The sequence below is a fragment of the Cervus elaphus genome, chromosome 28 (genome assembly GCF_910594005.1).
Source record: "Cervus elaphus chromosome 28, mCerEla1.1, whole genome shotgun sequence".
In the NCBI taxonomy this organism is placed as follows: domain Eukaryota; kingdom Metazoa; phylum Chordata; class Mammalia; order Artiodactyla; family Cervidae; genus Cervus; species Cervus elaphus.
Genome location: NC_057842.1, coordinates 16,234,793 through 16,305,281, shown reverse-complemented (window position 1 = coordinate 16,305,281; position 70,489 = coordinate 16,234,793). Strand labels below are relative to the sequence as shown.

The 70,489-nt window shown below is 51.3% G+C and overlaps 3 protein-coding genes across 3 annotated transcripts; all 3 read left to right on the top strand.

Annotated features, from left to right (window-relative positions):
• The first annotated feature begins 741 nt into the window (after positions 1-741).
• Positions 742-13,365, top strand: LOC122685233. Its single transcript, XM_043889822.1, has 6 exons — positions 742-1,185; positions 1,579-1,888; positions 2,127-2,574; positions 4,908-5,127; positions 12,812-12,916; positions 13,360-13,365. Exons 1-6 carry the CDS (start codon positions 1,051-1,053, stop codon positions 13,363-13,365), a joined length of 1,224 nt encoding a protein of 407 aa, XP_043745757.1. The 5' UTR covers positions 742-1,050.
• A 9,842-nt stretch (positions 13,366-23,207) lies between these two features.
• LOC122685232 lies at positions 23,208-24,963 on the top strand. Its single transcript, XM_043889821.1, has 3 exons — positions 23,208-23,651; positions 24,045-24,354; positions 24,650-24,963. Exons 1-3 carry the CDS (start codon positions 23,517-23,519, stop codon positions 24,961-24,963), a joined length of 759 nt encoding a protein of 252 aa, XP_043745756.1. The 5' UTR covers positions 23,208-23,516.
• A 9,899-nt stretch (positions 24,964-34,862) lies between these two features.
• LOC122685231 (apidaecins type 73-like) lies at positions 34,863-49,935 on the top strand. The gene is made up of 6 exons (XM_043889820.1): positions 34,863-34,884; positions 35,278-35,587; positions 35,883-36,031; positions 46,511-46,615; positions 46,712-46,820; positions 49,847-49,935. Exons 2-6 carry the CDS (start codon positions 35,395-35,397, stop codon positions 49,933-49,935), a joined length of 645 nt encoding a protein of 214 aa, XP_043745755.1. The 5' UTR covers positions 34,863-34,884; positions 35,278-35,394.
• The last annotated feature ends 20,554 nt before the right edge of the window (positions 49,936-70,489 follow it).

Here is a 70,489-nt window from a genome sequence, read left to right as displayed (position 1 = left end):
TAGAGGAAGCCCTCTCAAAGCAATGAAGCCCTAGCACGGCCAACAATCAATTAGTAAATCTTAAAATCAAGAAGGGCAACTTCTACTCAGGTTTTCTCTTTTTTTATTTTATTGAATTAAACACAGCAAACTCACCTGATGTCGGAGACACATCTTAGGGTGACATGTTCTGCCCCAAGTGACTTGGATGTAATCCAATTGACCTACACATTCATCTACTGAAGGATATCACGACTTCTTAACATGTATAGCCATTTTGAACAGAACTGCTGTACATAATTGCATCCATGGTTGCATTTTCAGAGCAGTTGCCTGAATGCAGGGAGCCATTCTATGCTCAGCCACCCACAGAAGCCAAGCTGGGAGACTTGAACCAGAATCTCGATGGAAAAAGAGGACCAGAAAGTTGGCTCCTCTTTCATATAAGAGAAGGCGACCTTCCAGTCTTCCTTTCAGCCCCGCAATTGGGGGGTGGGGTCTTGAAAAGGCAGCAAGGGGAGTGTCTTTTCCTAGGTCCCAGAGCCTGTTTCTGCCCCATTCCGTGCTAGGTCAGCCCTGTATTGAATCCTTCCTTTGGGAAGTCTCAGTGCACAAACTCCATGTGATACCAGCCCCAGGTGGAAAGGCATGGGGGTCTCGGAGGCCAACAGATCTGGGCAGGAGATGGGAGAATGACCCCCGCTCGGCAGATGGAAAGACTGGGGAAACCCTGAGGGGCACATGCTTGTCTAGGGCCACGTGACCTAGGAGAAGGAGGAGCCTGGTCTGAAAGCAGCTGTGTCCTCAGAGCTCAGGCCCTGGCGGAACCCAGGCCTCCCCCAAGGCTGAGGGCTGGGCAGTGTGCGTGTCACTGTGCCCGCACGGGGCCTAAGGGTGTGGTTGCACACTCAGAAACACCCAGGTTCCCTTGGGGAGCTCTGTGTGAGGGACCTCAGCAACGAACCCAAGAAATGATGTCACTTCCTGGCAACAGAACTCAACAGAACCCAGAACCCAGGGACCCAGGCACCACTGCGAGAGGAGACCCCAGCCAGATCACTTGCTGCCAAGATGTTCTGCTGTTTGCCCCTGCCCAGAGGCCGGGGCCTCGGGAGGGCTCACAGGCAGAGTGTGTGGGATCGCTGGCGACGCTGGCTCAGGGCCCCCCGAGGAGGCCTCTGGCCCTTTGCCCGAAGGAACAGGAAGGTAACCCGGGAGCCCCAGGCCGGGCCCGGCCACCTCTCCCATCCCACCCGGGCAACCCCGAGTCCTTTCCCTGGGAATGGGGACGGGGGGTTCTCGGGGTGTGTCTGCCTCAAGCAAGCCCAGAAGGATGTGCGGTCAGAAGCCTGTGCACCGGTGGCGTCCCCACCCCAGGGGAGAGCAGGCTGGGCGGGAGGGGGAGAGCCCAGGCAGCGCTGACTGCCCAGGTTGACCTGACGCCCTAAGAGGTGTCTCCTTCCTCCCGGGTGGGTATCTGAGCAGACACACATCTCCGCTGGGACCAGAAATTCAAGTGGGCAGAAGCAGCAGCCATACTGGCCAGGCCCAGCTCGGAAAACACCAAGCAGGCCTGGCTGACGCTTACTGTCATTGCAGAGCTTCCCACCGGATGTGGCCGACGAGGGGGACACGCCGTCCACCTCCTCGAGGGAGGGGTCGGAGCCCCATCCCCCTGCCCGTGAGGCCCAGTGCAGGGTCCAGGTGAGCGTGCCCATGGAGGGGTCAGCCCAAGGGGGAGTGAAGAGCAAGAGGGGAAGGCCTCCCCAGAAACCACCCAGGACACACCGCGGGGCCCAGTCTCAGGCTGCTTCGCGGCTCAGCACACCTGGCTCCGACCCAGAGCCCCGAGCACCCCTCCCTCTGAGGCAGCACGAGGACCTGGAGCCCAGCGCGGCAGAGCACAGAGGTGAGGAGCCCGGGGCTGGGAATCTGAGTGTGTGGGGAGGGGCGCTGAGCTTCCCAGGGAGGAGTCCTCCAGAGCTGGGGCTGGGCCTGGAGCAACGGCTGGCCTCACACCATCTTGCAGACTGCAGTCAGAGAAGGCATCCTATGCTGGGTATTCTACTGGAAGTCCTGGGAAGCTTTAGAGCCCAGTTAGGCCCGTGACAAGGGAGACCTCTGGGTAATCTCTTCTTCTCTCCCAGCTCTAGCTCTGACCTTCCAACTCAACCAGGCTCCATTTCCAACACCTGTCCCTACAGAGGTGCTTGCTGCACGTGCAGGACCCAGGGATCCACTGAGGGGACATCGAGACCTGATCCATCCTGCCTCAAAGACACTGGACCAGCTGGTTCCTGGCCACCACACTGGGCAGATCGGACCTCTGTGCCGGCAGGACACCCAGCCCCAGGCACCGATGTCCCTCCCCCTCGGCCCAAACGTCCACCTCCACCTGCACCTGCACCCGCTCGGGCTTTGGCAGGAGAACCCGAGTCAGGGCATGAGTTACCACCTCTGCAGGGACAGCCTGCCCTGGCTCCTGCTCAACACCCAGACGCCCACAATGACTGACCAACCGCTGCAGGGACAACGGGCCCCTCTTTTGGACAGAGACCCAGAGCCCGTTCTGGAAACACCAGGTCCAGGGGAGCCGTGGGCTCTGCAGCCGCTATCCCTGTCTGTCCCCCATGGATGCCATCAACTCGCTCCCCACCCAGGGGAGACTGACTTCCCTTCCCTTGAGGGTCTGTTTATTTGGTTTTTCTCTACCTATTTTGTGCTCTTTTACTTGTTCTATGGTGTTCTGTACTTTTCTTGGTTCAGTTTGAAAGAATAAAATTATTCATTTATTTAATAATAACAATGTCATAGTAACAATTATTGTTGTTTAATAATTGTTATTGTTGTTAACAATTATCGTTGTCTAATAATAACAATTATTGAAAACGGCTGCAATCTGGGGACACTGAGGACCGACAAAGCGCTGTGTAACCATGGCCACCTTGTAGTTTCAGACCCTTTGAAGATTTCCGCCTCACCTCCCAGCAAACCCTGTATTCACGGCAAGCACTCCCTGTTCTTCCGTCTCCCTGACCACGAACAAACTTGAAACCTTTTCTCTTCATTTCTCCGTATATTCTGGGTGTCCCCATCAATGACTATCAGTGAAACAATGAGGTCCTTTTGTTCTGACTCCCCACATTTTCAAGGCTACGTTTGAGAATTCTTGTTTTGATTTTATTTGAAGTACCTTTGAGTATCTGAAAGGATGGTGTAGGTACTTTCAAGATATCATGGGCCAGATGAAGTCCTTTAGGCAAATGCCGTCATATTCCCCAGGCAGTCATTGCTGTTGTTAAGAATGACATCTCAGCCAGAACGCGAATGCTGAACTTTTCCTGTGGCACAAACAAAGTCACATAATCAGCCAAGAAAGAGAGCTGGATAAACAAACAACCCCAACAACTAGGAAGCCATTCCTCAGGAGACAAGGCTAGAGAATGACCTAACATCCTGGTGACCCAAAAACCCTCTAGAAAATTCATGTTCTGGAAAGAAGAGAACACATGGGAAGAACGAAGGAGAGGCAATGCACATGGCCAGTCTAGCTTAGAGATGGCCTGACCGCTCCAATGGAGACGCACCACTGGAAACCCTTTGCAGACAGCAGTGATGGTCATCACAATGGTAACTGTTCCGTCTGGTGACAACCTGCCCGGGGCACCAGCCGAGGGAGCAGACCTGCTTCTCGTCCTCTGGCCCCACACCACCCCCTCGTGAAGGCGGCTCAGGTGCCATCCTGCCCCGCCTGCCTGTCTGACTCATCCATGGGCTCTCACCACGTCCAGGGCAGGCCTCCACTTTCTCCTCTCTCTGCACCGTGAACCTGCACACAGTGGGCCTTCAGAACCTCAGGAGACTCCAGCCATTCCCACTATAGCCAGGACTCTCCCCAGGCATTCAAACGCCTGTGGAGTCACTTTGGCGCAAGCACAGGTTCCAGAACCCTGGAGGCTACGACACCCTCTCCACTGTGAAGAGTCAGGCCCCTTTGTACAGAGCTTCTGAGCTGTCAGATCTGAGCTGTTGTTTCATTGTCAGCTCTGTCCGTCCGGTGGCAGCCAGGCGGGCCACGCTGCAGACAAAGGAGCTCACAAGCTGAGTTTCAAGGGAGCTATGGCAAGGACAGTGAGGGATACAAACTGAGTGAGGGGCCCCACAACATGTGGAAAAGGCCTGTGGTGTGCAAGTGGGGACTAGGGCCCCCAAGGCCCACAGAAAGAGAGGCACTCGGGAGCAAAGGCCGTTGGCTTCTCCTCTAGCAGCTCCACATGGCAGCCCGTGAACAGGAGTCAGCAAAGGTGGTCACGAGAGAGTGACTCTGTCACTTCCTCAGAAATCGAGAGAAAGGTGTCAGTGTCAGTGGGAATCTGGAGGGTGTGGTGGGGTGGATGAAGCCAGGTGCCCTTCCTCCCTTCAGCGCAAACTGCTTTTGGAAATCTCAAAGCTACCACATGGCAGTTACCAAGTCAGGCCCCAACAGTGTCCAGTATGGGCTGATGCCTTAGCCCCTGACACACGGACAGCCCACACCAGTGGCTTCCCTGCGTTCAAACGGCAGGATCCGGGGCTTCTGTCTGGGTGCACGCCTCCTTGCTGGAGCCACGTCACCCCCTTCTCTGAGCAGCAGTCTCATGCTCTAGAATGAGGACATGGACTGCTCCCTTAGCAGGTTTCTATCTCAATCCTGTGAAGACTACTTCGGGTTATCCTAGAATTAATATCTGACCCGAAGAGATATCACCTCATCCAGATTCAACTGGAGTCTCCCAGCGGCATCTGGCATTTCTTCCTGAAGCCAGCCAAAACCCACACAGTTGCATTTCCATGTCTCCACTTAGCCAGCTGAATAGAAAACCCAGCGAGCTTCAAACAAGCTGACAGACAAGCAGAAGAGGACTCACGAGCAGACGGTTTCCCCTCAGGTCTCAGGAGGAGCTGCGGGTCCACACCGGGAACGGGCGCTCTCAACCCCTGGGCTCAGCAGCGCCCTCATCCTCAGGCTGGCGGCTCTGCCCTGACGGGAGCTGGAAGGCCACCAACCGCCCCAGGCCGACCTCACTCCCCTTCCACTGCTGGAGCCTGACGACAGCCAGCCGCACCCCTTCCGGCAGAACCAGAGCCCCTCTGCCCCTTGATTCCAGGGTCAAGCCTGGCCCTGGGTCCTGATTGCTCACTGCCCTAGTCCTGAGCCAATCACGGTGGCCAGGGAGGACGGAACACACCCACTGGCCAGGTCCGGGTCATGTCACCTTCCCTAGGGCACGTGGGAGCTGCTCGCCGTGTGTCAGGGCTGGACACAGTGCGATGCCCCAAGAGCAGGACTAGGAGTCCAGTCACTGTGTCCGTGTGCTCAGAGTCCTGGGACGTGCTTCCACGCATCCTCTCGACGCACCACTTTGTCCTCTGCAGACAAAATGGTCATGACACACCTCTGCCCTTCCCAAGCCCTGTTTCACATTCAAGGGAGCAAGGACTCCTGTTTCAGGATGGGTTTGGAGATCCTCTGCTAGCCTATTAGAATAAATTATTCAGTCAAAAACCACCCGCAAGCACCATCACATGCTGCTCCGACCTTGGAGGTCTATTCGTTGTTGTTTGGAGTCGAGGGCGTGGCCTAGGGCGAGTGAATTTTCTGCAAGGAAGCACCTGAGACACTGAATCACAGAATCACTTTGCTGTATGCCTGAATCTAAAATTCATTACAAATCAACAATGTTTCAATTAAAAAAAAAGGATTCACTCATCAAAAATTGTTCTAAAATGTGTCAAGTTTTTCTTTGAAGTGTTGGTTCTTGGTATGTGTCTAATCTTTGGTGGTTTCTGTGAGGTAGGGACCTGACGTCCTTTCCCAATGGATATCAACGAGTCCCAGTGGGCCTCCTTTCTCCCTTTACATGTTTAGAAAGACTTCTCCAAATCCAAAGTATCAAAGGCTTCAGGTCTTTGGTCATTTGGGAAGCACCCAAGAGGCAGGTGTCCTTTTCCGAGTCTTCTCCTCGCATTTGGCCACTGCCAGGTTCTGGTATACACAAGTGCCCCAGAAAGTTCTTTGTAGTGAACCGTGCATGTTTCTGTGAGGACAGAGGATGTGAGCACGGAGGAGGGGCTGAGTCCATAGCGACCACTGACCATGCTGAGCAACTCCACCATCAAGTCTGGCTGAGACTTCCAAAGGCAAGTTCTGTGTTTCTTCCTTTGGTGTCTGGCTGCACACAGGAAGGTTGGTGGATTGGGACTTTGGTCTCTGGGATCAGCAGTGGAGTTGAATCTAACCAGCAGATTAGACTCACAGCCTGATTGTCCATTCTGTTTCCACCATGTGGGCTCTCCTGAGCTGGAGTGGAGATATTTCTGATACATTTCTGCTAAAGGCCTGAAAAGCAGTCAATCCTTCTGCTTCCCACCCCCTGCCTTGTCTGTACTTCTGTCATTTTTTAAAAATAGAGTTCCTCTTCAATGTTGTTAGTCCTTGTGTCATTCTGACAGTTAGGCACCTGCGGATTAATAGACCTAAAGCTCCCGAGAGCTCTTGGCCTGGTGGACACATGGAGAACTCAGGGAGCAGCACCACATCACACTGGAGCCTGGACCAGAGAGAAGGTCCTTGCCAGGAAGAGGCCGGCCCTGCGGTGGGGGTTCCGAGTTTTCGCTTCTGATCTTGCATCCCCCGCTCCCTGGTTTAGGCCCCACTTTGAGATCTGGAAAGGAGGTGGCCTCCTTCCCTGACCCACGACGACTATCATTTTCGTCCTGGTCCTCGACCAGCCCCATCTGGCTCCCCAGCTCCACACTTGACCCTTGCCCACAGGATGAGGAGAGCACAGGTCCAGAGAAGTTGGACACAAGGAGAGGCTGCTGGAGACCCTCCAATCCCCTGGTCTAAATAAGCATTTCCCTTTAGTTTCACAACCCTGGCAAGGAGGTACTGGTTTTGTGTCCATCTTGCAGTTGAAATGGTTGAGCCTCAGATCATTGTCTCATTTGCCCAGGGTCACTCAGCAGGTTAGCAAGTGAGCGGGGATATCAACCCAGAATTCCCACCTCAGAATCCAGGACTCTGTGCAAGTCTTTCAGCTCCTGGTTGAAATTGATTTCAAGGTATTTCATTCCTTTGGATGCATTTAGAAGTTCAGTCGCTCAGTCATGTCCAACTCTGCGACCCCATGAATCACAGCACGCCAGGCCTCCCTGTCCATCACCAACTCCCAGACTCCACCCAAACCCATGTCCATCGAGTCAATGATGCCATCCAACCATCTCATGCTCTGTCGTCCCCCTCTCCTCCTGCCTTCGATCTTTCCCAGCATCAGGGCCTTTTCCAATGAGTCAGCTCTTCGCATCAGGTGGACAAAGGATTGGAGTTTCAGCTTCAACATCAGTCCTTCCAATGAACACCCAGGACTGGTCTCCTTTAGGATGGACTGGTTGGGTCTCCTTGCAGTCCAAGAGACTCTCCAGAGTCTTCTCCCCAGGCTCAAAAGCATCAATTCTTCGGCGCTCAACTTTCCTTCTAGTCCAACTTTGTCATCCATACATGACCACTGGAAAAACCATCGCCTTGACAAGATGGACCTTTCTTGACAAAGTCATGTCTCTGCTTTTTAAGATGCTCTCTAGGTGGGTCATAACTTTCCTTCCAAGGAGTAAGCGTCTTTTCATTTCATGGCTCCAATCACCATCTGCGGTGATTTTGGAGCCCAGAAAAATAAAGTCAGCCACTGTTTCCCCTGTTTCCTTCCCCATTATCTGCCATGAAGTCATGGGACCAGATGCCAAAATCTGAGTGTTCTGGATGTTGAGCATTGAGCCAGCTTTTCCACTCTCCTCTTTCACTTTCATCAAGAGGCTCTTTAGTTCTTCTTCACTTTCTGCCATAAGGGTGGTGTCATCTGCATACCTGCGGTTATTGATATTTCTCCCAGCAATCTAGATTCCAGCTTGTGCTTCCTCCAGCCCAGCTTTTCTCATGATGTCCTCTGCATGTAAGTTAAATAAGCAGGGTGACCAGATAGAGCCTTGAAGTACTCCTTTCCCTATTTGGAACCAGTCTGTTGCTCCATGTCCACATCGAACTGTTGCTTCCTGACGTGCATACAGATTTCTCAAGAGATCCTTTAGATGGATTCCTGTTCATGTGCATTCACTAAACATGTCGATCTGTATAGTCCAAGGGGTCAATCGTCATCTATTCGAATATACTTATTTAGGCTATAAGAGTGTCACAGAATGGAATTCCAAATATGACAGAATCTAACTGTATTAGAAATGCATGGAAAAACCTCACAGTAGGGGATGGGGCAAAAGATGCTGACCTAAGTGAACGTTAGCAATGAACAGACTCTCTGAACTAAAGGCAAAATGGACCATACAGAAGCAGGAGGCTTTGTTTGATGGAGTCCTTTCCAGAGTGTGAAAGTGAAAGTCACTCCGTCGTGTCTGACTCTCTGTGGCCCCTGTGACTGTATAGTCCATGGAGCTCTCTAGGCCAGAACACTGGGGTGGGTAGCCTTTCCCTCCTGCAGGGCCTCTTCCCAACCCAGGGATTGAACCCATGTCTCCCGCATTGCAGGTGCATACTTGACCAGCTGAGCCACAAGGGAAGTGTAGTAGCTGACACTTCTGAAACCACTGTTTATGTCATCTGGAAAGGTCCAATGCACAGATAAATGGCAGATGGTGGAAGCCTGGCTCCTGCCTGTGGGAGTGGCAGTTATAGAGTAGCAAGGGGACAAAAGAGATATAGAGAAACCCTCCACATCCTGGATCTAGACTTCCTGCGAGGATGGTGTGGGGAGTCGACGACCTGGGGAAATGCACAGATCTTCATACCTGGAGTGCCATGCAGATGGACTCACCTCACACCCCATCCTTCCACCCACACTAGCTGGAAATGAGGCAGAAGAGACATAGGCCCCAGGCTGAGAACCTGGAGGCCCTCCCATGTGGACAGACACAGTAAGATGAAGACAATAGCAGGAGGCAATAGGACCCGATCCCTGTCCAGAGAACTGACGAAAGACCATAGAGTCCTCATTGTCAGGGTCGAGGAGACCTGTTCGACTACACAGGTGCAGAAAAGCTCCCAAGGGTCAAAGGACGAGAGGGCGCCACCCTACAGTCAGTCAGTGACATCAACTCCCCTTAGGCTTCCTTGCTAGAACCTGCCTTGGCTAAGTGATGCACACACATGGGAAGGAACCGGAGAGAAACCAAATACAGACTCAGAACCAGACAGAGCAAGATGGTGGGCCAGAGGAAACCTGAAAGAAACACTGCATGTGAGTGATTTAAGCCACCGCAATGGGGACATCTCTTTCTGAGCGCACAGTTTTGGCTATTCACACAGACGGTCTTTCCACTTAATAAACACTTGACTTGTTTCAATCCTTTCTGCTTCTTTGTGGAAATTCATTTCTACAAAGCCACCCAGCCAGGGCCTTCTCACTGACCACTGGTCTACTGGTTAGGATTCAACTCTTTCACTGCCATTGCCTGACTTCATGCTACTGGAGTCGGTAGCCTTTCCCTACTCCAGGGCATCTTCCCAACCCAGGGATGGCACCCAGGTCTCCCGCATTGCAGGTGGATTCTTTACCAGCTGAGCCACAAGGGAAATGTAGTAGCTAACACAGGGGAAGCGTGAGCTTACTACTTCTGCATGGCATTCCAGCCATGAAGGTCTGTGCATTTCCCCAGGTAGTCAACTCCCCACACCATCCTCCCAGGAAGCATAAAGCTAGGATGTGGAGGGCTTCTCTGTATATCTTATCTCCCCTTCCTTATCCATAACTTCCACTCCCACAGTGAGAACCAGGCTCCCACCATCTGCCATTTGTTTGTGCATTGGATCTTTCCAGATTACATACACAGTGGTTTCAGAAGGGTCAGCTACTACACTTCCCTTGTGGCTCAGCTCGTAAAGAATCCGCCTGCAGTGCGGGAGACCTGGGTTCGATCCCTGGGGTGGGAAGATCCCCTGGAGAAGGGAAAGGCTACCCACTCCAGTACTCTTGCCTGGAGAACTCCTTGGACTATCCATAGGGTCACAAAGAGACAGACACAACTGAGTGACTTTCACTTTCACACTCTGGACAGAACTCCAGAAAACAAAGCCTACTGCTTAGGTATGGTCCATTTTGCCTTTAGTCTAGAGAGTCTCTTCATTTCTAAAGTTCATTTAGGTCAGCACCGTTACCTCATCCCCTATGGTGAAGTTTTTCCATGCATTTCTAATACAGTTTGATTCTGTGGTATTTGGCATTCCATTCTGTGCACTCCGATAGCCTAAAAAAGGAAATTTGAATAGATCATGATTGACCCCTTGGACTATATGAATCGATCTGTTTAGCAAACGCATAGTAACAGGAATCCATCTGAAGGATCAGTTCAAATGCCCCACCCCAGGATCTCTTTTCACATCTGTGGAGATTTGCCGTTCCAAGAATGTCATCAATGGGGTCATACTGTACTCAGCCTCTTCAGACTGCATTCTTTCACTTAGCCACATGCATCGAACATTTATCCCTGTCTTTCAAGGGCTGACTTTTCACTCCTGTCCACTGTTGAGTATTCTTCCTTTGCATGCGTATAGGAGGAAACACAATTTCCCTCTGCCCTTTTGGTTCTTGGTTGAGCCTTCCTTCTCCATCATGAAAGCCAAAATATCAGGAGAGAAACAGAAGTTGAATAACATGTATATCTTGCATGTGGGGAAGAGGCCAAGGAAACTGAGTCACTTCCTGCAGTGACCAAAGCCATCAGCGTAAATACCGTCTACAGCTCAAAACATAGCAAAGACCTTGGGGGAAGCGGGGAGGCCAGTTATGGCAGGTTATCATGGAAAGCACAGTAAACAAGCATATGATTCTCTGCAGACTTATGCCGGGACCTCTTCACTGAGAAGAGTTCCTTCAGATGGAACTATCCTATTTCAGGTGCAAAGAGCGACATACCCTTACAAACAGAGACTTCCCTACTAAACATAAACGGAACTCACAAAAGGGCAACCTCGTGCTCCCCTGGTCTTCTACCGGTTAAGGAGCTGCCTGCTAATGCATGGGATACGGGTTTGGTTCTCTGTCCAGGCGTATCTCACATGCCTCAGAGGAGCTAAACTCATCCACCACACGCACTGAGCCAGCCCTCTACAGCCTGGGAGTCACAACTGCTAAACACATGCAGCACAACGACTGAAGCCTGGACACCTGGACCCGTGCTCTGTAACAAGAGGAGCCCCACTCACCAGAACTAGAGGAAGCCCTCTCAAAGCAATGAAGCCCTAGCACGGCCAACAATCAATTAGTAAATCTTAAAATCAAGAAGGGCAACTTCTACTCAGGTTTTCTCTCTTTTTATTTTATTGAATTAAACACAGCAAACTCACCCGATGTCGGAGACACATCTTAGGGTGACATGTTCTGCCCCAAGTGACTTGGATGTAATCCAATTGACCTACACATTCATCTACTGAAGGATATCACGACTTCTTAACATGTATAGCCATTTTGAACAGAAGTGCTGTACATAATTGCATCCATGGTTGCATTTTCAGAGCAGTTGCCTGAATGCAGGGAGCCATTCTATGCTCAGCCACCCACAGAAGCCAAGCTGGGAGACTTGAACCAGAATCTCGATGGAAAAAGAGGACCAGAAAGTTGGCTCCTCTTTCATATAAGAGAAGGCGACCTTCCAGTCTTCCTTTCAGCCCCGCAATTGGGGGGTGGGGTCTTGAAAAGGCAGCAAGGGGAGTGTCTTTTCCTAGGTCCCAGAGCCTGTTTCTGCCCCATTCCGTGCTAGGTCAGCCCTGTATTGAATCCTTCCTTTGGGAAGTCTCAGTGCACAAACTCCATGTGATACCAGCCCCAGGTGGAAAGGCATGGGGGTCTCGGAGGCCAACAGATCTGGGCAGGAGATGGGAGAATGACCCCCGCTCGGCAGATGGAAAGACTGGGGAAACCCTGAGGGGCACATGCTTGTCTAGGGCCACGTGACCTAGGAGAAGGAGGAGCCTGGTCTGAAAGCAGCTGTGTCCTCAGAGCTCAGGCCCTGGCGGAACCCAGGCCTCCCCCAAGGCTGAGGGCTGGGCAGTGTGCGTGTCACTGTGCCCGCACGGGGCCTAAGGGTGTGGTTGCACACTCAGAAACACCCAGGTTCCCTTGGGGAGCTCTGTGTGAGGGACCTCAGCAACGAACCCAAGAAATGATGTCACTTCCTGGCAACAGAACTCAACAGAACCCAGAACCCAGGGACCCAGGCACCACTGCGAGAGGAGACCCCAGCCAGATCACTTGCTGCCAAGATGTTCTGCTGTTTGCCCCTGCCCAGAGGCCGGGGCCTCGGGAGGGCTCACAGGCAGAGTGTGTGGGATCGCTGGCGACGCTGGCTCAGGGCCCCCCGAGGAGGCCTCTGGCCCTTTGCCCGAAGGAACAGGAAGGTAACCCGGGAGCCCCAGGCCGGGCCCGGCCACCTCTCCCATCCCACCCGGGCAACCCCGAGTCCTTTCCCTGGGAATGGGGACGGGGGGTTCTCGGGGTGTGTCTGCCTCAAGCAAGCCCAGAAGGATGTGCGGTCAGAAGCCTGTGCACCGGTGGCGTCCCCACCCCAGGGGAGAGCAGGCTGGGCGGGAGGGGGAGAGCCCAGGCAGCGCTGACTGCCCAGGTTGACCTGACGCCCTAAGAGGTGTCTCCTTCCTCCCGGGTGGGTATCTGAGCAGACACACATCTCCGCTGGGACCAGAAATTCAAGTGGGCAGAAGCAGCAGCCATACTGGCCAGGCCCAGCTCGGAAAACACCAAGCAGGCCTGGCTGACGCTTACTGTCATTGCAGAGCTTCCCACCGGATGTGGCCGACGAGGGGGACACGCCGTCCACCTCCTCGAGGGAGGGGTCGGAGCCCCATCCCCCTGCCCGTGAGGCCCAGTGCAGGGTCCAGGTGAGCGTGCCCATGGAGGGGTCAGCCCAAGGGGGAGTGAAGAGCAAGAGGGGAAGGCCTCCCCAGAAACCACCCAGGACACACCGCGGGGCCCAGTCTCAGGCTGCTTCGCGGCTCAGCACACCTGGCTCCGACCCAGAGCCCCGAGCACCCCTCCCTCTGAGGCAGCACGAGGACCTGGAGCCCAGCGCGGCAGAGCACAGAGGTGAGGAGCCCGGGGCTGGGAATCTGAGTGTGTGGGGAGGGGCGCTGAGCTTCCCAGGGAGGAGTCCTCCAGAGCTGGGGCTGGGCCTGGAGCAACGGCTGGCCTCACACCATCTTGCAGACTGCAGTCAGAGAAGGCATCCTATGCTGGGTATTCTACTGGAAGTCCTGGGAAGCTTTAGAGCCCAGTTAGGCCCGTGACAAGGGAGACCTCTGGGTAATCTCTTCTTCTCTCCCAGCTCTAGCTCTGACCTTCCAACTCAACCAGGCTCCATTTCCAACACCTGTCCCTACAGAGGTGCTTGCTGCACGTGCAGGACCCAGGGATCCACTGAGGGGACATCGAGACCTGATCCATCCTGCCTCAAAGACACTGGACCAGCTGGTTCCTGGCCACCACACTGGGCAGATCGGACCTCTGTGCCGGCAGGACGCCCAGCCCCAGGCACTGATGTCCCTCCCCCTCGGCCCAAACGTCCACCTCCACCTGCACCTGCACCCGCTCGGGCTTTGGCAGGAGAACCCGAGTCAGGGCATGAGTTACCACCTCTGCAGGGACAGCCTGCCCTGGCTCCTGCTCAACACCCAGACGCCCACGATGACTGACCAACCGCTGCAGGGACAACGGGCCCCTCTTTTGGACAGAGACCCAGAGCCCGTTCTGGAAACACCAGGTCCAGGGGAGCCGTGGGCTCTGCAGCCACTATCCCTGTCTGCCCCCCATGGATGCCATCAACTCGCTCCCCACCCAGGGGAGACTGACTTCCCTTCCCTTGAGGGTCTGTTTATTTGGTTTTTCTCTACCTATTTTGTGCTCTTTTACTTGTTCTATGGTGTTCTGTACTTTTCTTGGTTCAGTTTGAAAGAATAAAATTATTCATTTATTTAATAATAACAATGTCATAGTAACAATTATTGTTGTTTAATAATTGTTATTGTTGTTAACAATTATCATTGTCTAATAATAACAATTATTGAAAACGGCTGCAATCTGGGGACACTGAGGACCGACAAAGCGCTGTGTAACCATGGCCACCTTGTAGTTTCAGACCCTTTGAAGATTTCCGCCTCACCTCCCAGCAAACCCTGTATTCACGGCAAGCACTCCCTGTTCTTCCGTCTCCCTGACCACGAACAAACTTGAAACCTTTTCTCTTCATTTCTCCGTATATTCTGGGTGTCCCCATCAATGACTATCAGTGAAACAATGAGGTCCTTTTGTTCTGACTCCCCACATTTTCAAGGCTACGTTTGAGAATTCTTGTTTTGATTTTATTTGAAGTACCTTTGAGTATCTGAAAGGATGGTGTAGGTACTTTCAAGATATCATGGGCCAGATGAAGTCCTTTAGGCAAATGCCGTCATATTCCCCAGGCAGTCATTGCTGTTGTTAAGAATGACATCTCAGCCAGAACGCGAATGCTGAACTTTTCCTGTGGCACAAACAAAGTCACATAATCAGCCAAGAAAGAGAGCTGGATAAACAAACAACCCCAACAACTAGGAAGCCATTCCTCAGGAGACAAGGCTAGAGAATGACCTAACATCCTGGTGACCCAAAAACCCTCTAGAAAATTCATGTTCTGGAAAGAAGAGAACACATGGGAAGAACGAAGGAGAGGCAATGCACATGGCCAGTCTAGCTTAGAGATGGCCTGACCGCTCCAATGGAGACGCACCACTGGAAACCCTTTGCAGACAGCAGTGATGGTCATCACCATGGTAACTGTTCTGTCTGGTGACAACCTGCCCTGGGCACCAGCCGAGGGAGCAGACCTGCTTCTCGTCCTCTGGCCCCACACCACCCCCTCGTGAAGGCGGCTCAGGTGCCATCCTGCCCCGCCTGCCTGTCTGACTCATCCATGGGCTCTCACCACCTCCAGGGCAGGCCTCCACTTTCTCCTCTCTCTGCACCGTGAACCTGCACACAGTGGGCCTTCAGAACCTCAGGAGACTCGAGCCATTCCCACTATAGCCAGGACTCTCTCCAGGCATTCAAACGCCTGTGGAGTCACTTTGGCGCAAGCACAGGTTCCAGAACCCTGGAGGCTACGACACCCTCTCCACTGTGAAGAGTCAGGCCCCTTTGTACAGAGCTTCTGAGCTGTCAGATCTGAGCTGTTGTTTCATTGTCAGCTCTGTCCGGCCGGTGGCAGCCAGGCGGGCCACGCTGCAGACAAAGGAGCTCACAAGCTGAGTTTCAAGGGAGCTATGGCAAGGACAGTGAGGGATACAAACTGAGTGAGGGGCCCCACAACATGTGGAAAAGGCCTGTGGTGTGCAAGTGGGGACTAGGGCCCCCAAGGTCCACAGAAAGAGAGGCACTCGGGAGCAAAGGCCGTTGGCTTCTCCTCTAGCAGCTCCACATGGCAGCCCGTGAACAGGAGTCAGCAAAGGTGGTCACGAGAGAGTGACTCTGTCACTTCCTCAGAAATCGAGAGAAAGGTGTCAGTGTCAGTGGGAATCTGGAGGGTGTGGTGGGGTGGATGAAGCCAGGTGCCCTTCCTCCCTTCAGCGCAAACTGCTTTTGGAAATCTCAAAGCTACCACATGGCAGTTACCAAGTCAGGCCCCAACAGTGTCCAGTATGGGCTGATGCCTTAGCCCCTGACACACGGACAGCCCACACCAGTGGCTTCCCTGCGTTCAAACGGCAGGATCCGGGGCTTCTGTCTGGGTGCACGCCTCCTTGCTGGAGCCACGTCACCCCCTTCTCTGAGCAGCAGTCTCATGCTCTAGAATGAGGACATGGACTGCTCCCTTAGCAGGTTTCTATCTCAATCCTGTGAAGACTACTTCGGGTTATCCTAGAATTAATATCTGACCCGAAGAGATATCACCTCATCCAGATTCAACTGGAGTCTCCCAGCGGCATCTGGCATTTCTTCCTGAAGCCAGCCAAAACCCACACAGTTGCATTTCCATGTCTCCACTTAGCCAGCTGAATAGAAAACCCAGCGAGCTTCAAACAAGCTGACAGACAAGCAGAAGAGGACTCACGAGCAGACGGTTTCCCCTCAGGTCTCAGGAGGAGCTGCGGGTCCACACCGGGAACGGGCGCTCTCAACCCCTGGGCTCAGCAGCGCCCTCATCCTCAGGCTGGCGGCTCTGCCCTGACGGGAGCTGGAAGGCCACCAACCGCCCCAGGCCGACCTCACTCCCCTTCCACTGCTGGAGCCTGACGACAGCCAGCCGCACCCCTTCCGGCAGAACCAGAGCCCCTCTGCCCCTTGATTCCAGGGTCAAGCCTGGCCCTGGGTCCTGATTGCTCACTGCCCTAGTCCTGAGCCAATCACGGTGGCCAGGGAGGACGGAACACACCCACTGGCCAGGTCCGGGTCATGTCACCTTCCCTAGGGCACGTGGGAGCTGCTCGCCGTGTGTCAGGGCTGGACACAGTGCGATGCCCCAAGAGCAGGACTAGGAGTCCAGTCACTGTGTCCGTGTGCTCAGAGTCCTGGGACGTGCTTCCACGCATCCTCTCGACGCACCACTTTGTCCTCTGCAGACAAAATGGTCATGACACACCTCTGCCCTTCCCAAGCCCTGTTTCACATTCAAGGGAGCAAGGACTCCTGTTTCAGGATGGGTTTGGAGATCCTCTGCTAGCCTATTAGAATAAATTATTCAGTCAAAAACCACCCGCAAGCACCATCACATGCTGCTCCGACCTTGGAGGTCTATTCGTTGTTGTTTGGAGTCGAGGGCGTGGCCCAGGGCGAGTGAATTTTCTGCAAGGAAGCACCTGAGACACTGAATCACAGAATCACTTTGCTGTATGCCTGAATCTAAAATTCATTACAAATCAACAATGTTTCAATTAAAAAAAAAGGATTCACTCATCAAAAATTGTTCTAAAATGTGTCAAGTTTTTCTTTGAAGTGTTGGTTCTTGGTATGTGTCTAATCTTTGGTGGTTTCTGTGAGGTAGGGACCTGACGTCCTTTCCCAATGGATATCAACTAGTCCCAGTGGGCCTCCTTTCTCCCTTTACATGTTTAGAAAGACTTCTCCAAATCCAAAGTATCAAAGGCTTCAGGTCTTTGGTCATTTGGGAAGCACCCAAGAGGCAGGTGTCCTTTTCCGAGTCTTCTCCTCGCATTTGGCCACTGCCAGGTTCTGGTATACACAAGTGCCCCAGAAAGTTCTTTGTAGTGAACCGTGCATGTTTCTGTGAGGACAGAGGATGTGAGCACGGAGGAGGGGCTGAGTCCATAGCGACCACTGACCATGCTGAGCAACTCCACCATCAAGTCTGGCTGAGACTTCCAAAGGCAAGTTCTGTGTTTCTTCCTTTGGTGTCTGGCTGCACACAGGAAGGTTGGTGGATTGGGACTTTGGTCTCTGGGATCAGCAGTGGAGTTGAATCTAACCAGCAGATTAGACTCACAGCCTGATTGTCCATTCTGTTTCCACCATGTGGGCTCTCCTGAGCTGGAGTGGAGATATTTCTGATACATTTCTGCTAAAGGCCTGAAAAGCAGTCAATCCTTCTGCTTCCCACCCCCTGCCTTGTCTGTACTTCTGTCATTTTTTAAAAATAGAGTTCCTCTTCAATGTTGTTAGTCCTTGTGTCATTCTGACAGTTAGGCACCTGCGGATTAATAGACCTAAAGCTCCCGAGAGCTCTTGGCCTGGTGGACACATGGAGAACTCAGGGAGCAGCACCACATCACACTGGAGCCTGGACCAGAGAGAAGGTCCTTGCCAGGAAGAGGCCGGCCCTGCGGTGGGGGTTCCGAGTTTTCGCTTCTGATCTTGCATCCCCCGCTCCCTGGTTTAGGCCCCACTCTGAGATCTGGAAAGGAGGTGGCCTCCTTCCCTGACCCACGACGACTATCATTTTCGTCCTGGTCCTCGACCAGCCCCATCTGGCTCCCCAGCTCCACACTTGACCCTTGCCCACAGGATGAGGAGAGCACAGGTCCAGAGAAGTTGGACACAAGGAGAGGCTGCTGGAGACCCTCCAATCCCCTGGTCTAAATAAGCATTTCCCTTTAGTTTCACAACCCTGGCAAGGAGGTACTGGTTTTGTGTCCATCTTGCAGTTGAAATGGTTGAGCCTCAGATCATTGTCTCATTTGCCCAGGGTCACTCAGCAGGTTAGCAAGTGAGCGGGGATATCAACCCAGAATTCCCACCTCAGAATCCAGGACTCTGTGCAAGTCTTTCAGCTCCTGGTTGAAATTGATTTCAAGGTATTTCATTCCTTTGGATGCATTTAGAAGTTCAGTCGCTCAGTCATGTCCAACTCTGCGACCCCATGAATCACAGCACGCCAGGCCTCCCTGTCCATCACCAACTCCCAGACTCCACCCAAACCCATGTCCATCGAGTCAATGATGCCATCCAACCATCTCATGCTCTGTCGTCCCCCTCTCCTCCTGCCTTCGATCTTTCCCAGCATCAGGGCCTTTTCCAATGAGTCAGCTCTTCGCATCAGGTGGACAAAGGATTGGAGTTTCAGCTTCAACATCAGTCCTTCCAATGAACACCCAGGACTGGTCTCCTTTAGGATGGACTGGTTGGGTCTCCTTGCAGTCCAAGAGACTCTCCAGAGTCTTCTCCCCAGGCTCAAAAGCATCAATTCTTCGGCGCTCAACTTTCCTTCTAGTCCAACTTTGTCATCCATACATGACCACTGGAAAAACCATCGCCTTGACAAGATGGACCTTTCTTGACAAAGTCATGTCTCTGCTTTTTAAGATGCTCTCTAGGTGGGTCATAACTTTCCTTCCAAGGAGTAAGCGTCTTTTCATTTCATGGCTCCAATCACCATCTGCGGTGATTTTGGAGCCCAGAAAAATAAAGTCAGCCACTGTTTCCCCTGTTTCCTTCCCCATTATCTGCCATGAAGTCATGGGACCAGATGCCAAAATCTGAGTGTTCTGGATGTTGAGCATTGAGCCAGCTTTTCCACTCTCCTCTTTCACTTTCATCAAGAGGCTCTTTAGTTCTTCTTCACTTTCTGCCATAAGGGTGGTGTCATCTGCATACCTGCGGTTATTGATATTTCTCCCAGCAATCTAGATTCCAGCTTGTGCTTCCTCCAGCCCAGCTTTTCTCATGATGTCCTCTGCATGTAAGTTAAATAAGCAGGGTGACCAGATAGAGCCTTGAAGTACTCCTTTCCCTATTTGGAACCAGTCTGTTGCTCCATGTCCACATCGAACTGTTGCTTCCTGACGTGCATACAGATTTCTCAAGAGATCCTTTAGATGGATTCCTGTTCATGTGCATTCACTAAACATGTCGATCTGTATAGTCCAAGGGGTCAATCGTCATCTATTCGAATATACTTATTTAGGCTATAAGAGTGTCACAGAATGGAATTCCAAATATGACAGAATCTAACTGTATTAGAAATGCATGGAAAAACCTCACAGTAGGGGATGGGGCAAAAGATGCTGACCTAAGTGAACGTTAGCAATGAACAGACTCTCTGAACTAAAGGCAAAATGGACCATACAGAAGCAGGAGGCTTTGTTTGATGGAGTCCTTTCCAGAGTGTGAAAGTGAAAGTCACTCCGTCGTGTCTGACTCTCTGTGGCCCCTGTGACTGTATAGTCCATGGAGCTCTCTAGGCCAGAACACTGGGGTGGGTAGCCTTTCCCTCCTGCAGGGCCTCTTCCCAACCCAGGGATTGAACCCATGTCTCCCGCATTGCAGGTGCATACTTGACCAGCTGAGCCACAAGGGAAGTGTAGTAGCTGACACTTCTGAAACCACTGTTTATGTCATCTGGAAAGGTCCAATGCACAGATAAATGGCAGATGGTGGAAGCCTGGCTCCTGCCTGTGGGAGTGGCAGTTATAGAGTAGCAAGGGGACAAAAGAGATATAGAGAAACCCTCCACATCCTGGATCTAGACTTCCTGCGAGGATGGTGTGGGGAGTCGACGACCTGGGGAAATGCACAGATCTTCATACCTGGAGTGCCATGCAGATGGACTCACCTCACACCCCATCCTTCCACCCACACTAGCTGGAAATGAGGCAGAAGAGACATAGGCCCCAGGCTGAGAACCTGGAGGCCCTCCCATGTGGACAGACACAGTAAGATGAAGACAATAGCAGGAGGCAATAGGACCCGATCCCTGTCCAGAGAACTGACGAAAGACCATAGAGTCCTCATTGTCAGGGTCGAGGAGACCTGTTCGACTACACAGGTGCAGAAAAGCTCCCAAGGGTCAAAGGACGAGAGGGCGCCACCCTACAGTCAGTCAGTGACATCAACTCCCCTTAGGCTTCCTTGCTAGAACCTGCCTTGGCTAAGTGATGCACACACATGGGAAGGAACCGGAGAGAAACCAAATACAGACTCAGAACCAGACAGAGCAAGATGGTGGGCCAGAGGAAACCTGAAAGAAACACTGCATGTGAGTGATTTAAGCCACCGCAATGGGGACATCTCTTTCTGAGCGCACAGTTTTGGCTATTCACACAGACGGTCTTTCCACTTAATAAACACTTGACTTGTTTCAATCCTTTCTGCTTCTTTGTGGAAATTCATTTCTACAAAGCCACCCAGCCAGGGCCTTCTCACTGACCACTGGTCTACTGGTTAGGATTCAACTCTTTCACTGCCATTGCCTGACTTCATGCTACTGGAGTCGGTAGCCTTTCCCTACTCCAGGGCATCTTCCCAACCCAGGGATGGCACCCAGGTCTCCCGCATTGCAGGTGGATTCTTTACCAGCTGAGCCACAAGGGAAATGTAGTAGCTAACACAGGGGAAGCGTGAGCTTACTACTTCTGCATGGCATTCCAGCCATGAAGGTCTGTGCATTTCCCCAGGTAGTCAACTCCCCACACCATCCTCCCAGGAAGCATAAAGCTAGGATGTGGAGGGCTTCTCTGTATATCTTATCTCCCCTTCCTTATCCATAACTTCCACTCCCACAGTGAGAACCAGGCTCCCACCATCTGCCATTTGTTTGTGCATTGGATCTTTCCAGATTACATACACAGTGGTTTCAGAAGGGTCAGCTACTACACTTCCCTTGTGGCTCAGCTCGTAAAGAATCCGCCTGCAGTGCGGGAGACCTGGGTTCGATCCCTGGGGTGGGAAGATCCCCTGGAGAAGGGAAAGGCTACCCACTCCAGTACTCTTGCCTGGAGAACTCCTTGGACTATCCATAGGGTCACAAAGAGACAGACACAACTGAGTGACTTTCACTTTCACACTCTGGACAGAACTCCAGAAAACAAAGCCTACTGCTTAGGTATGGTCCATTTTGCCTTTAGTCTAGAGAGTCTCTTCATTTCTAAAGTTCATTTAGGTCAGCACCGTTACCTCATCCCCTATGGTGAAGTTTTTCCATGCATTTCTAATACAGTTTGATTCTGTGGTATTTGGCATTCCATTCTGTGCACTCCGATAGCCTAAAAAAGGAAATTTGAATAGATCATGATTGACCCCTTGGACTATATGAATCGATCTGTTTAGCAAACGCATAGTAACAGGAATCCATCTGAAGGATCAGTTCAAATGCCCCACCCCAGGATCTCTTTTCACATCTGTGGAGATTTGCCGTTCCAAGAATGTCATCAATGGGGTCATACTGTACTCAGCCTCTTCAGACTGCATTCTTTCACTTAGCCACATGCATCGAACATTTATCCCTGTCTTTCAAGGGCTGACTTTTCACTCCTGTCCACTGTTGAGTATTCTTCCTTTGCATGCGTATAGGAGGAAACACAATTTCCCTCTGCCCTTTTGGTTCTTGGTTGAGCCTTCCTTCTCCATCATGAAAGCCAAAATATCAGGAGAGAAACAGAAGTTGAATAACATGTATATCTTGCATGTGGGGAAGAGGCCAAGGAAACTGAGTCACTTCCTGCAGTGACCAAAGCCATCAGCGTAAATACCGTCTACAGCTCAAAACATAGCAAAGACCTTGGGGGAAGCGGGGAGGCCAGTTATGGCAGGTTATCATGGAAAGCACAGTAAACAAGCATATGATTCTCTGCAGACTTATGCCGGGACCTCTTCACTGAGAAGAGTTCCTTCAGATGGAACTATCCTATTTCAGGTGCAAAGAGCGACATACCCTTACAAACAGAGACTTCCCTACTAAACATAAACGGAACTCACAAAAGGGCAACCTCGTGCTCCCCTGGTCTTCTACCGGTTAAGGAGCTGCCTGCTAATGCATGGGATACGGGTTTGGTTCTCTGTCCAGGCGTATCTCACATGCCTCAGAGGAGCTAAACTCATCCACCACACGCACTGAGCCAGCCCTCTACAGCCTGGGAGTCACAACTGCTAAACACATGCAGCACAACGACTGAAGCCTGGACACCTGGACCCGTGCTCTGTAACAAGAGGAGCCCCACTCACCAGAACTAGAGGAAGCCCTCTCAAAGCAATGAAGCCCTAGCACGGCCAACAATCAATTAGTAAATCTTAAAATCAAGAAGGGCAACTTCTACTCAGGTTTTCTCTCTTTTTATTTTATTGAATTAAACACAGCAAACTCACCTGATGTCGGAGACACATCTTAGGGTGACATGTTCTGCCCCAAGTGACTTGGATGTAATCCAATTGACCTACACATTCATCTACTGAAGGATATCACGACTTCTTAACATGTATAGCCATTTTGAACAGAACTGCTGTACATAATTGCATCCATGGTTGCATTTTCAGAGCAGTTGCCTGAATGCAGGGAGCCATTCTATGCTCAGCCACCCACAGAAGCCAAGCTGGGAGACTTGAACCAGAATCTCGATGGAAAAAGAGGACCAGAAAGTTGGCTCCTCTTTCATATAAGAGAAGGCGACCTTCCAGTCTTCCTTTCAGCCCCGCAATTGGGGGGTGGGGTCTTGAAAAGGCAGCAAGGGGAGTGTCTTTTCCTAGGTCCCAGAGCCTGTTTCTGCCCCATTCCGTGCTAGGTCAGCCCTGTATTGAATCCTTCCTTTGGGAAGTCTCAGTGCACAAACTCCATGTGATACCAGCCCCAGGTGGAAAGGCATGGGGGTCTCGGAGGCCAACAGATCTGGGCAGGAGATGGGAGAATGACCCCCGCTCGGCAGATGGAAAGACTGGGGAAACCCTGAGGGGCACATGCTTGTCTAGGGCCACGTGACCTAGGAGAAGGAGGAGCCTGGTCTGAAAGCAGCTGTGTCCTCAGAGCTCAGGCCCTGGCGGAACCCAGGCCTCCCCCAAGGCTGAGGGCTGGGCAGTGTGCGTGTCACTGTGCCCGCACGGGGCCTAAGGGTGTGGTTGCACACTCAGAAACACCCAGGTTCCCTTGGGGAGCTCTGTGTGAGGGACCTCAGCAACGAACCCAAGAAATGATGTCACTTCCTGGCAACAGAACTCAACAGAACCCAGAACCCAGGGACCCAGGCACCACTGCGAGAGGAGACCCCAGCCAGATCACTTGCTGCCAAGATGTTCTGCTGTTTGCCCCTGCCCAGAGGCCGGGGCCTCGGGAGGGCTCACAGGCAGAGTGTGTGGGATCGCTGGCGACGCTGGCTCAGGGCCCCCCGAGGAGGCCTCTGGCCCTTTGCCCGAAGGAACAGGAAGGTAACCCGGGAGCCCCAGGCCGGGCCCGGCCACCTCTCCCATCCCACCCGGGCAACCCCGAGTCCTTTCCCTGGGAATGGGGACGGGGGGTTCTCGGGGTGTGTCTGCCTCAAGCAAGCCCAGAAGGATGTGCGGTCAGAAGCCTGTGCACCGGTGGCGTCCCCACCCCAGGGGAGAGCAGGCTGGGCGGGAGGGGGAGAGCCCAGGCAGCGCTGACTGCCCAGGTTGACCTGACGCCCTAAGAGGTGTCTCCTTCCTCCCGGGTGGGTATCTGAGCAGACACACATCTCCGCTGGGACCAGAAATTCAAGTGGGCAGAAGCAGCAGCCATACTGGCCAGGCCCAGCTCGGAAAACACCAAGCAGGCCTGGCTGACGCTTACTGTCATTGCAGAGCTTCCCACCGGATGTGGCCGACGAGGGGGACACGCCGTCCACCTCCTCGAGGGAGGGGTCGGAGCCCCATCCCCCTGCCCGTGAGGCCCAGTGCAGGGTCCAGGTGAGCGTGCCCATGGAGGGGTCAGCCCAAGGGGGAGTGAAGAGCAAGAGGGGAAGGCCTCCCCAGAAACCACCCAGGACACACCGCGGGGCCCAGTCTCAGGCTGCTTCGCGGCTCAGCACACCTGGCTCCGACCCAGAGCCCCGAGCACCCCTCCCTCTGAGGCAGCACGAGGACCTGGAGCCCAGCGCGGCAGAGCACAGAGGTGAGGAGCCCGGGGCTGGGAATCTGAGTGTGTGGGGAGGGGCGCTGAGCTTCCCAGGGAGGAGTCCTCCAGAGCTGGGGCTGGGCCTGGAGCAACGGCTGGCCTCACACCATCTTGCAGACTGCAGTCAGAGAAGGCATCCTATGCTGGGTATTCTACTGGAAGTCCTGGGAAGCTTTAGAGCCCAGTTAGGCCCGTGACAAGGGAGACCTCTGGGTAATCTCTTCTTCTCTCCCAGCTCTAGCTCTGACCTTCCAACTCAACCAGGCTCCATTTCCAACACCTGTCCCTACAGAGGTGCTTGCTGCACGTGCAGGACCCAGGGATCCACTGAGGGGACATCGAGACCTGATCCATCCTGCCTCAAAGACACTGGACCAGCTGGTTCCTGGCCACCACACTGGGCAGATCGGACCTCTGTGCCGGCAGGACGCCCAGCCCCAGGCACTGATGTCCCTCCCCCTCGGCCCAAACGTCCACCTCCACCTGCACCTGCACCCGCTCGGGCTTTGGCAGGAGAACCCGAGTCAGGGCATGAGTTACCACCTCTGCAGGGACAGCCTGCCCTGGCTCCTGCTCAACACCCAGACGCCCACGATGACTGACTAACCGCTGCAGGGACAACGGGCCCCTCTTTTGGACAGAGACCCAGAGCCCGTTCTGGAAACACCAGGTCCAGGGGAGCCGTGGGCTCTGCAGCCACTATCCCTGTCTGCCCCCCATGGATGCCATCAACTCGCTCCCCACCCAGGGGAGACTGACTTCCCTTCCCTTGAGGGTCTGTTTATTTGGTTTTTCTCTACCTATTTTGTGCTCTTTTACTTGTTCTATGGTGTTCTGTACTTTTCTTGGTTCAGTTTGAAAGAATAAAATTATTCATTTATTTAATAATAACAATGTCATAGTAACAATTATTGTTGTTTAATAATTGTTATTGTTGTTAACAATTATCATTGTCTAATAATAACAATTATTGAAAACGGCTGCAATCTGGGGACACTGAGGACCGACAAAGCGCTGTGTAACCATGGCCACCTTGTAGTTTCAGACCCTTTGAAGATTTCCGCCTCACCTCCCAGCAAACCCTGTATTCACGGCAAGCACTCCCTGTTCTTCCGTCTCCCTGACCACGAACAAACTTGAAACCTTTTCTCTTCATTTCTCCGTATATTCTGGGTGTCCCCATCAATGACTATCAGTGAAACAATGAGGTCCTTTTGTTCTGACTCCCCACATTTTCAAGGCTACGTTTGAGAATTCTTGTTTTGATTTTATTTGAAGTACCTTTGAGTATCTGAAAGGATGGTGTAGGTACTTTCAAGATATCATGGGCCAGATGAAGTCCTTTAGGCAAATGCCGTCATATTCCCCAGGCAGTCATTGCTGTTGTTAAGAATGACATCTCAGCCAGAACGCGAATGCTGAACTTTTCCTGTGGCACAAACAAAGTCACATAATCAGCCAAGAAAGAGAGCTGGATAAACAAACAACCCCAACAACTAGGAAGCCATTCCTCAGGAGACAAGGCTAGAGAATGACCTAACATCCTGGTGACCCAAAAACCCTCTAGAAAATTCATGTTCTGGAAAGAAGAGAACACATGGGAAGAACGAAGGAGAGGCAATGCACATGGCCAGTCTAGCTTAGAGATGGCCTGACCGCTCCAATGGAGACGCACCACTGGAAACCCTTTGCAGACAGCAGTGATGGTCATCACCATGGTAACTGTTCTGTCTGGTGACAACCTGCCCTGGGCACCAGCCGAGGGAGCAGACCTGCTTCTCGTCCTCTGGCCCCACACCACCCCCTCGTGAAGGCGGCTCAGGTGCCATCCTGCCCCGCCTGCCTGTCTGACTCATCCATGGGCTCTCACCACCTCCAGGGCAGGCCTCCACTTTCTCCTCTCTCTGCACCGTGAACCTGCACACAGTGGGCCTTCAGAACCTCAGGAGACTCCAGCCATTCCCACTATAGCCAGGACTCTCCCCAGGCATTCAAACGCCTGTGGAGTCACTTTGGCGCAAGCACAGGTTCCAGAACCCTGGAGGCTACGACACCCTCTCCACTGTGAAGAGTCAGGCCCCTTTGTACAGAGCTTCTGAGCTGTCAGATCTGAGCTGTTGTTTCATTGTCAGCTCTGTCCGTCCGGTGGCAGCCAGGCGGGCCACGCTGCAGACAAAGGAGCTCACAAGCTGAGTTTCAAGGGAGCTATGGCAAGGACAGTGAGGGATACAAACTGAGTGAGGGGCCCCACAACATGTGGAAAAGGCCTGTGGTGTGCAAGTGGGGACTAGGGCCCCCAAGGTCCACAGAAAGAGAGGCACTCGGGAGCAAAGGCCGTTGGCTTCTCCTCTAGCAGCTCCACATGGCAGCCCGTGAACAGGAGTCAGCAAAGGTGGTCACGAGAGAGTGACTCTGTCACTTCCTCAGAAATCGAGAGAAAGGTGTCAGTGTCAGTGGGAATCTGGAGGGTGTGGTGGGGTGGATGAAGCCAGGTGCCCTTCCTCCCTTCAGCGCAAACTGCTTTTGGAAATCTCAAAGCTACCACATGGCAGTTACCAAGTCAGGCCCCAACAGTGTCCAGTATGGGCTGATGCCTTAGCCCCTGACACACGGACAGCCCACACCAGTGGCTTCCCTGCGTTCAAACGGCAGGATCCGGGGCTTCTGTCTGGGTGCACGCCTCCTTGCTGGAGCCACGTCACCCCCTTCTCTGAGCAGCAGTCTCATGCTCTAGAATGAGGACATGGACTGCTCCCTTAGCAGGTTTCTATCTCAATCCTGTGAAGACTACTTCGGGTTATCCTAGAATTAATATCTGACCCGAAGAGATATCACCTCATCCAGATTCAACTGGAGTCTCCCAGCGGCATCTGGCATTTCTTCCTGAAGCCAGCCAAAACCCACACAGTTGCATTTCCATGTCTCCACTTAGCCAGCTGAATAGAAAACCCAGCGAGCTTCAAACAAGCTGACAGACAAGCAGAAGAGGACTCACGAGCAGACGGTTTCCCCTCAGGTCTCAGGAGGAGCTGCGGGTCCACACCGGGAACGGGCGCTCTCAACCCCTGGGCTCAGCAGCGCCCTCATCCTCAGGCTGGCGGCTCTGCCCTGACGGGAGCTGGAAGGCCACCAACCGCCCCAGGCCGACCTCACTCCCCTTCCACTGCTGGAGCCTGACGACAGCCAGCCGCACCCCTTCCGGCAGAACCAGAGCCCCTCTGCCCCTTGATTCCAGGGTCAAGCCTGGCCCTGGGTCCTGATTGCTCACTGCCCTAGTCCTGAGCCAATCACGGTGGCCAGGGAGGACGGAACACACCCACTGGCCAGGTCCGGGTCATGTCACCTTCCCTAGGGCACGTGGGAGCTGCTCGCCGTGTGTCAGGGCTGGACACAGTGCGATGCCCCAAGAGCAGGGCTAGGAGTCCAGTCACTGTGTCCGTGTGCTCAGAGTCCTGGGACGTGCTTCCACGCATCCTCTCGACGCACCACTTTGTCCTCTGCAGACAAAATGGTCATGACACACCTCTGCCCTTCCCAAGCCCTGTTTCACATTCAAGGGAGCAAGGACTCCTGTTTCAGGATGGGTTTGGAGATCCTCTGCTAGCCTATTAGAATAAATTATTCAGTCAAAAACCACCCGCAAGCACCATCACATGCTGCTCCGACCTTGGAGGTCTATTCGTTGTTGTTTGGAGTCGAGGGCGTGGCCTAGGGCGAGTGAATTTTCTGCAAGGAAGCACCTGAGACACTGAATCACAGAATCACTTTGCTGTATGCCTGAATCTAAAATTCATTACAAATCAACAATGTTTCAATTAAAAAAAAAGGATTCACTCATCAAAAATTGTTCTAAAATGTGTCAAGTTTTTCTTTGAAGTGTTGGTTCTTGGTATGTGTCTAATCTTTGGTGGTTTCTGTGAGGTAGGGACCTGACGTCCTTTCCCAATGGATATCAACTAGTCCCAGTGGGCCTCCTTTCTCCCTTTACATGTTTAGAAAGACTTCTCCAAATCCAAAGTATCAAAGGCTTCAGGTCTTTGGTCATTTGGGAAGCACCCAAGAGGCAGGTGTCCTTTTCCGAGTCTTCTCCTCGCATTTGGCCACTGCCAGTTTCTGGTATACACAAGTGCCCCAGAAAGTTCTTTGTAGTGAACCGTGCATGTTTCTGTGAGGACAGAGGATGTGAGCACGGAGGAGGGGCTGAGTCCATAGCGACCACTGACCATGCTGAGCAACTCCACCATCAAGTCTGGCTGAGACTTCCAAAGGCAAGTTCTGTGTTTCTTCCTTTGGTGTCTGGCTGCACACAGGAAGGTTGGTGGATTGGGACTTTGGTCTCTGGGATCAGCAGTGGAGTTGAATCTAACCAGCAGATTAGACTCACAGCCTGATTGTCCATTCTGTTTCCACCATGTGGGCTCTCCTGAGCTGGAGTGGAGATATTTCTGATACATTTCTGCTAAAGGCCTGAAAAGCAGTCAATCCTTCTGCTTCCCACCCCCTGCCTTGTCTGTACTTCTGTCATTTTTTAAAAATAGAGTTCCTCTTCAATGTTGTTAGTCCTTGTGTCATTCTGACAGTTAGGCACCTGCGGATTAATAGACCTAAAGCTCCCGAGAGCTCTTGGCCTGGTGGACACATGGAGAACTCAGGGAGCAGCACCACATCACACTGGAGCCTGGACCAGAGAGAAGGTCCTTGCCAGGAAGAGGCCGGCCCTGCGGTGGGGGTTCCGAGTTTTCGCTTCTGATCTTGCATCCCCCGCTCCCTGGTTTAGGCCCCACTCTGAGATCTGGAAAGGAGGTGGCCTCCTTCCCTGACCCACGACGACTATCATTTTCGTCCTGGTCCTCGACCAGCCCCATCTGGCTCCCCAGCTCCACACTTGACCCTTGCCCACAGGATGAGGAGAGCACAGGTCCAGAGAAGTTGGACACAAGGAGAGGCTGCTGGAGACCCTCCAATCCCCTGGTCTAAATAAGCATTTCCCTTTAGTTTCACAACCCTGGCAAGGAGGTACTGGTTTTGTGTCCATCTTGCAGTTGAAATGGTTGAGCCTCAGATCATTGTCTCATTTGCCCAGGGTCACTCAGCAGGTTAGCAAGTGAGCGGGGATATCAACCCAGAATTCCCACCTCAGAATCCAGGACTCTGTGCAAGTCTTTCAGCTCCTGGTTGAAATTGATTTCAAGGTATTTCATTCCTTTGGATGCATTTAGAAGTTCAGTCGCTCAGTCATGTCCAACTCTGCGACCCCATGAATCACAGCACGCCAGGCCTCCCTGTCCATCACCAACTCCCAGACTCCACCCAAACCCATGTCCATCGAGTCAATGATGCCATCCAACCATCTCATGCTCTGTCGTCCCCCTCTCCTCCTGCCTTCGATCTTTCCCAGCATCAGGGCCTTTTCCAATGAGTCAGCTCTTCGCATCAGGTGGACAAAGGATTGGAGTTTCAGCTTCAACATCAGTCCTTCCAATGAACACCCAGGACTGGTCTCCTTTAGGATGGACTGGTTGGGTCTCCTTGCAGTCCAAGAGACTCTCCAGAGTCTTCTCCCCAGGCTCAAAAGCATCAATTCTTCGGCGCTCAACTTTCCTTCTAGTCCAACTTTGTCATCCATACATGACCACTGGAAAAACCATCGCCTTGACAAGATGGACCTTTCTTGACAAAGTCATGTCTCTGCTTTTTAAGATGCTCTCTAGGTGGGTCATAACTTTCCTTCCAAGGAGTAAGCGTCTTTTCATTTCATGGCTCCAATCACCATCTGCGGTGATTTTGGAGCCCAGAAAAATAAAGTCAGCCACTGTTTCCCCTGTTTCCTTCCCCATTATCTGCCATGAAGTCATGGGACCAGATGCCAAAATCTGAGTGTTCTGGATGTTGAGCATTGAGCCAGCTTTTCCACTCTCCTCTTTCACTTTCATCAAGAGGCTCTTTAGTTCTTCTTCACTTTCTGCCATAAGGGTGGTGTCATCTGCATACCTGCGGTTATTGATATTTCTCCCAGCAATCTAGATTCCAGCTTGTGCTTCCTCCAGCCCAGCTTTTCTCATGATGTCCTCTGCATGTAAGTTAAATAAGCAGGGTGACCAGATAGAGCCTTGAAGTACTCCTTTCCCTATTTGGAACCAGTCTGTTGCTCCATGTCCACATCGAACTGTTGCTTCCTGACGTGCATACAGATTTCTCAAGAGATCCTTTAGATGGATTCCTGTTCATGTGCATTCACTAAACATGTCGATCTGTATAGTCCAAGGGGTCAATCGTCATCTATTCGAATATACTTATTTAGGCTATAAGAGTGTCACAGAATGGAATTCCAAATATGACAGAATCTAACTGTATTAGAAATGCATGGAAAAACCTCACAGTAGGGGATGGGGCAAAAGATGCTGACCTAAGTGAACGTTAGCAATGAACAGACTCTCTGAACTAAAGGCAAAATGGACCATACAGAAGCAGGAGGCTTTGTTTGATGGAGTCCTTTCCAGAGTGTGAAAGTGAAAGTCACTCCGTCGTGTCTGACTCTCTGTGGCCCCTGTGACTGTATAGTCCATGGAGCTCTCTAGGCCAGAACACTGGGGTGGGTAGCCTTTCCCTCCTGCAGGGCCTCTTCCCAACCCAGGGATTGAACCCATGTCTCCCGCATTGCAGGTGCATACTTGACCAGCTGAGCCACAAGGGAAGTGTAGTAGCTGACACTTCTGAAACCACTGTTTATGTCATCTGGAAAGGTCCAATGCACAGATAAATGGCAGATGGTGGAAGCCTGGCTCCTGCCTGTGGGAGTGGCAGTTATAGAGTAGCAAGGGGACAAAAGAGATATAGAGAAACCCTCCACATCCTGGATCTAGACTTCCTGCGAGGATGGTGTGGGGAGTCGACGACCTGGGGAAATGCACAGATCTTCATACCTGGAGTGCCATGCAGATGGACTCACCTCACACCCCATCCTTCCACCCACACTAGCTGGAAATGAGGCAGAAGAGACATAGGCCCCAGGCTGAGAACCTGGAGGCCCTCCCATGTGGACAGACACAGTAAGATGAAGACAATAGCAGGAGGCAATAGGACCCGATCCCTGTCCAGAGAACTGACGAAAGACCATAGAGTCCTCATTGTCAGGGTCGAGGAGACCTGTTCGACTACACAGGTGCAGAAAAGCTCCCAAGGGTCAAAGGACGAGAGGGCGCCACCCTACAGTCAGTCAGTGACATCAACTCCCCTTAGGCTTCCTTGCTAGAACCTGCCTTGGCTAAGTGATGCACACACATGGGAAGGAACCGGAGAGAAACCAAATACAGACTCAGAACCAGACAGAGCAAGATGGTGGGCCAGAGGAAACCTGAAAGAAACACTGCATGTGAGTGATTTAAGCCACCGCAATGGGGACATCTCTTTCTGAGCGCACAGTTTTGGCTATTCACACAGACGGTCTTTCCACTTAATAAACACTTGACTTGTTTCAATCCTTTCTGCTTCTTTGTGGAAATTCATTTCTACAAAGCCACCCAGCCAGGGCCTTCTCACTGACCACTGGTCTACTGGTTAGGATTCAACTCTTTCACTGCCATTGCCTGACTTCATGCTACTGGAGTCGGTAGCCTTTCCCTACTCCAGGGCATCTTCCCAACCCAGGGATGGCACCCAGGTCTCCCGCATTGCAGGTGGATTCTTTACCAGCTGAGCCACAAGGGAAATGTAGTAGCTAACACAGGGGAAGCGTGAGCTTACTACTTCTGCATGGCATTCCAGCCATGAAGGTCTGTGCATTTCCCCAGGTAGTCAACTCCCCACACCATCCTCCCAGGAAGCATAAAGCTAGGATGTGGAGGGCTTCTCTGTATATCTTATCTCCTCTTCCTTATCCATAACTTCCACTCCCACAGTGAGAACCAGGCTCCCACCATCTGCCATTTGTTTGTGCATTGGATCTTTCCAGATTACATACACAGTGGTTTCAGAAGGGTCAGCTACTACACTTCCCTTGTGGCTCAGCTCGTAAAGAATCCGCCTGCAGTGCGGGAGACCTGGGTTCGATCCCTGGGGTGGGAAGATCCCCTGGAGAAGGGAAAGGCTACCCACTCCAGTACTCTTGCCTGGAGAACTCCTTGGACTATCCATAGGGTCACAAAGAGACAGACACAACTGAGTGACTTTCACTTTCACACTCTGGACAGAACTCCAGAAAACAAAGCCTACTGCTTAGGTATGGTCCATTTTGCCTTTAGTCTAGAGAGTCTCTTCATTTCTAAAGTTCATTTAGGTCAGCACCGTTACCTCATCCCCTATGGTGAAGTTTTTCCATGCATTTCTAATACAGTTTGATTCTGTGGTATTTGGCATTCCATTCTGTGCACTCCGATAGCCTAAAAAAGGAAATTTGAATAGATCATGATTGACCCCTTGGACTATATGAATCGATCTGTTTAGCAAACGCATAGTAACAGGAATCCATCTGAAGGATCAGTTCAAATTCCCCACCCCAGGATCTCTTTTCACATCTGTGGAGATTTGCCGTTCCAAGAATGTCATCAATGGGGTCATACTGTACTCAGCCTCTTCAGACTGCATTCTTTCACTTAGCCACATGCATCGAACATTTATCCCTGTCTTTCAAGGGCTGACTTTTCACTCCTGTCCACTGTTGAGTATTCTTCCTTTGCATGCGTATAGGAGGAAACACAATTTCCCTCTGCCCTTTTGGTTCTTGGTTGAGCCTTCCTTCTCCATCATGAAAGCCAAAATATCAGGAGAGAAACAGAAGTTGAATAACATGTATATCTTGCATGTGGGGAAGAGGCCAAGGAAACTGAGTCACTTCCTGCAGTGACCAAAGCCATCAGCATAAATACCGTCTACAGCTCAAAACATAGCAAAGACCTTGGGGGAAGCGGGGAGGCCAGTTATGGCAGGTTATCATGGAAAGCACAGTAAACAAGCATATGATTCTCTGCAGACTTATGCCGGGACCTCTTCACTGAGAAGAGTTCCTTCAGATGGAACTATCCTATTTCAGGTGCAAAGAGCGACATACCCTTACAAACAGAGACTTCCCTACTAAACATAAACGGAACTCACAAAAGGGCAACCTCGTGCTCCCCTGGTCTTCTACCGGTTAAGGAGCTGCCTGCTAATGCATGGGATACGGGTTTGGTTCTCTGTCCAGGCGTATCTCACATGCCTCAGAGGAGCTAAACTCATCCACCACACGCACTGAGCCAGCCCTCTACAGCCTGGGAGTCACAACTGCTAAACACATGCAGCACAACGACTGAAGCCTGGACACCTGGACCCGTGCTCTGTAACAAGAGGAGCCCCACTCACCAGAACTAGAGGAAGCCCTCTCAAAGCAATGAAGCCCTAGCACGGCCAACAATCAATTAGTAAATCTTAAAATCAAGAAGGGCAACTTCTACTCAGGTTTTCTCTCTTTTTATTTTATTGAATTAAACACAGCAAACTCACCCGATGTCGGAGACACATCTTAGGGTGACATGTTCTGCCCCAAGTGACTTGGATGTAATCCAATTGACCTACACATTCATCTACTGAAGGATATCACGACTTCTTAACATGTATAGCCATTTTGAACAGAACTGCTGTACATAATTGCATCCATGGTTGCATTTTCAGAGCAGTTGCCTGAATGCAGGGAGCCATTCTATGCTCAGCCACCCACAGAAGCCAAGCTGGGAGACTTGAACCAGAATCTCGATGGAAAAAGAGGACCAGAAAGTTGGCTCCTCTTTCATATAAGAGAAGGCGACCTTCCAGTCTTCCTTTCAGCCCCGCAATTGGGGGGTGGGGTCTTGAAAAGGCAGCAAGGGGAGTGTCTTTTCCTAGGTCCCAGAGCCTGTTTCTGCCCCATTCCGTGCTAGGTCAGCCCTGTATTGAATCCTTCCTTTGGGAAGTCTCAGTGCACAAACTCCATGTGATACCAGCCCCAGGTGGAAAGGCATGGGGGTCTCGGAGGCCAACAGATCTGGGCAGGAGATGGGAGAATGACCCCTGCTCGGCAGATGGAAAGACTGGGGAAACCCTGAGGGGCACATGCTTGTCTAGGGCCACGTGACCTAGGAGAAGGAGGAGCCTGGTCTGAAAGCAGCTGTGTCCTCAGAGCTCAGGCCCTGGCGGAACCCAGGCCTCCCCCAAGGCTGAGGGCTGGGCAGTGTGCGTGTCACTGTGCCCGCACGGGGCCTAAGGGTGTGGTTGCACACTCAGAAACACCCAGGTTCCCTTGGGGAGCTCTGTGTGAGGGACCTCAGCAACGAACCCAAGAAATGATGTCACTTCCTGGCAACAGAACTCAACAGAACCCAGAACCCAGGGACCCAGGCACCACTGCGAGAGGAGACCCCAGCCAGATCACTTGCTGCCAAGATGTTCTGCTGTTTGCCCCTGCCCAGAGGCCGGGGCCTCGGGAGGGCTCACAGGCAGAGTGTGTGGGATCGCTGGCGATGCTGGCTCAGGGCCCCCCGAGGAGGCCTCTGGCCCTTTGCCCGAAGGAACAGGAAGGTAACCCGGGAGCCCCAGGCCGGGCCCGGCCACCTCTCCCATCCCACCCGGGCAACCCCGAGTCCTTTCCCTGGGAATGGGGACGGGGGGTTCTCGGGGTGTGTCTGCCTCAAGCAAGCCCAGAAGGATGTGCGGTCAGAAGCCTGTGCACCGGTGGCGTCCCCACCCCAGGGGAGAGCAGGCTGGGCGGGAGGGGGAGAGCCCAGGCAGCGCTGACTGCCCAGGTTGACCTGACGCCCTAAGAGGTGTCTCCTTCCTCCCGGGTGGGTATCTGAGCAGACACACATCTCCGCTGGGACCAGAAATTCAAGTGGGCAGAAGCAGCAGCCATACTGGCCAGGCCCAGCTCGGAAAACACCAAGCAGGCCTGGCTGACGCTTACTGTCATTGCAGAGCTTCCCACCGGATGTGGCCGACGAGGGGGACACGCCGTCCACCTCCTCGAGGGAGGGGTCGGAGCCCCATCCCCCTGCCCGTGAGGCCCAGTGCAGGGTCCAGGTGAGCGTGCCCATGGAGGGGTCAGCCCAAGGGGGAGTGAAGAGCAAGAGGGGAAGGCCTCCCCAGAAACCACCCAGGACACACCGCGGGGCCCAGTCTCAGGCTGCTTCGCGGCTCAGCACACCTGGCTCCGACCCAGAGCCCCGAGCACCCCTCCCTCTGAGGCAGCACGAGGACCTGGAGCCCAGCGCGGCAGAGCACAGAGGTGAGGAGCCCGGGGCTGGGAATCTGAGTGTGTGGGGAGGGGCGCTGAGCTTCCCAGGGAGGAGTCCTCCAGAGCTGGGGCTGGGCCTGGAGCAACGGCTGGCCTCACACCATCTTGCAGACTGCAGTCAGAGAAGGCATCCTATGCTGGGTATTCTACTGGAAGTCCTGGGAAGCTTTAGAGCCCAGTTAGGCCCGTGACAAGGGAGACCTCTGGGTAATCTCTTCTTCTCTCCCAGCTCTAGCTCTGACCTTCCAACTCAACCAGGCTCCATTTCCAACACCTGTCCCTACAGAGGTGCTTGCTGCACGTGCAGGACCCAGGGATCCACTGAGGGGACATCGAGACCTGATCCATCCTGCCTCAAAGACACTGGACCAGCTGGTTCCTGGCCACCACACTGGGCAGATCGGACCTCTGTGCCGGCAGGACGCCCAGCCCCAGGCACCGATGTCCCTCCCCCTCGGCCCAAACGTCCACCTCCACCTGCACCTGCACCCGCTCGGGCTTTGGCAGGAGAACCCGAGTCAGGGCATGAGTTACCACCTCTGCAGGGACAGCCTGCCCTGGCTCCTGCTCAACACCCAGACGCCCACGATGACTGACCAACCGCTGCAGGGACAACGGGCCCCTCTTTTGGACAGAGACCCAGAGCCCGTTCTGGAAACACCAGGTCCAGGGGAGCCGTGGGCTCTGCAGCCACTATCCCTGTCTGCCCCCCATGGATGCCATCAACTCGCTCCCCACCCAGGGGAGACTGACTTCCCTTCCCTTGAGGGTCTGTTTATTTGGTTTTTCTCTACCTATTTTGTGCTCTTTTACTTGTTCTATGGTGTTCTGTACTTTTCTTGGTTCAGTTTGAAAGAATAAAATTATTCATTTATTTAATAATAACAATGTCATAGTAACAATTATTGTTGTTTAATAATTGTTATTGTTGTTAACAATTATCATTGTCTAATAATAACAATTATTGAAAACGGCTGCAATCTGGGGACACTGAGGACCGACAAAGCGCTGTGTAACCATGGCCACCTTGTAGTTTCAGACCCTTTGAATATTTCCACCTCACCTCCCAGCAAACCCTGTATTCACGGCAAGCACTCCCTGTTCTTCCGTCTCCCTGACCACGAACAAACTTGAAACCTTTTCTCTTCATTTCTCCGTATATTCTGGGTGTCCCCATCAATGACTATCAGTGAAACAATGAGGTCCTTTTGTTCTGACTCCCCACATTTTCAAGGCTACGTTTGAGAATTCTTGTTTTGATTTTATTTGAAGTACCTTTGAGTATCTGAAAGGATGGTGTAGGTACTTTCAAGATATCATGGGCCAGATGAAGTCCTTTAGGCAAATGCCGTCATATTCCCCAGGCAGTCATTGCTGTTGTTAAGAATGACATCTCAGCCAGAACGCGAATGCTGAACTTTTCCTGTGGCACAAACAAAGTCACATAATCAGCCAAGAAAGAGAGCTGGATAAACAAACAACCCCAACAACTAGGAAGCCATTCCTCAGGAGACAAGGCTAGAGAATGACCTAACATCCTGGTGACCCAAAAACCCTCTAGAAAATTCATGTTCTGGAAAGAAGAGAACACATGGGAAGAACGAAGGAGAGGCAATGCACATGGCCAGTCTAGCTTAGAGATGGCCTGACCGCTCCAATGGAGACGCACCACTGGAAACCCTTTGCAGACAGCAGTGATGGTCATCACCATGGTAACTGTTCTGTCTGGTGACAACCTGCCCTGGGCACCAGCCGAGGGAGCAGACCTGCTTCTCGTCCTCTGGCCCCACACCACCCCCTCGTGAAGGCGGCTCAGGTGCCATCCTGCCCCGCCTGCCTGTCTGACTCATCCATGGGCTCTCACCACCTCCAGGGCAGGCCTCCACTTTCTCCTCTCTCTGCACCGTGAACCTGCACACAGTGGGCCTTCAGAACCTCAGGAGACTCGAGCCATTCCCACTATAGCCAGGACTCTCCCCAGGCATTCAAACGCCTGTGGAGTCACTTTGGCGCAAGCACAGGTTCCAGAACCCTGGAGGCTACGACACCCTCTCCACTGTGAAGAGTCAGGCCCCTTTGTACAGAGCTTCTGAGCTGTCAGATCTGAGCTGTTGTTTCATTGTCAGCTCTGTCCGGCCAGTGGCAGCCAGGCGGGCCACGCTGCAGACAAAGGAGCTCACAAGCTGAGTTTCAAGGGAGCTATGGCAAGGACAGTGAGGGATACAAACTGAGTGAGGGGCCCCACAACATGTGGAAAAGGCCTGTGGTGTGCAAGTGGGGACTAGGGCCCCCAAGGTCCACAGAAAGAGAGGCACTCGGGAGCAAAGGCCGTTGGCTTCTCCTCTAGCAGCTCCACATGGCAGCCCGTGAACAGGAGTCAGCAAAGGTGGTCACGAGAGAGTGACTCTGTCACTTCCTCAGAAATCGAGAGAAAGGTGTCAGTGTCAGTGGGAATCTGGAGGGTGTGGTGGGGTGGATGAAGCCAGGTGCCCTTCCTCCCTTCAGCGCAAACTGCTTTTGGAAATCTCAAAGCTACCACATGGCAGTTACCAAGTCAGGCCCCAACAGTGTCCAGTATGGGCTGATGCCTTAGCCCCTGACACACGGACAGCCCACACCAGTGGCTTCCCTGCGTTCAAACGGCAGGATCCGGGGCTTCTGTCTGGGTGCACGCCTCCTTGCTGGAGCCACGTCACCCCCTTCTCTGAGCAGCAGTCTCATGCTCTAGAATGAGGACATGGACTGCTCCCTTAGCAGGTTTCTATCTCAATCCTGTGAAGACTACTTCGGGTTATCCTAGAATTAATATCTGACCCGAAGAGATATCACCTCATCCAGATTCAACTGGAGTCTCCCAGCGGCATCTGGCATTTCTTCCTGAAGCCAGCCAAAACCCACACAGTTGCATTTCCATGTCTCCACTTAGCCAGCTGAATAGAAAACCCAGCGAGGTTCAAACAAGCTGACAGACAAGCAGAAGAGGACTCACGAGCAGACGGTTTCCCCTCAGGTCTCAGGAGGAGCTGCGGGTCCACACCGGGAACGGGCGCTCTCAACCCCTGGGCTCAGCAGCACCCTCATCCTCAGGCTGGCGGCTCTGCCCTGACGGGAGCTGGAAGGCCACCAACCGCCCCAGGCCGACCTCACTCCCCTTCCACTGCTGGAGCCTGACGACAGCCAGCCGCACCCCTTCCGGCAGAACCAGAGCCCCTCTGCCCCTTGATTCCAGGGTCAAGCCTGGCCCTGGGTCCTGATTGCTCACTGCCCTAGTCCTGAGCCAATCACGGTGGCCAGGGAGGACGGAACACACCCACTGGCCAGGTCCGGGTCATGTCACCTTCCCTAGGGCACGTGGGAGCTGCTCGCCGTGTGTCAGGGCTGGACACAGTGCGATGCCCCAAGAGCAGGACTAGGAGTCCAGTCACTGTGTCCGTGTGCTCAGAGTCCTGGGACGTGCTTCCACGCATCCTCTCGACGCACCACTTTGTCCTCTGCAGACAAAATGGTCATGACACACCTCTGCCCTTCCCAAGCCCTGTTTCACATTCAAGGGAGCAAGGACTCCTGTTTCAGGATGGGTTTGGAGATCCTCTGCTAGCCTATTAGAATAAATTATTCAGTCAAAAACCACCCGCAAGCACCATCACATGCTGCTCCGACCTTGGAGGTCTATTCGTTGTTGTTTGGAGTCGAGGGCGTGGCCCAGGGCGAGTGAATTTTCTGCAAGGAAGCACCTGAGACACTGAATCACAGAATCACTTTGCTGTATGCCTGAATCTAAAATTCATTACAAATCAACAATGTTTCAATTAAAAAAAAAGGATTCACTCATCAAAAATTGTTCTAAAATGTGTCAAGTTTTTCTTTGAAGTGTTGGTTCTTGGTATGTGTCTAATCTTTGGTGGTTTCTGTGAGGTAGGGACCTGACGTCCTTTCCCAATGGATATCAACTAGTCCCAGTGGGCCTCCTTTCTCCCTTTACATGTTTAGAAAGACTTCTCCAAATCCAAAGTATCAAAGGCTTCAGGTCTTTGGTCATTTGGGAAGCACCCAAGAGGCAGGTGTCCTTTTCCGAGTCTTCTCCTCGCATTTGGCCACTGCCAGGTTCTGGTATACACAAGTGCCCCAGAAAGTTCTTTGTAGTGAACCGTGCATGTTTCTGTGAGGACAGAGGATGTGAGCACGGAGGAGGGGCTGAGTCCATAGCGACCACTGACCATGCTGAGCAACTCCACCATCAAGTCTGGCTGAGACTTCCAAAGGCAAGTTCTGTGTTTCTTCCTTTGGTGTCTGGCTGCACACAGGAAGGTTGGTGGATTGGGACTTTGGTCTCTGGGATCAGCAGTGGAGTTGAATCTAACCAGCAGATTAGACTCACAGCCTGATTGTCCATTCTGTTTCCACCATGTGGGCTCTCCTGAGCTGGAGTGGAGATATTTCTGATACATTTCTGCTAAAGGCCTGAAAAGCAGTCAATCCTTCTGCTTCCCACCCCCTGCCTTGTCTGTACTTCTGTCATTTTTTAAAAATAGAGTTCCTCTTCAATGTTGTTAGTCCTTGTGTCATTCTGACAGTTAGGCACCTGCGGATTAATAGACCTAAAGCTCCCGAGAGCTCTTGGCCTGCTGGACACATGGAGAACTCAGGGAGCAGCACCACATCACACTGGAGCCTGGACCAGAGAGAAGGTCCTTGCCAGGAAGAGGCCGGCCCTGCGGTGGGGGTTCCGAGTTTTCGCTTCTGATCTTGCATCCCCCGCTCCCTGGTTTAGGCCCCACTCTGAGATCTGGAAAGGAGGTGGCCTCCTTCCCTGACCCACGACGACTATCATTTTCGTCCTGGTCCTCGACCAGCCCCATCTGGCTCCCCAGCTCCACACTTGACCCTTGCCCACAGGATGAGGAGAGCACAGGTCCAGAGAAGTTGGACACAAGGAGAGGCTGCTGGAGACCCTCCAATCCCCTGGTCTAAATAAGCATTTCCCTTTAGTTTCACAACCCTGGCAAGGAGGTACTGGTTTTGTGTCCATCTTGCAGTTGAAATGGTTGAGCCTCAGATCATTGTCTCATTTGCCCAGGGTCACTCAGCAGGTTAGCAAGTGAGCGGGGATAACAACCCAGAATTCCCACCTCAGAATCCAGGACTCTGTGCAAGTCTTTCAGCTCCTGGTTGAAATTGATTTCAAGGTATTTCATTCCTTTGGATGCATTTAGAAGTTCAGTCGCTCAGTCATGTCCAACTCTGCGACCCCATGAATCACAGCACGCCAGGCCTCCCTGTCCATCACCAACTCCCAGACTCCACCCAAACCCATGTCCATCGAGTCAATGATGCCATCCAACCATCTCATGCTCTGTCGTCCCCCTCTCCTCCTGCCTTCGATCTTTCCCAGCATCAGGGCCTTTTCCAATGAGTCAGCTCTTCGCATCAGGTGGACAAAGGATTGGAGTTTCAGCTTCAACATCAGTCCTTCCAATGAACACCCAGGACTGGTCTCCTTTAGGATGGACTGGTTGGGTCTCCTTGCAGTCCAAGAGACTCTCCAGAGTCTTCTCCCCAGGCTCAAAAGCATCAATTCTTCGGCGCTCAACTTTCCTTCTAGTCCAACTTTGTCATCCATACATGACCACTGGAAAAACCATCGCCTTGACAAGATGGACCTTTCTTGACAAAGTCATGTCTCTGCTTTTTAAGATGCTCTCTAGGTGGGTCATAACTTTCCTTCCAAGGAGTAAGCGTCTTTTCATTTCATGGCTCCAATCACCATCTGCGGTGATTTTGGAGCCCAGAAAAATAAAGTCAGCCACTGTTTCCCCTGTTTCCTTCCCCATTATCTGCCATGAAGTCATGGGACCAGATGCCAAAATCTGAGTGTTCTGGATGTTGAGCATTGAGCCAGCTTTTCCACTCTCCTCTTTCACTTTCATCAAGAGGCTCTTTAGTTCTTCTTCACTTTCTGCCATAAGGGTGGTGTCATCTGCATACCTGCGGTTATTGATATTTCTCCCAGCAATCTAGATTCCAGCTTGTGCTTCCTCCAGCCCAGCTTTTCTCATGATGTCCTCTGCATGTAAGTTAAATAAGCAGGGTGACCAGATAGAGCCTTGAAGTACTCCTTTCCCTATTTGGAACCAGTCTGTTGCTCCATGTCCACATCGAACTGTTGCTTCCTGACGTGCATACAGATTTCTCAAGAGATCCTTTAGATGGATTCCTGTTCATGTGCATTCACTAAACATGTCGATCTGTATAGTCCAAGGGGTCAATCGTCATCTATTCGAATATACTTATTTAGGCTATAAGAGTGTCACAGAATGGAATTCCAAATATGACAGAATCTAACTGTATTAGAAATGCATGGAAAAACCTCACAGTAGGGGATGGGGCAAAAGATGCTGACCTAAGTGAACGTTAGCAATGAACAGACTCTCTGAACTAAAGGCAAAATGGACCATACAGAAGCAGGAGGCTTTGTTTGATGGAGTCCTTTCCAGAGTGTGAAAGTGAAAGTCACTCCGTCGTGTCTGACTCTCTGTGGCCCCTGTGACTGTATAGTCCATGGAGCTCTCTAGGCCAGAACACTGGGGTGGGTAGCCTTTCCCTCCTGCAGGGCCTCTTCCCAACCCAGGGATTGAACCCATGTCTCCCGCATTGCAGGTGCATACTTGACCAGCTGAGCCACAAGGGAAGTGTAGTAGCTGACACTTCTGAAACCACTGTTTATGTCATCTGGAAAGGTCCAATGCACAGATAAATGGCAGATGGTGGAAGCCTGGCTCCTGCCTGTGGGAGTGGCAGTTATAGAGTAGCAAGGGGACAAAAGAGATATAGAGAAACCCTCCACATCCTGGATCTAGACTTCCTGCGAGGATGGTGTGGGGAGTCGACGACCTGGGGAAATGCACAGATCTTCATACCTGGAGTGCCATGCAGATGGACTCACCTCACACCCCATCCTTCCACCCACACTAGCTGGAAATGAGGCAGAAGAGACATAGGCCCCAGGCTGAGAACCTGGAGGCCCTCCCATGTGGACAGACACAGTAAGATGAAGACAATAGCAGGAGGCAATAGGACCCGATCCCTGTCCAGAGAACTGACGAAAGACCATAGAGTCCTCATTGTCAGGGTCGAGGAGACCTGTTCGACTACACAGGTGCAGAAAAGCTCCCAAGGGTCAAAGGACGAGAGGGCGCCACCCTACAGTCAGTCAGTGACATCAACTCCCCTTAGGCTTCCTTGCTAGAACCTGCCTTGGCTAAGTGATGCACACACATGGCAAGGAACCTGAGAGAAACCAAATACAGACTCAGAACCAGACAGAGCAAGATGCTGGGCCAGAGGAAACCTGAAAGAAACACTGCATGTGAGTGATTTAAGCCACCGCAATGGGGACATCTCTTTCTGAGCGCACGGTTTTGTCTATTCACACAGACGGTCTTTCCACTTAATAAACACTTGACTTGTTTCAATCCTTTCTGCTTCTTTGTGGAAATTCATTTCTACAAAGCCACTCAGCCAGGGCCTTCTCACTGACCACTGGTCTACTGGTTAGGATTCAACTCTTTCACTGCCATTGCCTGACTTCATGCTACTGGAGTCGGTAGCCTTTCCCTACTCCAGGGCATCTTCCCAACCCAGGGATGGCACCCAGGTCTCCCGCATTGCAGGGGGATTCTTTACCAGCTGAGCCACAAGGGAAATGTAGTAGCTAACACAGGGGAAGCGTGAGCTTACTACTTCTGCATGGCATTCCAGCCATGAAGGTCTGTGCATTTCCCCAGGTAGTCAACTCCCCACACCATCCTCCCAGGAAGCATAAAGCTAGGATGTGGAGGGCTTCTCTGTATATCTTATCTCCCCTTCCTTATCCATAACTTCCACTCCCACAGTGAGAACCAGGCTCCCACCATCTGCCATTTGTTTGTGCATTGGATCTTTCCAGATTACATACACAGTGGTTTCAGAAGGGTCAGCTACTACACTTCCCTTGTGGCTCAGCTCGTAAAGAATCCGCCTGCAGTGCGGGAGACCTGGGTTCGATCCCTGGGGTGGGAAGATCCCCTGGAGAAGGGAAAGGCTACCCACTCCAGTACTCTTGCCTGGAGAACTCCTTGGACTATCCATAGGGTCACAAAGAGACAGACACAACTGAGTGACTTTCACTTTCACACTCTGGACAGAACTCCAGAAAACAAAGCCTACTGCTTAGGTATGGTCCATTTTGCCTTTAGTCTAGAGAGTCTCTTCATTTCTAAAGTTCATTTAGGTCAGCACCGTTACCTCATCCCCTATGGTGAAGTTTTTCCATGCATTTCTAATACAGTTTGATTCTGTGGTATTTGGCATTCCATTCTGTGCACTCCGATAGCCTAAAAAAGGAAATTTGAATAGATCATGATTGACCCCTTGGACTATATGAATCGATCTGTTTAGCAAACGCATAGTAACAGGAATCCATCTGAAGGATCAGTTCAAATGCCCCACCCCAGGATCTCTTTTCACATCTGTGGAGATTTGCCGTTCCAAGAATGTCATCAATGGGGTCATACTGTACTCAGCCTCTTCAGACTGCATTCTTTCACTTAGCCACATGCATCGAACATTTATCCCTGTCTTTCAAGGGCTGACTTTTCACTCCTGTCCACTGTTGAGTATTCTTCCTTTGCATGCGTATAGGAGGAAACACAATTTCCCTCTGCCCTTTTGGTTCTTGGTTGAGCCTTCCTTCTCCATCATGAAAGCCAAAATATCAGGAGAGAAACAGAAGTTGAATAACATGTATATCTTGCATGTGGGGAAGAGGCCAAGGAAACTGAGTCACTTCCTGCAGTGACCAAAGCCATCAGCGTAAATACCGTCTACAGCTCAAAACATAGCAAAGACCTTGGGGGAAGCGGGGAGGCCAGTTATGGCAGGTTATCATGGAAAGCACAGTAAACAAGCATATGATTCTCTGCAGACTTATGCCGGGACCTCTTCACTGAGAAGAGTTCCTTCAGATGGAACTATCCTATTTCAGGTGCAAAGAGCGACATACCCTTACAAACAGAGACTTCCCTACTAAACATAAACGGAACTCACAAAAGGGCAACCTCGTGCTCCCCTGGTCTTCTACCGGTTAAGGAGCTGCCTGCTAATGCATGGGATACGGGTTTGGTTCTCTGTCCAGGCGTATCTCACATGCCTCAGAGGAGCTAAACTCATCCACCACACGCACTGAGCCAGCCCTCTACAGCCTGGGAGTCACAACTGCTAAACACATGCAGCACAACGACTGAAGCCTGGACACCTGGACCCGTGCTCTGTAACAAGAGGAGCCCCACTCACCAGAACTAGAGGAAGCCCTCTCAAAGCAATGAAGCCCTAGCACGGCCAACAATCAATTAGTAAATCTTAAAATCAAGAAGGGCAACTTCTACTCAGGTTTTCTCTCTTTTTATTTTATTGAATTAAACACAGCAAACTCACCCGATGTCGGAGACACATCTTAGGGTGACATGTTCTGCCCCAAGTGACTTGGATGTAATCCAATTGACCTACACATTCATCTACTGAAGGATATCACGACTTCTTAACATGTATAGCCATTTTGAACAGAACTGCTGTACATAATTGCATCCATGGTTGCATTTTCAGAGCAGTTGCCTGAATGCAGGGAGCCATTCTATGCTCAGCCACCCACAGAAGCCAAGCTGGGAGACTTGAACCAGAATCTCGATGGAAAAAGAGGACCAGAAAGTTGGCTCCTCTTTCATATAAGAGAAGGCGACCTTCCAGTCTTCCTTTCAGCCCCGCAATTGGGGGGTGGGGTCTTGAAAAGGCAGCAAGGGGAGTGTCTTTTCCTAGGTCCCAGAGCCTGTTTCTGCCCCATTCCGTGCTAGGTCAGCCCTGTATTGAATCCTTCCTTTGGGAAGTCTCAGTGCACAAACTCCATGTGATACCAGCCCCAGGTGGAAAGGCATGGGGGTCTCGGAGGCCAACAGATCTGGGCAGGAGATGGGAGAATGACCCCCGCTCGGCAGATGGAAAGACTGGGGAAACCCTGAGGGGCACATGCTTGTCTAGGGCCACGTGACCTAGGAGAAGGAGGAGCCTGGTCTGAAAGCAGCTGTGTCCTCAGAGCTCAGGCCCTGGCGGAACCCAGGCCTCCCCCAAGGCTGAGGGCTGGGCAGTGTGCGTGTCACTGTGCCCGCACGGGGCCTAAGGGTGTGGTTGCACACTCAGAAACACCCAGGTTCCCTTGGGGAGCTCTGTGTGAGGGACCTCAGCAACGAACCCAAGAAATGATGTCACTTCCTGGCAACAGAACTCAACAGAACCCAGAACCCAGGGACCCAGGCACCACTGCGAGAGGAGACCCCAGCCAGATCACTTGCTGCCAAGATGTTCTGCTGTTTGCCCCTGCCCAGAGGCCGGGGCCTCGGGAGGGCTCACAGGCAGAGTGTGTGGGATCGCTGGCGACGCTGGCTCAGGGCCCCCCGAGGAGGCCTCTGGCCCTTTGCCCGAAGGAACAGGAAGGTAACCCGGGAGCCCCAGGCCGGGCCCGGCCACCTCTCCCATCCCACCCGGGCAACCCCGAGTCCTTTCCCTGGGAATGGGGACGGGGGGTTCTCGGGGTGTGTCTGCCTCAAGCAAGCCCAGAAGGATGTGCGGTCAGAAGCCTGTGCACCGGTGGCGTCCCCACCCCAGGGGAGAGCAGGCTGGGCGGGAGGGGGAGAGCCCAGGCAGCGCTGACTGCCCAGGTTGACCTGACGCCCTAAGAGGTGTCTCCTTCCTCCCGGGTGGGTATCTGAGCAGACACACATCTCCGCTGGGACCAGAAATTCAAGTGGGCAGAAGCAGCAGCCATACTGGCCAGGCCCAGCTCGGAAAACACCAAGCAGGCCTGGCTGACGCTTACTGTCATTGCAGAGCTTCCCACCGGATGTGGCCGACGAGGGGGACACGCCGTCCACCTCCTCGAGGGAGGGGTCGGAGCCCCATCCCCCTGCCCGTGAGGCCCAGTGCAGGGTCCAGGTGAGCGTGCCCATGGAGGGGTCAGCCCAAGGGGGAGTGAAGAGCAAGAGGGGAAGGCCTCCCCAGAAACCACCCAGGACACACCGCGGGGCCCAGTCTCAGGCTGCTTCGCGGCTCAGCACACCTGGCTCCGACCCAGAGCCCCGAGCACCCCTCCCTCTGAGGCAGCACGAGGACCTGGAGCCCAGCGCGGCAGAGCACAGAGGTGAGGAGCCCGGGGCTGGGAATCTGAGTGTGTGGGGAGGGGCGCTGAGCTTCCCAGGGAGGAGTCCTCCAGAGCTGGGGCTGGGCCTGGAGCAACGGCTGGCCTCACACCATCTTGCAGACTGCAGTCAGAGAAGGCATCCTATGCTGGGTATTCTACTGGAAGTCCTGGGAAGCTTTAGAGCCCAGTTAGGCCCGTGACAAGGGAGACCTCTGGGTAATCTCTTCTTCTCTCCCAGCTCTAGCTCTGACCTTCCAACTCAACCAGGCTCCATTTCCAACACCTGTCCCTACAGAGGTGCTTGCTGCACGTGCAGGACCCAGGGATCCACTGAGGGGACATCGAGACCTGATCCATCCTGCCTCAAAGACACTGGACCAGCTGGTTCCTGGCCACCACACTGGGCAGATCGGACCTCTGTGCCGGCAGGACGCCCAGCCCCAGGCACCGATGTCCCTCCCCCTCGGCCCAAACGTCCACCTCCACCTGCACCTGCACCCGCTCGGGCTTTGGCAGGAGAACCCGAGTCAGGGCATGAGTTACCACCTCTGCAGGGACAGCCTGCCCTGGCTCCTGCTCAACACCCAGACGCCCACGATGACTGACTAACCGCTGCAGGGACAACGGGCCCCTCTTTTGGACAGAGACCCAGAGCCCGTTCTGGAAACACCAGGTCCAGGGGAGCCGTGGGCTCTGCAGCCACTATCCCTGTCTGCCCCCCATGGATGCCATCAACTCGCTCCCCACCCAGGGGAGACTGACTTCCCTTCCCTTGAGGGTCTGTTTATTTGGTTTTTCTCTACCTATTTTGTGCTCTTTTACTTGTTCTATGGTGTTCTGTACTTTTCTTGGTTCAGTTTGAAAGAATAAAATTATTCATTTATTTAATAATAACAATGTCATAGTAACAATTATTGTTGTTTAATAATTGTTATTGTTGTTAACAATTATCATTGTCTAATAATAACAATTATTGAAAACGGCTGCAATCTGGGGACACTGAGGACCGACAAAGCGCTGTGTAACCATGGCCACCTTGTAGTTTCAGACCCTTTGAATATTTCCACCTCACCTCCCAGCAAACCCTGTATTCACGGCAAGCACTCCCTGTTCTTCCGTCTCCCTGACCACGAACAAACTTGAAACCTTTTCTCTTCATTTCTCCGTATATTCTGGGTGTCCCCATCAATGACTATCAGTGAAACAATGAGGTCCTTTTGTTCTGACTCCCCACATTTTCAAGGCTACGTTTGAGAATTCTTGTTTTGATTTTATTTGAAGTACCTTTGAGTATCTGAAAGGATGGTGTAGGTACTTTCAAGATATCATGGGCCAGATGAAGTCCTTTAGGCAAATGCCGTCATATTCCCCAGGCAGTCATTGCTGTTGTTAAGAATGACATCTCAGCCAGAACGCGAATGCTGAACTTTTCCTGTGGCACAAACAAAGTCACATAATCAGCCAAGAAAGAGAGCTGGATAAACAAACAACCCCAACAACTAGGAAGCCATTCCTCAGGAGACAAGGCTAGAGAATGACCTAACATCCTGGTGACCCAAAAACCCTCTAGAAAATTCATGTTCTGGAAAGAAGAGAACACATGGGAAGAACGAAGGAGAGGCAATGCACATGGCCAGTCTAGCTTAGAGATGGCCTGACCGCTCCAATGGAGACGCACCACTGGAAACCCTTTGCAGACAGCAGTGATGGTCATCACCATGGTAACTGTTCTGTCTGGTGACAACCTGCCCTGGGCACCAGCCGAGGGAGCAGACCTGCTTCTCGTCCTCTGGCCCCACACCACCCCCTCGTGAAGGCGGCTCAGGTGCCATCCTGCCCCGCCTGCCTGTCTGACTCATCCATGGGCTCTCACCACCTCCAGGGCAGGCCTCCACTTTCTCCTCTCTCTGCACCGTGAACCTGCACACAGTGGGCCTTCAGAACCTCAGGAGACTCGAGCCATTCCCACTATAGCCAGGACTCTCCCCAGGCATTCAAACGCCTGTGGAGTCACTTTGGCGCAAGCACAGGTTCCAGAACCCTGGAGGCTACGACACCCTCTCCACTGTGAAGAGTCAGGCCCCTTTGTACAGAGCTTCTGAGCTGTCAGATCTGAGCTGTTGTTTCATTGTCAGCTCTGTCCGGCCAGTGGCAGCCAGGCGGGCCACGCTGCAGACAAAGGAGCTCACAAGCTGAGTTTCAAGGGAGCTATGGCAAGGACAGTGAGGGATACAAACTGAGTGAGGGGCCCCACAACATGTGGAAAAGGCCTGTGGTGTGCAAGTGGGGACTAGGGCCCCCAAGGTCCACAGAAAGAGAGGCACTCGGGAGCAAAGGCCGTTGGCTTCTCCTCTAGCAGCTCCACATGGCAGCCCGTGAACAGGAGTCAGCAAAGGTGGTCACGAGAGAGTGACTCTGTCACTTCCTCAGAAATCGAGAGAAAGGTGTCAGTGTCAGTGGGAATCTGGAGGGTGTGGTGGGGTGGATGAAGCCAGGTGCCCTTCCTCCCTTCAGCGCAAACTGCTTTTGGAAATCTCAAAGCTACCACATGGCAGTTACCAAGTCAGGCCCCAACAGTGTCCAGTATGGGCTGATGCCTTAGCCCCTGACACACGGACAGCCCACACCAGTGGCTTCCCTGCGTTCAAACGGCAGGATCCGGGGCTTCTGTCTGGGTGCACGCCTCCTTGCTGGAGCCACGTCACCCCCTTCTCTGAGCAGCAGTCTCATGCTCTAGAATGAGGACATGGACTGCTCCCTTAGCAGGTTTCTATCTCAATCCTGTGAAGACTACTTCGGGTTATCCTAGAATTAATATCTGACCCGAAGAGATATCACCTCATCCAGATTCAACTGGAGTCTCCCAGCGGCATCTGGCATTTCTTCCTGAAGCCAGCCAAAACCCACACAGTTGCATTTCCATGTCTCCACTTAGCCAGCTGAATAGAAAACCCAGCAAGGTTCAAACAAGCTGACAGACAAGCAGAAGAGGACTCACGAGCAGACGGTTTCCCCTCAGGTCTCAGGAGGAGCTGCGGGTCCACACCGGGAACGGGCGCTCTCAACCCCTGGGCTCAGCAGCGCCCTCATCCTCAGGCTGGCGGCTCTGCCCTGACGGGAGCTGGAAGGCCACCAACCGCCCCAGGCCGACCTCACTCCCCTTCCACTGCTGGAGCCTGACGACAGCCAGCCGCACCCCTTCCGGCAGAACCAGAGCCCCTCTGCCCCTTGATTCCAGGGTCAAGCCTGGCCCTGGGTCCTGATTGCTCACTGCCCTAGTCCTGAGCCAATCACGGTGGCCAGGGAGGACGGAACACACCCACTGGCCAGGTCCGGGTCATGTCACCTTCCCTAGGGCACGTGGGAGCTGCTCGCCGTGTGTCAGGGCTGGACACAGTGCGATGCCCCAAGAGCAGGACTAGGAGTCCAGTCACTGTGTCCGTGTGCTCAGAGTCCTGGGACGTGCTTCCACGCATCCTCTCGACGCACCACTTTGTCCTCTGCACACAAAATGGTCATGACACACCTCTGCCCTTCCCAAGCCCTGTTTCACATTCAAGGGAGCAAGGACTCCTGTTTCAGGATGGGTTTGGAGATCCTCTGCTAGCCTATTAGAATAAATTATTCAGTCAAAAACCACCCGCAAGCACCATCACATGCTGCTCCGACCTTGGAGGTCTATTCGTTGTTGTTTGGAGTCGAGGGCGTGGCCCAGGGCGAGTGAATTTTCTGCAAGGAAGCACCTGAGACACTGAATCACAGAATCACTTTGCTGTATGCCTGAATCTAAAATTCATTACAAATCAACAATGTTTCAATTAAAAAAAAAGGATTCACTCATCAAAAATTGTTCTAACATGTGTCAAGTTTTTCTTTGAAGTGTTGGTTCTTGGTATGTGTCTAATCTTTGGTGGTTTCTGTGAGGTAGGGACCTGACGTCCTTTCCCAATGGATATCAACGAGTCCCAGTGGGCCTCCTTTCTCCCTTTACATGTTTAGAAAGACTTCTCCAAATCCAAAGTATCAAAGGCTTCAGGTCTTTGGTCATTTGGGAAGCACCCAAGAGGCAGGTGTCCTTTTCCGAGTCTTCTCCTCGCATTTGGCCACTGCCAGGTTCTGGTATACACAAGTGCCCCAGAAAGTTCTGTGTAGTGAACCGTGCATGTTTCTGTGAGGACAGAGGATGTGAGCACGGAGGAGGGGCTGAGTCCATAGCGACCACTGACCATGCTGAGCAACTCCACCATCAAGTCTGGCTGAGACTTCCAAAGGCAAGTTCTGTGTTTCTTCCTTTGGTGTCTGGCTGCACACAGGAAGGTTGGTGGATTGGGACTTTGGTCTCTGGGATCAGCAGTGGAGTTGAATCTAACCAGCAGATTAGACTCACAGCCTGATTGTCCATTCTGTTTCCACCATGTGGGCTCTCCTGAGCTGGAGTGGAGATATTTCTGATACATTTCTGCTAAAGGCCTGAAAAGCAGTCAATCCTTCTGCTTCCCACCCCCTGCCTTGTCTGTACTTCTGTCATTTTTTAAAAATAGAGTTCCTCTTCAATGTTGTTAGTCCTTGTGTCATTCTGACAGTTAGGCACCTGCGGATTAATAGACCTAAAGCTCCCGAGAGCTCTTGGCCTGGCGGACACATGGAGAACTCAGGGAGCAGCACCACATCACACTGGAGCCTGGACCAGAGAGAAGGTCCTTGCCAGGAAGAGGCCGGCCCTGCGGTGGGGGTTCCGAGTTTTCGCTTCTGATCTTGCATCCCCCGCTCCCTGGTTTAGGCCCCACTCTGAGATCTGGAAAGGAGGTGGCCTCCTTCCCTGACCCACGACGACTATCATTTTCGTCCTGGTCCTCGACCAGCCCCATCTGGCTCCCCAGCTCCACACTTGACCCTTGCCCACAGGATGAGGAGAGCACAGGTCCAGAGAAGTTGGACACAAGGAGAGGCTGCTGGAGACCCTCCAATCCCCTGGTCTAAATAAGCATTTCCCTTTAGTTTCACAACCCTGGCAAGGAGGTACTGGTTTTGTGTCCATCTTGCAGTTGAAATGGTTGAGCCTCAGATCATTGTCTCATTTGCCCAGGGTCACTCAGCAGGTTAGCAAGTGAGCGGGGATATCAACCCAGAATTCCCACCTCAGAATCCAGGACTCTGTGCAAGTCTTTCAGCTCCTGGTTGAAATTGATTTCAAGGTATTTCATTCCTTTGGATGCATTTAGAAGTTCAGTCGCTCAGTCATGTCCAACTCTGCGACCCCATGAATCACAGCACGCCAGGCCTCCCTGTCCATCACCAACTCCCAGACTCCACCCAAACCCATGTCCATCGAGTCAATGATGCCATCCAACCATCTCATGCTCTGTCGTCCCCCTCTCCTCCTGCCTTCGATCTTTCCCAGCATCAGGGCCTTTTCCAATGAGTCAGCTCTTCGCATCAGGTGGACAAAGGATTGGAGTTTCAGCTTCAACATCAGTCCTTCCAATGAACACCCAGGACTGGTCTCCTTTAGGATGGACTGGTTGGGTCTCCTTGCAGTCCAAGAGACTCTCCAGAGTCTTCTCCCCAGGCTCAAAAGCATCAATTCTTCGGCGCTCAACTTTCCTTCTAGTCCAACTTTGTCATCCATACATGACCACTGGAAAAACCATCGCCTTGACAAGATGGACCTTTCTTGACAAAGTCATGTCTCTGCTTTTTAAGATGCTCTCTAGGTGGGTCATAACTTTCCTTCCAAGGAGTAAGCGTCTTTTCATTTCATGGCTCCAATCACCATCTGCGGTGATTTTGGAGCCCAGAAAAATAAAGTCAGCCACTGTTTCCCCTGTTTCCTTCCCCATTATCTGCCATGAAGTCATGGGACCAGATGCCAAAATCTGAGTGTTCTGGATGTTGAGCATTGAGCCAGCTTTTCCACTCTCCTCTTTCACTTTCATCAAGAGGCTCTTTAGTTCTTCTTCACTTTCTGCCATAAGGGTGGTGTCATCTGCATACCTGCGGTTATTGATATTTCTCCCAGCAATCTAGATTCCAGCTTGTGCTTCCTCCAGCCCAGCTTTTCTCATGATGTCCTCTGCATGTAAGTTAAATAAGCAGGGTGACCAGATAGAGCCTTGAAGTACTCCTTTCCCTATTTGGAACCAGTCTGTTGCTCCACGTCCACATCGAACTGTTGCTTCCTGACGTGCATACAGATTTCTCAAGAGATCCTTTAGATGGATTCCTGTTCATGTGCATTCACTAAACATGTCGATCTGTATAGTCCAAGGGGTCAATCATCATCTATTCGAATATACTTATTTAGGCTATAAGAGTGTCACAGAATGGAATTCCAAATATGACAGAATCTAACTGTATTAGAAATGCATGGAAAAACCTCACAGTAGGGGATGGGGCAAAAGATGCTGACCTAAGTGAACGTTAGCAATGAACAGACTCTCTGAACTAAAGGCAAAATGGACCATACAGAAGCAGGAGGCTTTGTTTGATGGAGTCCTTTCCAGAGTGTGAAAGTGAAAGTCACTCCGTCGTGTCTGACTCTCTGTGGCCCCTGTGACTGTATAGTCCATGGAGCTCTCTAGGCCAGAACACTGGGGTGGGTAGCCTTTCCCTCCTGCAGGGCCTCTTCCCAACCCAGGGATTGAACCCATGTCTCCCACATTGCAGGTGCATACTTGACCAGCTGAGCCACAAGGGAAGTGTAGTAGCTGACACTTCTGAAACCACTGTTTATGTCATCTGGAAAGGTCCAATGCACAGATAAATGGCAGATGGTGGAAGCCTGGCTCCTGCCTGTGGGAGTGGCAGTTATAGAGTAGCAAGGGGACAAAAGAGATATAGAGAAACCCTCCACATACTGGATCTAGACTTCCTGCGAGGATGGTGTGGGGAGTCGACGACCTGGGGAAATGCACAGATCTTCATACCTGGAGTGCCATGCAGATGGACTCACCTCACACCCCATCCTTCCACCCACACTAGCTGGAAATGAGGCAGAAGAGACATAGGCCCCAGGCTGAGAACCTGGAGGCCCTCCCATGTGGACAGACACAGTAAGATGAAGACAATAGCAGGAGGCAATAGGACCCGATCCCTGTCCAGAGAACTGACGAAAGACCATAGAGTCCTCATTGTCAGGGTCGAGGAGACCTGTTCGACTACACAGGTGCAGAAAAGCTCCCAAGGGTCAAAGGACGAGAGGGCGCCACCCTACAGTCAGTCAGTGACATCAACTCCCCTTAGGCTTCCTTGCTAGAACCTGCCTTGGCTAAGTGATGCACACACATGGCAAGGAACCTGAGAGAAACCAAATACAGACTCAGAACCAGACAGAGCAAGATGGTGGGCCAGAGGAAACCTGAAAGAAACACTGCATGTGAGTGATTTAAGCCACCGCAATGGGGACATCTCTTTCTGAGCGCACAGTTTTGGCTATTCACACAGACGGTCTTTCCACTTAATAAACACTTGACTTGTTTCAATCCTTTCTGCTTCTTTGTGGAAATTCATTTCTACAAAGCCACTCAGCCAGGGCCTTCTCACTGACCACTGGTCTACTGGTTAGGATTCAACTCTTTCACTGCCATTGCCTGACTTCATGCTACTGGAGTCGGTAGCCTTTCCCTACTCCAGGGCATCTTCCCAACCCAGGGATGGCACCCAGGTCTCCCGCATTGCAGGTGGATTCTTTACCAGCTGAGCCACAAGGGAAATGTAGTAGCTAACACAGGGGAAGCGTGAGCTTACTACTTCTGCATGGCATTCCAGCCATGAAGGTCTGTGCATTTCCCCAGGTAGTCAACTCCCCACACCATCCTCCCAGGAAGCATAAAGCTAGGATGTGGAGGGCTTCTCTGTATATCTTATCTCCCCTTCCTTATCCATAACTTCCACTCCCACAGTGAGAACCAGGCTCCCACCATCTGCCATTTGTTTGTGCATTGGATCTTTCCAGATTACATACACAGTGGTTTCAGAAGGGTCAGCTACTACACTTCCCTTGTGGCTCAGCTCGTAAAGAATCCACCTGCAGTGCGGGAGACCTGGGTTCGATCCCTGGGGTGGGAAGATCCCCTGGAGAAGGGAAAGGCTACCCACTCCAGTACTCTTGCCTGGAGAACTCCTTGGACTATCCATAGGGTCACAAAGAGACAGACACAACTGAGTGACTTTCACTTTCACACTCTGGACAGAACTCCAGAAAACAAAGCCTACTGCTTAGGTATGGTCCATTTTGCCTTTAGTCTAGAGAGTCTCTTCATTTCTAAAGTTCATTTAGGTCAGCACCGTTACCTCATCCCCTATGGTGAAGTTTTTCCATGCATTTCTAATACAGTTTGATTCTGTGGTATTTGGCATTCCATTCTGTGCACTCCGATAGCCTAAAAAAGGAAATTTGAATAGATCATGATTGACCCCTTGGACTATATGAATCGATCTGTTTAGCAAACGCATAGTAACAGGAATCCATCTGAAGGATCAGTTCAAATTCCCCACCCCAGGATCTCTTTTCACATCTGTGGAGATTTGCCGTTCCAAGAATGTCATCAATGGGGTCATACTGTACTCAGCCTCTTCAGACTGCATTCTTTCACTTAGCCACATGCATCGAACATTTATCCCTGTCTTTCAAGGGCTGACTTTTCACTCCTGTCCACTGTTGAGTATTCTTCCTTTGCATGCGTATAGGAGGAAACACAATTTCCCTCTGCCCTTTTGGTTCTTGGTTGAGCCTTCCTTCTCCATCATGAAAGCCAAAATATCAGGAGAGAAACAGAAGTTGAATAACATGTATATCTTGCATGTGGGGAAGAGGCCAAGGAAACTGAGTCACTTCCTGCAGTGACCAAAGCCATCAGCGTAAATACTGTCTACAGCTCAAAACATAGCAAAGACCTTGGGGGAAGCGGGGAGGCCAGTTATGGCAGGTTATCATGGAAAGCACAGTAAACAAGCATATGATTCTCTGCAGACTTATGCCGGGACCTCTTCACTGAGAAGAGTTCCTTCAGATGGAACTATCCTATTTCAGGTGCAAAGAGGGACATACCCTTACAAACAGAGACTTCCCTACTAAACATAAACGGAACTCACAAAAGGGCAACCTCGTGCTCCCCTGGTCTTCTACCGGTTAAGGAGCTGCCTGCTAATGCATGGGATATGGGTTTGGTTCTCTGTCCAGGCGTATCTCACATGCCTCAGAGGAGCTAAACTCATCCACCACACGCACTGAGCCAGCCCTCTACAGCCTGGGAGTCACAACTGCTAAACACATGCAGCACAACGACTGAAGCCTGGACACCTGGACCCGTGCTCTGCAACAAAAGGAGCCCCACTCACCAGAACTAGAGGAAGCCCTCTCAAAGCAATGAAGCCCTAGCACGGCCAACAATCAATTAGTAAATCTTAAAATCAAGAAGGGCAACTTCTACTCAGGTTTTCTCTTTTTTTATTTTATTGAATTAAACACAGCAAACTCACCCGATGTCGGAGACACATCTTAGGGTGACATGTTCTGCCCCAAGTGACTTGGATGGAATCCAATTGACCTACACATTCATCTACTGAAGGATATCACGACTTCTTAACATGTATAGCCATTTTGAACAGAACTGCTGTACATAATTGCATCCATGGTTGCATTTTCAGAGCAGTTGCCTGAATGCAGGGAGCCATTCTATGCTCAGCCACCCACAGAAGCCAAGCTGGGAGACTTGAACCAGAATCTCGATGGAAAAAGAGGACCAGAAAGTTGGCTCCTCTTTCATATAAGAGAAGGCGACCTTCCAGTCTTCCTTTCAGCCCCGCAATTGGGGGGTGGGGTCTTGAAAAGGCAGCAAGGGGAGTGTCTTTTCCTAGGTCCCAGAGCCTGTTTCTGCCCCATTCCGTGCTAGGTCAGCCCTGTATTGAATCCTTCCTTTGGGAAGTCTCAGTGCACAAACTCCATGTGATACCAGCCCCAGGTGGAAAGGCATGGGGGTCTCGGAGGCCAACAGATCTGGGCAGGAGATGGGAGAATGACCCCCGCTCGGCAGATGGAAAGACTGGGGAAACCCTGAGGGGCACATGCTTGTCTAGGGCCACGTGACCTAGGAGAAGGAGGAGCCTGGTCTGAAAGCAGCTGTGTCCTCAGAGCTCAGGCCCTGGCGGAACCCAGGCCTCCCCCAAGGCTGAGGGCTGGGCAGTGTGCGTGTCACTGTGCCCGCACGGGGCCTAAGGGTGTGGTTGCACACTCAGAAACACCCAGGTTCCCTTGGGGAGCTCTGTGTGAGGGACCTCAGCAACGAACCCAAGAAATGATGTCACTTCCTGGCAACAGAACTCAACAGAACCCAGAACCCAGGGACCCAGGCACCACTGCGAGAGGAGACCCCAGCCAGATCACTTGCTGCCAAGATGTTCTGCTGTTTGCCCCTGCCCAGAGGCCGGGGCCTCGGGAGGGCTCACAGGCAGAGTGTGTGGGATCGCTGGCGACGCTGGCTCAGGGCCCCCCGAGGAGGCCTCTGGCCCTTTGCCCGAAGGAACAGGAAGGTAACCCGGGAGCCCCAGGCCGGGCCCGGCCACCTCTCCCATCCCACCCGGGCAACCCCGAGTCCTTTCCCTGGGAATGGGGACGGGGGGTTCTCGGGGTGTGTCTGCCTCAAGCAAGCCCAGAAGGATGTGCGGTCAGAAGCCTGTGCACCGGTGGCGTCCCCACCCCAGGGGAGAGCAGGCTGGGCGGGAGGGGGAGAGCCCAGGCAGCGCTGACTGCCCAGGTTGACCTGACGCCCTAAGAGGTGTCTCCTTCCTCCCGGGTGGGTATCTGAGCAGACACACATCTCCGCTGGGACCAGAAATTCAAGTGGGCAGAAGCAGCAGCCATACTGGCCAGGCCCAGCTCGGAAAACACCAAGCAGGCCTGGCTGACGCTTACTGTCATTGCAGAGCTTCCCACCGGATGTGGCCGACGAGGGGGACACGCCGTCCACCTCCTCGAGGGAGGGGTCGGAGCCCCATCCCCCTGCCCGTGAGGCCCAGTGCAGGGTCCAGGTGAGCGTGCCCATGGAGGGGTCAGCCCAAGGGGGAGTGAAGAGCAAGAGGGGAAGGCCTCCCCAGAAACCACCCAGGACACACCGCGGGGCCCAGTCTCGGGCTGCTTCGCGGCTCAGCACACCTGGCTCCGACCCAGAGCCCCGAGCACCCCTCCCTCTGAGGCAGCACGAGGACCTGGAGCCCAGCGCGGCAGAGCACAGAGGTGAGGAGCCCGGGGCTGGGAATCTGAGTGTGTGGGGAGGGGCGCTGAGCTTCCCAGGGAGGAGTCCTCCAGAGCTGGGGCTGGGCCTGGAGCAACGGCTGGCCTCACACCATCTTGCAGACTGCAGTCAGAGAAGGCATCCTATGCTGGGTATTCTACTGGAAGTCCTGGGAAGCTTTAGAGCCCAGTTAGGCCCGTGACAAGGGAGACCTCTGGGTAATCTCTTCTTCTCTCCCAGCTCTAGCTCTGACCTTCCAACTCAACCAGGCTCCATTTCCAACACCTGTCCCTACAGAGGTGCTTGCTGCACGTGCAGGACCCAGGGATCCACTGAGGGGACATCGAGACCTGATCCATCCTGCCTCAAAGACACTGGACCAGCTGGTTCCTGGCCACCACACTGGGCAGATCGGAACTCTTTGCCGGCAGGATGCCCAGCCCCAGGCACCGATGTCCCTCCCCCTCGGCCCAAACGTCCACCTCCACCTGCACCTGCACCCGCTCGGGCTTTGGCAGGAGAACCCGAGTCAGGGCATGAGTTACCACCTCTGCAGGGACAGCCTGCCCTGGCTCCTGCTCAACACCCAGACGCCCACGATGACTGACCAACTGCTGCAGGGACAACGGGCCCCTCTTTTGGACAGAGACCCAGAGCCCGTTCTGGAAACACCAGGTCCAGGGGAGCCGTGGGCTCTGCAGCCGCTATCCCTGTCTGCCCCCCATGGATGCCATCAACTCGCTCCCCACCCAGGGGAGACTGACTTCCCTTCCCTTGAGGGTCTGTTTATTTGGTTTTTCTCTACCTATTTTGTGCTCTTTTACTTGTTCTATGGTGTTCTGTACTTTTCTTGGTTCAGTTTGAAAGAATAAAATTATTCATTTATTTAATAATAACAATGTCATAGTAACAATTATTGTTGTTTAATAATTGTTATTGTTGTTAACAATTATCGTTGTCTAATAATAACAATTATTGAAAACGGCTGCAATCTGGGGACACTGAGGACCGACAAAGCGCTGTGTAACCATGGCCACCTTGTAGTTTCAGACCCTTTGAATATTTCCGCCTCACCTCCCAGCAAACCCTGTATTCACGGCAAGCACTCCCTGTTCTTCCGTCTCCCTGACCACGAACAAACTTGAAACCTTTTCTCTTCATTTCTCCGTATATTCTGGGTGTCCCCATCAATGACTATCAGTGAAACAATGAGGTCCTTTTGTTCTGACTCCCCACATTTTCAAGGCTACGTTTGAGAATTCTTGTTTTGATTTTATTTGAAGTACCTTTGAGTATCTGAAAGGATGGTGTAGGTACTTTCAAGATATCATGGGCCAGATGAAGTCCTTTAGGCAAATGCCGTCATATTCCCCAGGCAGTCATTGCTGTTGTTAAGAATGACATCTCAGCCAGAACGCGAATGCTGAACTTTTCCTGTGGCACAAACAAAGTCACATAATCAGCCAAGAAAGAGAGCTGGATAAACAAACTAGGAAGCCATTCCTCAGGAGACAAGGCTAGAGAATGACCTAACATCCTGGTGACCCAAAAACCCTCTAGAAAATTCATGTTCTGGAAAGAAGAGAACACATGGGAAGAACGAAGGAGAGGCAATGCACATGGCCAGTCTAGCTTAGAGATGGCCTGACCGCTCCAATGGAGACGCACCACTGGAAACCCTTTGCAGACAGCAGTGATGGTCATCACCATGGTAACTGTTCTGTCTGGTGACAACCTGCCCTGGGCACCAGCCGAGGGAGCAGACCTGCTTCTCGTCCTCTGGCCCCACACCACCCCCTCGTGAAGGCGGCTCAGGTGCCATCCTGCCCCGCCTGCCTGTCTGACTCATCCATGGGCTCTCACCACCTCCAGGGCAGGCCTCCACTTTCTCCTCTCTCTGCACCGTGAACCTGCACACAGTGGGCCTTCAGAACCTCAGGAGACTCGAGCCATTCCCACTATAGCCAGGACTCTCCCCAGGCATTCAAACGCCTGTGGAGTCACTTTGGCGCAAGCACAGGTTCCAGAACCCTGGAGGCTACGACACCCTCTCCACTGTGAAGAGTCAGGCCCCTTTGTACAGAGCTTCTGAGCTGTCAGATCTGAGCTGTTGTTTCATTGTCAGCTCTGTCCGGCCGGTGGCAGCCAGGCGGGCCACGCTGCAGACAAAGGAGCTCACAAGCTGAGTTTCAAGGGAGCTATGGCAAGGACAGTGAGGGATACAAACTGAGTGAGGGGCCCCACAACATGTGGAAAAGGCCTGTGGTGTGCAAGTGGGGACTAGGGCCCCCAAGGTCCACAGAAAGAGAGGCACTCGGGAGCAAAGGCCGTTGGCTTCTCCTCTAGCAGCTCCACATGGCAGCCCGTGAACAGGAGTCAGCAAAGGTGGTCACGAGAGAGTGACTCTGTCACTTCCTCAGAAATCGAGAGAAAGGTGTCAGTGTCAGTGGGAATCTGGAGGGTGTGGTGGGGTGGATGAAGCCAGGTGCCCTTCCTCCCTTCAGCGCAAACTGCTTTTGGAAATCTCAAAGCTACCACATGGCAGTTACCAAGTCAGGCCCCAACAGTGTCCAGTATGGGCTGATGCCTTAGCCCCTGACACACGGACAGCCCACACCAGTGGCTTCCCTGCGTTCAAACGGCAGGATCCGGGGCTTCTGTCTGGGTGCACGCCTCCTTGCTGGAGCCACGTCACCCCCTTCTCTGAGCAGCAGTCTCATGCTCTAGAATGAGGACATGGACTGCTCCCTTAGCAGGTTTCTATCTCAATCCTGTGAAGACTACTTCGGGTTATCCTAGAATTAATATCTGACCCGAAGAGATATCACCTCATCCAGATTCAACTGGAGTCTCCCAGCGGCATCTGGCATTTCTTCCTGAAGCCAGCCAAAACCCACACAGTTGCATTTCCATGTCTCCACTTAGCCAGCTGAATAGAAAACCCAGCGAGGTTCAAACAAGCTGACAGACAAGCAGAAGAGGACTCACGAGCAGACGGTTTCCCCTCAGGTCTCAGGAGGAGCTGCGGGTCCACACCGGGAACGGGCGCTCTCAACCCCTGGGCTCAGCAGCGCCCTCATCCTCAGGCTGGCGGCTCTGCCCTGACGGGAGCTGGAAGGCCACCAACCGCCCCAGGCCGACCTCACTCCCCTTCCACTGCTGGAGCCTGACGACAGCCAGCCGCACCCCTTCCGGCAGAACCAGAGCCCCTCTGCCCCTTGATGCCAGGGTCAAGCCTGGCCCTGGGTCCTGATTGCTCACTGCCCTAGTCCTGAGCCAATCACGGTGGCCAGGGAGGACGGAACACACCCACTGGCCAGGTCCGGGTCATGTCACCTTCCCTAGGGCACGTGGGAGCTGCTCGCCGTGTGTCAGGGCTGGACACAGTGCGATGCCCCAAGAGCAGGACTAGGAGTCCAGTCACTGTGTCCGTGTGCTCAGAGTCCTGGGACGTGCTTCCACGCATCCTCTCGACGCACCACTTTGTCCTCTGCAGACAAAATGGTCATGACACACCTCTGCCCTTCCCAAGCCCTGTTTCACATTCAAGGGAGCAAGGACTCCTGTTTCAGGATGGGTTTGGAGATCCTCTGCTAGCCTATTAGAATAAATTATTCAGTCAAAAACCACCCGCAAGCACCATCACATGCTGCTCCGACCTTGGAGGTCTATTCGTTGTTGTTTGGAGTCGAGGGCGTGGCCCAGGGCGAGTGAATTTTCTGCAAGGAAGCACCTGAGACACTGAATCACAGAATCACTTTGCTGTATGCCTGAATCTAAAATTCATTACAAATCAACAATGTTTAAATTAAAAAAAAAAGGATTCACTCATCAAAAATTGTTCTAAAATGTGTCAAGTTTTTCTTTGAAGTGTTGGTTCTTGGTATGTGTCTAATCTTTGGTGGTTTCTGTGAGGTAGGGACCTGACGTCCTTTCCCAATGGATATCAACGAGTCCCAGTGGGCCTCCTTTCTCCCTTTACATGTTTAGAAAGACTTCTCCAAATCCAAAGTATCAAAGGCTTCAGGTCTTTGGTCATTTGGGAAGCACCCAAGAGGCAGGTGTCCTTTTCTGAGTCTTCTCCTCGCATTTGGCCACTGCCAGGTTCTGGTATACACAAGTGCCCCAGAAAGTTCTGTGTAGTGAACCGTGCATGTTTCTGTGAGGACAGAGGATGTGAGCACGGAGGAGGGGCTGAGTCCATAGCGACCACTGACCATGCTGAGCAACTCCACCATCAAGTCTGGCTGAGACTTCCAAAGGCAAGTTCTGTGTTTCTTCCTTTGGTGTCTGGCTGCACACAGGAAGGTTGGTGGATTGGGACTTTGGTCTCTGGGATCAGCAGTGGAGTTGAATCTAACCAGCAGATTAGACTCACAGCCTGATTGTCCATTCTGTTTCCACCATGTGGGCTCTCCTGAGCTGGAGTGGAGATATTTCTGATACATTTCTGCTAAAGGCCTGAAAAGCAGTCAATCCTTCTGCTTCCCACCCCCTGCCTTGTCTGTACTTCTGTCATTTTTTAAAAATAGAGTTCCTCTTCAATGTTGTTAGTCCTTGTGTCATTCTGACAGTTAGGCACCTGCGGATTAATAGACCTAAAGCTCCCGAGAGCTCCTGGCCTGCTGGACACATGGAGAACTCAGGGAGCAGCACCACATCACACTGGAGCCTGGACCAGAGAGAAGGTCCTTGCCAGGAAGAGGCCGGCCCTGCGGTGGGGGTTCCGAGTTTTCGCTTCTGATCTTGCATCCCCCGCTCCCTGGTTTAGGCCCCACTCTGAGATCTGGAAAGGAGGTGGCCTCCTTCCCTGACCCACGACGACTATCATTTTCGTCCTGGTCCTCGACCAGCCCTATCTGGCTCCCCAGCTCCACACTTGACCCTTGCCCACAGGATGAGGAGAGCACAGGTCCAGAGAAGTTGGACACAAGGAGAGGCTGCTGGAGACCCTCCAATCCCCTGGTCTAAATAAGCATTTCCCTTTAGTTTCACAACCCTGGCAAGGAGGTACTGGTTTTGTGTCCATCTTGCAGTTGAAATGGTTGAGCCTCAGATCATTGTCTCATTTGCCCAGGGTCACTCAGCAGGTTAGCAAGTGAGCGGGGATATCAACCCAGAATTCCCACCTCAGAATCCAGGACTCTCTGCCAGTCTTTCAGCTCCTGGTTGAAATTGATTTCAAGGTATTTCATTCCTTTGGATGCATTTAGAAGTTCAGTCGCTCAGTCATGTCCAACTCTGCGACCCCATGAATCACAGCACGCCAGGCCTCCCTGTCCATCACCAACTCCCAGACTCCACCCAAACCCATGTCCATCGAGTCAATGATGCCATCCAACCATCTCATGCTCTGTCGTCCCCCTCTCCTCCTGCCTTCGATCTTTCCCAGCATCAGGGCCTTTTCCAATGAGTCAGCTCTTCGCATCAGGTGGACAAAGGATTGGAGTTTCAGCTTCAACATCAGTCCTTCCAATGAACACCCAGGACTGGTCTCCTTTAGGATGGACTGGTTGGGTCTCCTTGCAGTCCAAGAGACTCTCCAGAGTCTTCTCCCCAGGCTCAAAAGCATCAATTCTTCGGCGCTCAACTTTCCTTCTAGTCCAACTTTGTCATCCATACATGACCACTGGAAAAACCATCGCCTTGACAAGATGGACCTTTCTTGACAAAGTCATGTCTCTGCTTTTTAAGATGCTCTCTAGGTGGGTCATAACTTTCCTTCCAAGGAGTAAGCGTCTTTTCATTTCATGGCTCCAATCACCATCTGCGGTGATTTTGGAGCCCAGAAAAATAAAGTCAGCCACTGTTTCCCCTGTTTCCTTCCCCATTATCTGCCATGAAGTCATGGGACCAGATGCCAAAATCTGAGTGTTCTGGATGTTGAGCATTGAGCCAGCTTTTCCACTCTCCTCTTTCACTTTCATCAAGAGGCTCTTTAGTTCTTCTTCACTTTCTGCCATAAGGGTGGTGTCATCTGCATACCTGCGGTTATTGATATTTCTCCCAGCAATCTAGATTCCAGCTTGTGCTTCCTCCAGCCCAGCTTTTCTCATGATGTCCTCTGCATGTAAGTTAAATAAGCAGGGTGACCAGATAGAGCCTTGAAGTACTCCTTTCCCTATTTGGAACCAGTCTGTTGCTCCATGTCCACATCGAACTGTTGCTTCCTGATGTGCATACAGATTTCTCAAGAGATCCTTTAGATGGATTCCTGTTCATGTGCATTCACTAAACATGTCGATCTGTATAGTCCAAGGGGTCAATCATCATCTATTCGAATATACTTATTTAGGCTATAAGAGTGTCACAGAATGGAATTCCAAATATGACAGAATCTAACTGTATTAGAAATGCATGGAAAAACCTCACAGTAGGGGATGGGGCAAAAGATGCTGACCTAAGTGAACGTTAGCAATGAACAGACTCTCTGAACTAAAGGCAAAATGGACCATACAGAAGCAGGAGGCTTTGTTTGATGGAGTCCTTTCCAGAGTGTGAAAGTGAAAGTCACTCCGTCGTGTCTGACTCTCTGTGGCCCCTGTGACTGTATAGTCCATGGAGCTCTCTAGGCCAGAACACTGGGGTGGGTAGCCTTTCCCTCCTGCAGGGCCTCTTCCCAACCCAGGGATTGAACCCATGTCTCCCGCATTGCAGGTGCATACTTGACCAGCTGAGCCACAAGGGAAGTGTAGTAGCTGACACTTCTGAAACCACTGTTTATGTCATCTGGAAAGGTCCAATGCACAGATAAAATGGCAGATGGTGGAAGCCTGGCTCCTGCCTGTGGGAGTGGCAGTTATAGAGTAGCAAGGGGACAAAAGAGATATAGAGAAACCCTCCACATCCTGGATCTAGACTTCCTGCGAGGATGGTGTGGGGAGTCGACGACCTGGGGAAATGCACAGATCTTCATACCTGGAGTGCCATGCAGATGGACTCACCTCACACCCCATCCTTCCACCCACACTAGCTGGAAATGAGGCAGGAGAGACATAGGCCCCAGGCTGAGAACCTGGAGGCCCTCCCATGTGGACAGACACAGTAAGATGAAGACAATAGCAGGAGGCAATAGGACCCGATCCCTGTCCAGAGAACTGACGAAAGACCATAGAGTCCTCATTGTCAGGGTCGAGGAGACCTGTTCGACTACACAGGTGCAGAAAAGCTCCCAAGGGTCAAAGGACGAGAGGGCGCCACCCTACAGTCAGTCAGTGACATCAACTCCCCTTAGGCTTCCTTGCTAGAACCTGCCTTGGCTAAGTGATGCACACACATGGCAAGGAACCTGAGAGAAACCAAATACAGACTCAGAACCAGACAGAGCAAGATGCTGGGCCAGAGGAAACCTGAAAGAAACACTGCATGTGAGTGATTTAAGCCACCGCAATGGGGACATCTCTTTCTGAGCGCACAGTTTTGGCTATTCACACAGACGGTCTTTCCACTTAATAAACACTTGACTTCTTTCAATCCTTTCTGCTTCTTTGTGGAAATTCATTTCTACAAAGCCACTCAGCCAGGGCCTTCTCACTGACCACTGGTCTACTGGTTAGGATTCAACTCTTTCACTGCCATTGCCTGACTTCACGCTACTGGAGTCGGTAGCCTTTCCCTACTCCAGGGCATCTTCCCAACCCAGGGATGGCACCCAGGTCTCCCGCATTGCAGGCGGATTCTTTACCAGCTGAGCCACAATGGAAATGTAGTAGCTAACATAGGGGAAGCGTGAGCTTACTACTTCTGCATGGCATTCCAGCCATGAAGGTTTGTGCATTTCCCCAGGTAGTCAGCTCCCCACACAATCCTCCCAGGAAGCATAAAGCTAGGATGTGGAGGGCTTCTCTGTATATCTTATCTCCCCTTCCTTATCCATAACTTCCACTCCCACAGTGAGAACCAGGCTGCCACCATCTGCCATTTGTTTGTGCATTGGATCTTTCCGGATTACATACACAACGGTTTCAGAAGGGTCAGCTACTACCCTTCCCTTGTGGCTCAGCTCGTAAAGAATCCACCTGCAGTGTGGGAGACTTGGGTTTGATCCCTCGGGTGGGAAGATCCCCTGGAGAAGGGAAAGGCTACCCACTCCAGTATTGTGGCCTGGAGTGGGGATTTTAACACCCCACCTATACCAATGGACAGATCATCCATACAGAGAATCAATATAGAAACAGGCCTTAAATCACACATTATTCTAGATGGTCCTTATTGATATCTGTAGCATATTCCATCCCCAAACAGCTCAGTACAGTGTTTTCCTCAAGTGCACATGAAATACTCTCCGGAATGGAGCACATTTTAGGTCACAATCAAACCTCGATAAATTTACGAAAACTGAAATCATAGCAAACTTCTTTTCCAATCACAATGCTAAGTGATTAGGGACCATTTAAAGGAAAAAAAATTGTATAAAACATAAACACATGCAGAAATCAAACAGGTCACTGAAGAAATCAAGCAGAAAATTTAAAAATACCTAAAACCAAATGGCAGTGAATAAATGACAACCCCAAACCTATGTGATGCAATTAAAGCAATGCTAAGAAGTAATTTTATAGCAATACAAGAAGCCTACCACAAGACATGAAAACAACATCAATTAGAAAACCTAATCTTACGCCTAAATAACCTAGAAAAGAAAGAAAAATTGTCATAAAACTGCCAAAGTCAGCAGAAGGAAACAAATTAGAAAGAACAGAGCAGAAACAAGTGAAAAAGAAATGATGAAACACTAGCAAAGATCAATCAACAGTAAGATAAGTCTTGGAGAAGATGAACAAAATTGATAAATCATTAGCCAGACTCATCAAGACAAATAGGGGGAAGACTCAAATCAATTCAAGAGAAAAAAGGAGACATTACTACAGACAACACAAAAAGAGAAAGGATCGATTGTAAGAGACAATTAGAAACAACTATCTGCCAATAAAATGGCAACGTGGAACAAATGGACAAATTCTTAGAAAAGTACAATCTTCTAAGACTGAACCAGGAAGAAATAGAAAATATGAATAAATCAATCACCAATCACAAACTCTAACTATGAACACAAAAATCACAAGCACTACTAACTGTGATCAAAAGTCTCCAACAAACAAAAGCCCAGGACTTCACAGCTGAAAGCTCTCAAATGACGGAGATGTGACAATCCCTATCTTGATGGCCACCAGAAATGTGGAGGGAGGGATATCCCCAGCTCATTCTGTGAGGCAACCATCACCATGAACCGAAATGAAACCAAAATGCCACACAGAAAAGAAAATTACAGGCTAACATCACTGATGAACAGAAACACAAAAATCCTGAGGGAAATGCTAGAAGAAAAAAGAAAAACACACTAAAAGGATGGTGCACCAAGTTCAAGTGGGGCTCACCCCAGGGATGCAAAGATTCCTCACCATCTGCAAGTCAGTCAGTGTGATCCACGATGTCAACACATTGAAAGATAGAAACCATATGATAATCTTGATAGATGCAGAAGAAGATTTTGACAAAATTTAACACCAGTTTATGATTTTAAAACGCCCTGTAAATGGGCATAGAAGATACCTACCTCAACATAATAGAGGTCATATAGGAAAATCTCTCAGCAAACATTACTCTGAATGGTGTCAAAATTTAAGCATTTCCTCTAAGATCAGGATCAAGACCATGGTGCCCACCCTCACTGCTATTATCCAATATAGTTTTGTAAGTCACAGACACAGCAATCAGAGAAGAAAAAGAAAAAGAATGCCTACCTGAAAAGAAGAAGTATGCCTCTCATTGCTTGCAGATGAGCTGTTTAGTCACAGAAAACCCTAAAGATAGAACCAGAAAATTAAGCACTCATCAGTGAATTTAGTAAAGCACAAGATACAATATTAATACACAGAAATCCTTTGCATTCCTATAACACAACAAGAAAATCAGAAAGAGAAAATAAAGAAACAGTGCCATTTCCCACTGCAACGAGAAGAAAAACATAGCTAGGAATAAACCTGCCTCAACAGACAAAACACATGTATGCAGACAGATAGGCTGTATGATGAAAGATGTCAACAAGGAAACACACAGATAGAAAGACATGCCATGTTCTTGAATTGGAAGAAATCAGTGTTGTGAAAATGACTATACTACCCAAAGCAAAATTCACCCCTATCAAACAATCAATGACATCTTTTTAAAGAACTAGGAGTAATAACTTTACAATTTATAGGGGAGAAAATAAGACCCAGAAAGGCCATAGCAATCTTGGAAAGCAATGTGGAACTGGAGGAATCAACCTTTCTGACTTCAGACTATACTACCTACCAAGCTAGAGTCATCAAGACACTAAGGTACAGGCACAAAAACAGCAACATAGAGCAATGGACCAAGATACAAAGCGAGGGATAAACCCACACTCCTATAGGCACCTTTTCTTAGACAGGGGAGCAAGCATGTACAATGGAGAAAGGACAGAAAAGAGAGCCTCTTCAATAACTGGGGCTGGAAAATGGGGCAAATACATGTAGAAGAATGAAATTAGAACACTTCTTAACACTATACACAAAAATAAATTCAAAACGGATTAAAGGCCAAATATAAGGACAGAAACTATGAAATTCTTACAGGAAAACATAGGCAGAACACTCTTTGACATTTATCACAGCAAGATCTTCATTGACCCACCTCCTAGAGTGACTGAAATATGAGCAAAAATTAAAAATGGAATCCAGAGAAACTTCAAATATTTAAACAGCAAAGAAAACTATAAACAAGATGAAAACACAGCCCTCAGCATGGGAGAAAATGATTGTAAATGAAGCAACAGACAAAGGATTATCTGCAAAGGACACAAGTAGATCATAGAGCCAGATATTAATCAGGAAAAAGAGAACCAATTGAAAACGAGCAGAGACTTGAACACATTCCTCCAAAGAAGACATGAGGAAGGCCACCAAATACATGAGAACATGCTCCACATCGCTCATTATTAAGGAAATGCAAATCAAAACTCCATGAGGTATCACCTCTCACCAGTCAGAATGACAATCATCAACAATTCTACAAATAATAAATACTGGACCAGACATGGAAGAACGGGAACCCTCTTGCACTGTTGGTAGACATGTAAATGGATACAGCCACTATGGAGAAGAGAATGTAGGTTTCTTAAAACACTAGGTATAAAGCTCACATATGACCCAACAATCCCCTATTGGGCATATACCGTGAGAAAACAATAACTCTAAAAAGACACATGTACCCCAATGTCCACTGAAGCATTATTTAAAATAACCAGGGCATTGAAGCAACCTAATGTCCATCAGTAGAATAGTGGATAAAGAAGTTGTAGAACATATACACAATGGAATTTTACTCAGCCATGAAAAGGAAAAAAAGTATGAGTAAGTTTAATTGAGGTGGATGAACCTAGAACCTGTGATACAGAGTGAAGAAAGGCAGAAAGAGAAAAGCAAATATAGTATATGAATGCAACATATGGGATCTTGAAAAATGGTACTGGTGAACATTTAAAGGGCAGATATAGATACACAGATGTAGAGGAAGGGCTTGTGAACTCAGCTGGAGAAGGAGAGGGTGGGATGAATTGAAACAGTACCATTGCAACACAGCCACAACCATATGTAAACTAACTCACTAGTGGGAAATTGCTATATAACATAGGGAGCCCAGCATGGTGCTCTGTGATGACCTAGAGGGTGGGATGGAAAGAAGTGGGAGGGAGGCTCACCAAAGAGTGGATAATATACTTCTGGCTGATTCATGTTGATGTATGAGGAAAAACGACCAAAATTATAAAGCAGTTATTCTTTAATTAAAAATAAATACAAACCAAAAACTATCATTCAACACATCTGTACTGTCATCTGAGCTATATGCGATCATCGTCCATTCCTAGCTACTTTTCCACTATATATTCGTGCTTATAAATGTCATTAAAGGTTTTGAAAATATGATTTTAATAGCTACACAGTATTCCTTAATATCTTATACATAAATTATAAAAATTTCAGTCTCATCGTGGAATCATAATACCAAAAAAGGGTTACATTTTATTTTATTTTTATTTCTCTTTCCAAAAAGGTTTACATTTTAAACTAAAGCTTGCGTTTTCAATTCAGTTAAATGAGCATTCCTCTGAAGATGTAAAATTCTTATGAAAAATAAATTATTTGGACTCCTTGATTTCATTGTTGTATCTTATTGTCATTTATTTCTATGGACTCTTTGACTTGTGACAATTTTGCCTTTGACTGTACTGTTTCACTGAGATAAAATCTTAAATTGAGGCATTAAGAATGGCAAGAAGAACCCTAGTTAAGTGTGAGTCATTCAGTCACGTCCAGTTATTTATGACCCATGGACTGCAGCCCAGCAGGTCCTCTGTCCATAGAATTTTCCAGGCAAGAATACTGGGCTGGGTAGCCATTCCATTCTCGAGGGGAT

Bases quoted from the DNA above. Each gene is read 5' to 3' on its own strand.
- LOC122685233 (XM_043889822.1), top strand. From the start codon at position 1,051: ATGTTCTGCTGTTTGCCCCTGCCCAGAGGCCGGGGCCTCGGGAGGGCT. The intron at 1,186-1,578 runs GTAACCCGGGAG...CTGTCATTGCAG, and splicing joins TTGCCCGAAGGAACAGGAAG to AGCTTCCCACCGGATGTGGC. The intron at 2,575-4,907 runs GTGGGCTCTGCA...GTTTCCCCTCAG, and splicing joins ACACCAGGTCCAGGGGAGCC to GTCTCAGGAGGAGCTGCGGG.
- LOC122685232 (XM_043889821.1), top strand. From the start codon at position 23,517: ATGTTCTGCTGTTTGCCCCTGCCCAGAGGCCGGGGCCTCGGGAGGGCT. The intron at 23,652-24,044 runs GTAACCCGGGAG...CTGTCATTGCAG, and splicing joins TTGCCCGAAGGAACAGGAAG to AGCTTCCCACCGGATGTGGC. The intron at 24,355-24,649 runs GTGAGGAGCCCG...CTGTCCCTACAG, and splicing joins CAGCGCGGCAGAGCACAGAG to AGGTGCTTGCTGCACGTGCA.
- LOC122685231 (XM_043889820.1), top strand. From the start codon at position 35,395: ATGGAGGGGTCAGCCCAAGGGGGAGTGAAGAGCAAGAGGGGAAGGCCT. The intron at 36,032-46,510 runs GCACCGATGTCC...CTGTCATTGCAG, and splicing joins GGCAGGACGCCCAGCCCCAG to AGCTTCCCACCGGATGTGGC. The intron at 46,821-49,846 runs GTGAGGAGCCCG...CTCAGGTCTCAG, and splicing joins CAGCGCGGCAGAGCACAGAG to GAGGAGCTGCGGGTCCACAC.